Source organism: Patella vulgata, chromosome 7, assembly GCF_932274485.2.
Source record: "Patella vulgata chromosome 7, xgPatVulg1.2, whole genome shotgun sequence".
NCBI classification, from domain to species: Eukaryota; Metazoa; Mollusca; class Gastropoda; family Patellidae; genus Patella; species Patella vulgata.
This window is the reverse complement of record NC_065885.2, coordinates 21821531-21893619: the sequence shown is the minus strand read 5'-3', so window position 1 is coordinate 21893619 and position 72089 is coordinate 21821531. Positions and strand designations below refer to the sequence as shown.

Sequence of the window (72089 nt, the reverse complement as noted above, 5' to 3'; positions counted from 1 at the left end):
CTTAATCAACATCTGTATTAATATTGTAGAATTTTGCTCTTGAAATTAATGGTGGCATTATATACTCTTCACAAAAAGTAGGGGATATTGAAATGCAAATATCTATGCAGGTTGTGATATGATAAACAGGCATGCTTTGAGAGTATGTTCACAGATGAAGAACTTATTGCCCCAACTGAACCACTGGTTTATCCTATCCATGTTAGCTTTCCTATCGGTTCTTGCATAAGATTTACTGTTTAGCGTATCTTTGCTTTAGTGTGTTACGTTTAATTTGATCGAGAGGCGTGTTCGTCAACGTCAACCGACAACACAAGAGTGGGTCAGATTGCCACAAATCGTGATTGGGAGGTTGATTAGGGGCATGCCACGACGAATTGCTGAATGTCTGAGGATTGGTGGAGCAATTACACATTAAGACAAATATCAAAAACGTCCATTTTCACTTTTCACAGTGTATCTCTTTTCAAATAAGCCGCCCATATGAACTGTTTATGTTCATGTGTAGGCAATTGGTCTGTTATTAACATACACTGGTTACCTCTAATAAAAACAGCAGTGCATTTCCGCAGTTTTGTATTGTTTCTGAATATCCTCTACTTTTTTTTAACAGTATATTTCATTAATTAATATCTTTGGCAAGTTAGTAGATGCACATATATGTAGTATGTACTTAAATCAATTTAGTGAATGAATGACAGGTTGACACATAAAAAGAGTTATAGAACCAAAACATAGCTGAATTTATGTGTCAATAAAATACCACGAGATTACACATGCTTGGAAATTTACTAATTGTATCATTTGGCTAAAGTAACCAATCATAATCAGTAATTGCACAGGTTCGGGGTCATGGGTAGCTTATTCTGTGGGTGATATCCATGAGTCCTATAAAAGAAAACACGATAAACTTTAAGACAGATTTTCATTAGATTCCGGAGAGATTACGATCTGAGTTCCTGGACAACAGACAGATTCTGGAAGGGAAAAGGTGTAGCAGTTTCTATCAGCAGACTCTCCCAGCTAGTCTGGCTAGTGTTTGAGCATGACTTTAGTATTATAATCTATATTATGCACTGTTGCATTGTTATAACTACTGAGAAGACAAACGTCTTAAGAAAAAGTAAGAAGTAAATACACAACGTGAAGCAGAAGCAAAGACAGCTAGAGACAAATTCTAGATGATCACAAGGCTACTAAGATATGTAGTAAGAAAAGATGCATGGGTCGTACGTAGGATGTAGCGACCGGTTTCCATCGACCGCTCTCCACGTCTGACATCTGCCCGGAGTTTTAACCATTCTACCGCATTCTATCTCTACTTAGCCTTAGTGAACAATGTGCATGATCGAACACTGTCAGAAGGGGAGTTATTGTGTTTCAAAGACTCGACGTATCAGGATGAAGTATTGACTTAGTCTAAGCAAAAATGCTTATCATCGAACTTTTTCAAGGTATTGATGTACACGAATTTTCACCGCTCTCAATTACATTCAAAGTTATGGAGCTCCGATATCTCGACCAATCAAACTGCTTACCGCTCTGCTTGCCCTCATCATTGAACTCAATTAGAATCAATGTTATTGAGCTCCGAGGTCTCGGCCAATCAAACCGCTTACCGCTCAGTATCGACCAAGTTTCATCACTCTCATTTAATTAGAACCAACGTTATCATGTCGCAAAGCATCTCTGCTTACCCTAAGGCTCATCTTCGAACTTCATAACGACATTCGCCTACATCAAATTTGAACATTCTAGCTTAATTAGAGGGGGACTTATTGTGTTCCAAAAGGTGTGATGGACAGGCAGACAGACGCATTTTAATAGTCCCATGCTTTCTTTGAAAGGCGGGGAACAAACAGATAGACAACTAGCTTATGATAAAAGTTGTTGACTTGAGGTTGTTTTTGGGTTGTTTTTTTTCTTTTTATTGATGGAATACATTTACAGTTACAATAATCCATTATGTTACGATTTTTACGAAATCGTCACAATTTGGACTATGCTGTGTGAAATATTCATATCTATAACATAGCCTTTCTGTCACCCTTTACAATAGTTTGAGCAGAAAACGCTCATTTCGGTGGTTAAAAAGACTGCTGTGACAAATACAATACTTTGTATTTCTCTACATAGATGAACGAGTTAATTCTCAGAGAAAAATTGGATACGTTGCATTATTTGGGGTATTTTAGGCAGCTATGCCTTTGAGATTAATAATAGGAGTATTTGGCGGGGGGGGGGGCTTGTGGCTTTCCTCGCCAAGAAAGGTTTGACAGTTTGGCTTTCTTTGTGCATTTTTGTAGGGATCACTCTTCAGGGAATGGGAGGGGGGGGGGCTTAAGATTTCAAACGATAAAACTATCTCTGATGTTATGTCAAAGAAATCATAATCAATCCCGTAGTAGCAGATCCCGTTTTTATGGACAATCAGCTGTTGAATGTCACATGGTTTCACTGTACCGTGATGAAGTAATATCATGTTGAACACGTCAAGCTTAGAAACGAGAAATCGATTTACTTTAGATGTCTTTAAATGACACAAATACATTTTGGAAATCGTAATAATTTGCTTCGATGCTTCCCTTTATTTGTTTTTGACATGTTAGTATTTGCTTCAATGCATCTTCGGGATTATTTATTGCGCGTTTCCCGTTGTAATGAGAACACGAGAATTTACATGCGGTGGCGTGTCGGAACAGAATGTGTTAAGTCATTGCCTTCACTTTACAATTTTCCGGTCTGATCTCTTCGTTGAATCGGAAGATTCTCCAAAATAAAATGACAGCTACGCAGAAAATGACTAGAGGGAAAGTTTAATAGAGATAGATTTAGTTCAGCGTAAATGATTTATGAACTCGGCAAAAAGACCAAAATGCCAAAACCGTCACTGGATTTGCAATGAAATTCGGTATCACAAAAACCATTTATACAAATGTTTTTCCATTGAGTGATAATTTATTTGATTCATTTGTAGAACTGGGACAGGTTTAGTGCGATGGTTTCGACAGATTTGTAATGTTGCATTGGGGATTCATAATATTAATATTTAGCGTTATATCCCTTCAAGTCAATACATCTTCTCAAGAATCTGGGTGTAGTATGGATGAATCATTATTCGACACTGAAAGACAAATATGGAAGGGATCTACCTTCCATGGAACCACGAAATTCGAGACTAAAATTGATTTTAACTCATGTTTGTATTTAATCTTCTACATAACTAAAAAAATCAAAAGGCGAGAGGTTGGGAATTTCCAGTTGCGAGAGGTCAGTCGAGATTGCAAAAAGGCGTCAACAGCCTTTCATAGTTTAGGTGGAAATTATAGGGAGATAAACAATGGGTATCATTGAAGAAGATTGTAATACCAGAGCAAACTGTTAGAATTTTAAAATTTATATGCATGTATATTCAACAATTAGCATAGATTACAAAATTGCCGTAACATACAATCTCCGTAATCTAACACGTATAAATCAGAAGCAAACGACGGCTACCTTGACATGGACATAAATAGGTGACAATCGTAGTCTGTAAAATAATTACTCTTTCATAGATATGTGTCCACAGTTAAATTCATCATCAAACCATTAAAAGATTCCTCGCGTCTAGTTGAGACTTTTTCTTCGTAAAATTGAAGTAAGCGGCTTATGTAATACAAATACTGAGTGCCACCTTACAAAAACGTTGCAGATGGTATGTCGCCGTTCTGAATAACCTTCTTTCCGGTCAATAGCGTAGTGGATCAGTCTTTATTGTGGAGACTTTAGAGATCGAGTGATAGAACTGTAAACTCCATTTACTGCAAATTATGAACATAATCTTAGTCGGAGATGGAGAAATATGTTTACATTACATCCCATACAGTTACAAGCCATGGTACACAACGTGCACCGAACATTTTTGGCCGAATCCCCTCCACCAACCTACCTTTTAGAATCCATGATATTATACTAGTCATTTCCAAGACCCATGCAGTTGAAGGATATGGATTTACAGCAAATTATGAACATAATCTTAGTTACAAGCCATGATACACAATTTAGGGTCAGTTTCGTGACACTGGCTTTATTTAGACGTGAGGGTGCATTCTAAAACCATCTTACCTATATGTTTTCTTCTCTGAAGAGAGCACTTGTCGCAACGTCGCGATTATATTCGATATAACCGTTACCTGTGATTTAATGTTCTCATCCGCTATATAACACCCAAGGAATACTTGTACTTATCGTATCATTGACAACAAAAATTACGAGTATTAAAGTAGCTAAGTCTTTGAGTCAATATCATCCACAGTCTTCGACATTGAAAACACGAATTATTTAAATCAACATTGATGTTATGATGTTACCGGGAAAACATGGGATTCTGATTTCCAATATTAAAGACAAAATAAAAACATATTAGCATTGGTACACGACTCGTGTAGCAGAATGCCTTTCAGTGCCATTTGTAACAAGGGACCCGAAGAACGAGGCAAGACATATTCCACAAGTCATGTCAAACGCTGATGCCATATTCTTATCTGGAGAGCATGCGCAATAAATACTACCGGTGTAGACTGGGATATCCAGGCGCTAGAGATTGCCATTCGATTGAGACTGTTCGCCGAACGTAACTGATTTGAAATGAGAGTAAAAACGGAAACGATTGAATGTAAATCAGTTTATATACATTCATATTACATTATTATATTTCAAGGTCCCATATATTGGTGATTTAACTCCTTTAACAGATAGTCGTTAGCCGGTTGTGTCTAAACATTTTTAATAATCTATGTTCCATTATTACTGGTGACAGTTCGCGTCGAGCTGTGTGTCAGATTAAGTTAATATTTCTGTGACTATCTGTACTAAAACGATACTTCCAGAGCTACAAATTCATCCCCATGGCATGACCAGGTTCTTGACATTACAAACGTGCTTACAAACTGCCTAAAGGACAATTAGACAAGTGTATTAAACAATGACAGTTTAGAGTCATGGTACCAATGCACTGAAATCTATTAGTACGAAAACGAATCGAGTGAGGCCGCTAATATTTTAGAATTTGGGGGGGGGGGGGTGACACTGACATTTAAAAACACTGGCAAAAGGATATAATTTACGACATGAAAAAATATAATTTACACCCCCATCAAGAAAACTTAAGTTATTTATTGACTTATATATTGCCTAATATTGATAACTCAGACGCTTACAAGTTGTAAACAAAGACTGCTGGTGTTCTTAAATCCTTCGACCCTACTATCTTAACCTTTGGCACTAAATAAAACCAATTTGTATTATTTTTTTTATTTTAACTGAATTACAGTTTAGAAGGTTTTATGACAAATTGATTCTTTTTCAACCTGTTTATTTTCATAAATAAATATATTTTTAAAATTGGTCTTTTTCGAAATCTTTTGGCACTATCAGAATATTCTGAATTTACTACATGAAATGTTGCCATTCTTATCTTTAACCAAATACCAACCACCCACAGTCGTTGTGACATTTTTGTCTGACAGTGTCATTCTCCTGTATCCATGGTTTAACAGCTTATTTTTCTGCATCAACCAAACTATTGAAGACAGACATACGCTATGCAATGTGGAATGGGGGACTTTTTGCTTTGCTTAGCGGCGAAACAGCCAACCCATATTTAGATTTCCAAAACCAATCGAATCTTTAATGTGCTGCCAATGGCATACACGGTAACTCTTTTTCTCCCATCCAAACTACTGGGCTGTTTTCATGTGAGACTCTCCTCAGTCCTGCACCTTGAAAACGGAAGTCAGTCTGCACCATTGCGTGAAACCACAGGTCAGATAACATTATCTGGCAAGGTTATATAATGTCGCAAGGTTATATAGTGTGGATCACGGGTCTTCATTAACCCAATCGGGGCAGAATAGTAGGATGCTAAATCCCATTTCATTTTATTTTGTATATAGTGGGTCTATATTTTGTAAAGTATCAAGATAAAAATAGATTAAACATTGAGAAGGAATCAGTTTGACTTTGTTGACCAAAACCTACATTTATATAGATCTTATTTAGACTTCTAGAAAATCGATAAATTAATAATAAATAGGTTTTTGACAGCATTTTACCATTAATTAATCCCTTATGTATTAAACAGTGCTGTGCTTATAAAGGGCAAATTTAGTTATTAATGGTCAATGCGGAATTAAAGGTGGTAGGAATATCGCTGGTGACACAATACACCGATGAACATAATATTTTCTTTGTTTACGTTGACACCACAAACTGGTACTTCACTAAGCCTTACCCGCATACAATAAAATCCTCGACCAAACCAATACGTTTGACGCCAAATAAGCCCGTGCCAGTCAAACACAGGGCGAGTTTAGCAAATAAGTAATTCCGCGCTTAGTATTAAATATACCATGCGAAACCAGTTTCGCTTTCACCTGGTTAAATAAATGACAAGTTTTGATAGGCATTCTAGCTTTGTTTTGTTTTTAGTGTGTTGTAATTTTAGTTACAGCAAGAGTTTTTAATTACCGTGTTTATGCCAACATTGTTAACAAAGATTACAGTGAATGTTAACGATTATTTTGTTCAGAAAAAGCATAGCAACTGCATCATGAATGTTGTTTAACAATGACGATGGTCCACAAAATCATTGACTATCCTAAGCCTTTGAGGATAACTGTGAGAAGACAAAACTATGTAATAATCTTGAAAATGAAATTTTCATGGGTAAGTCATTTTAATAAATTAAACGAGGTGCACAAAAAATATTAAATTTATGACAGAAATTCCGATTTATCACTGGCATCATCTGGAAAAAAATATATAATAAATCAGACTACACAGATAGCCATTAAAATATATACGACATTTGTTTTTATAGAACTTATAAGGCTTTTTATCATTTAAATCTAGATTAAGATCGATTGTGTTATTGCAGGTAAAAATCTACAGCCGTTCGTACAAATAATAAACTACAGCCACTCCCACAGAAAACTTGTTTCTCATTTGAATTATTGTGGTAAAGTAAACATATTTAAACTTTTTTTTATGTGATTGGGGGGTGCGAAGTCGTATGTTCAATTCAGCAATTTAATGCAAATTGCCATTTTGGTGGACCAGGTCGACTTCATCAGACAATAGTCAGTGTGCACAGATTTAACATATTTTAATAGAATTGGTTAAACAGATTCCACATATAAGCTGTTGTTAAACATGTTTCCTATGTCAATAACCTACAAGCTCAAATTCCGGAAGTTTCGGGAAAATAGAAAACCGGCTGTTATTGACTGAAGTAGATAACTACAGAGAGGATTTTCATCGCTAATTCTCAAGAAGAAAACTTGTTATTGAGACTGAGGATATCTTTTGGGACCTCAAATATGCATAACTGATTTCCACCAGATCAGAAAATAGAAACGAGTTGTTGTTATTGATGGAAACGATTTTTATTACTCCCAAGAATAAGGATTGTTATAAGAGACCGTGAGGATATTGGTTCCTATACCCAGGTATCCATAAGAACAAATTTCCAACAGATTAGAAAATGAAATAAAAATCCAGTTAGGCCGAATTATTGGGGAAATCGGAAATTGCACGATCCACTTCCATCTAACGCCAATTTTGGTCATAACGATTTTTAAGGTTGCTGTCGTTACAAAAGTTAGTCGGGGGCTACTGAAGAACGGAGAGTAGTTTCAGAAAATCTGTCTATGGGGGTGATAAAGTAGAGTTTGTTGATGACAAACTAAATAATTTACAAGAAGAAGCATAAATAACGTTTTTATTTGCTTTTTATACGGACTCGTTGTGCCGTGAACATGGTTGTAATTAACCTATTTATGGAAAGAAAAAGACGCAACATATATAAATTGATGAAAATTAGCTCAATTTTGCCGAAGGATATAAATGTTAAAATTGACGTTTACATCACTCAGGATCTCTTGTATTTACACTACGTGTCGTCATAACATTTTTTCATTCATTTTCTCCATTAATTAAAATAAATCAAATATGAACTACGACCTATTCTATGTAAATATTCCTGAAGCATATTAAACCAATATTTAGAATGAAAAACTGTGTATTCAATGTGGGTTGTACATTCGTGTCAATTATCCGAGTTTTGATAATAATCTCGATCAAAGAGAGCTTCTACGGTTGCATTTCCGTTTGGTTTCACCAAGTTGAATTCATTTGATTCCCGAGAAAACTGTTGAATATTTTATTGGGTGTTTAAACAATTAATTAAATATGAATCCTAACTGAATATGGTGTGGTTTGGAGGTATTTTGTGAAGTTAGAAACTGGACGCGTTTGTCCAAGTATATTGCTGTATTATTAGGTTATTTAGTCATATTAAAGATACATTATGGGAGATTAGATAAAGAGCTGGGTGTTCTCACAATAATAATAAAACTTTGCTGAAAATTTCAGTCAAATTGATCCACTCTGAACAGAGTATTTAGGGATTGAATTATGGGTCTAGCCTCGATCTTTACTAAAGTCGGTAGGATAAAAAAACTAGTCTCGATTATCCATTTTTTGATTTAATCAGAAGCAGCAGACCGGGTTCTAATCCAGTAAATATCGCCAGGATAGCGATGCCATCGAGAGTTGATTATGGTCTGGATAAGTTAATTAATGTCTAATTAATAATTTAGATAACATTTCAGACCTAAAGAAAGACCTGCAATTGACAGAATTAGCTTTTGCATAATGTATGTTTAAGAGGTAATTAAAATTTTATAAGATCGATTTACTACTGCATGTCCCAGCTATATGCGACATGAATCCGAGTATTAGATTCATGGAGCCGTAAAAGGAATTAAATATACAGATATTTAATTTCTCATATATCTATTATAAAGCAAACGAATATTACTTATAGTTGTTCCACAGTTTCTATTTCGAATGGAATCATTGGATCAATTGAACAAGCCCCTAGTATACAGCTTTAGTTTAATTTAGTTTAATTTCTTTTCTAAGATCCTTCTGTCTACGGTTTTATTCCGTCTGACTTACAACAACGATTTTATTTTGCAAAATTCAAATAATTTTTATATATATTTATCCAGGTGTGCCGCTATTTTTTCGTATGTTCCAAGGTGTGCCGTTAGCAAAAAAAGATTGAGAACCACTGGTCTAGATCATACGAAAATCTAATTTCTTAGTTATCTGTTTTCTTCAAAATCTGATTGAGATATATGTAGTTTAATGAGAGTCCAGGCCAGGTCGGTTGTCCACAGGTTGTGTTTAAAAAGGTGTTTAAAGTTTCATTTCATATTTTGTTTTATTGTATTATATTTCAGTTTAAAAAGTATTATGTTTGAGTGCACTATTCCATATTTACGACATTCGAAATTCGTCAACACCGTACACTGTAAAAAAATGTCTGTTTTTAAAATCCCTACTTTTTGTTATTTGAAAGACATTATCCGTATTATCACAGAAATGTCTGTGATATGAGATAAATAACTCGTATTTTACCATAAAATCTGTTGTTTTAGTTGCATTTCTGTATTTGGACAGAAATGTCTGTATTTTTACACATTTTTCAGTATATAAGCTGATAGAAACTGTTTATTAACAATATAAATCGTATCATTAACCAAAAGACTTGTAATATTCCAGAATAACTTGTATTTTAGCGGCAATGTTCTGTTAATTCACATAGTTATACTCTTGGATTCGGTTAACGCATGCACGTCGCAGACTTAACTTATGACTGTGAATGTTCGAATGTGCAGTGACGATGCAAAATAAAGAACAGAGGAAAATCAACAATAAGATGTGAAGGTAAGTCTTCCTAATAATATGTATGTGTGAAGGCAAATCTACAGCATAGGTAGACACTGGGTATGTTATTGGGTTTAAATACACATCCTCTGTACTGTCTATTCAGTTTGCTGCTTTTTTATGTTTAGAATCTATGATCAATACACATAGTGGCCATGCAAATGTATGTTGGATTGTGAATTTGAAATCGACCATGTAAACAATATTAAAGTGTATGATGCTGGATTATTAACCATTAGCCAAGAAAGCTACCCGTGCTTATTTTGCAAATTGCCCTTCCTTGTCAATGGCGCAGGTTCTAATTTGTTCAGTGTGGACAAACAACTGATGAATGTGTGCCATTGGCCGTACATGTTAATGAACCTTAAGCCCTAAACAGTTATCTCCGCTGCCTTGGCAAGATGTAGCCGAGGGGATAATCCATAACATATGCAGGAAAGTTAACACCTTTTGATTTCATGTCTTGTATGTGCTTCATCATTTTGTTTCAGGTTTGTATTGAAGGTAACAAAATTTGCAAGAGGACGAAGAGACGGCAGAAAGTAGTAACCCTGGCCGTCAGAAATCACAAGATTTCTTGCTCTTAATTTCTGTTCATTTTAAATATTTTTGTACTTTCATGACTGGAAAATTGTAAATAATTTGTTTTTTTTTACAATGATTTTGTTTTATATTTAACCAAAATAATTATGTTAAAGAACAGAAAATCTTCTGGTAGAAGCCCTATTTTAAGAGGGGATAATTCTGTAAACCAGCAGAAAAAGTTCTGCCCGCTGGTTTACCAGATTTTTTCTCTGAATATTCTCTGTTAAAAAAAAACAGAATAAAGTAATAAAGTAATTCTGGTAAACCAGCTTCCAGAACTTTTTCTGGTTTCTAACAAAATTATTTTTTACAGTGTAGGCGTTATTCTTCAGAGGATTTTTTTTTCAAGTAAAGCTATAATGGATGGGTATCAAGCCCGCTACAAGGAAGATGTATAGAAATGAAATTTAATAAAAAAAATATTAATATCTTTCGGTCTAATATATTGCTTTGGAAAAGATAACAAATAGCGTGGGGTATGATAACGGGTGTACCGGGGTGGGATATCTACATTTTTTAAAAACAGATATACCTCACTTTGAAAGTAGACGAATTTGATTTTGTATTACCTTATAGTTATGTAAACAGGAATTCGAATATGTCCTGCATATCTATAAACATCAGGGGTGACATAAAATTATAAGCAGTTTAAAAGCTGGCCAAAAACAGTGACAGATTAAAGCGTGTAATTACGTGTGTTATTTGAAACAACGCTGCTCGTTTTGCGATCATTTTTGATGTTTTGTTATAATGTCTTTTGGTGTGTATCGTGTCTTTTATCCCACGCTTGGCATTGAAATATTTTCTTTGGTCATGAACTTGATTTCGCAATAAGCTTGAAACAATGAAATACTGATTTCAAAATACCACACCCGGACTCACTGACATTAAGAAACGTTTTGCGATCATTTTTGATGTTTGTTATAATGTCTTTTGGTGTGTATCGTGTCTTTTATCCCACGCTTGGCATTGAAATATTTTCTTTGGTCATGAACTTGATTTCGCAATAAGATTGAAACAATGAAATACTGATTTCAAAATACCACACCCGGACTCACTGACATTAAGAAACGAAAATATACATAATATATAAATCATTATGATCCCTAGAGAACTACCGAAGACTTGTTTATCTGAAATAATGTCTATTTAACATTTAAAATATTCGATTCACTGACACTTAGTGTTACCATAAGATCACCAGATAATTTGTTCGTATATATATTTTGTTTCTTTTTATCTCAGCTGAATTGTCGAGGAAGAAGACAGTTTTTAAGACCCTCGAATTTGTCGTGACTTGCATTCAGTCGTGAATAATAGTTGAAGTTGAACTATATATACTGTGATAATATTAAAGTCGAATTTGAGATAACAACATAAAGAAGAAAATTTGTTTATGTCTTCACTGAGCAAATAAAAATGACATGAAGACTAAAAAAACGCAGATTACTTGAGAGACCCAGAACAGCAAATTCTTAATAATAAAATGGGTATATAGACAGAATTAAAACATGTTTTTCTTTCCTCAGACATTATTTGATTATAAGGATTACTGGGTGTGTGTGTATATATATATATATTGTCAAACTATATCAAAGAAGACTATGTATATTAATGTCATGTTATATTTATTATATACTTTTAATCTTTTGTTGTACGTTACCTAATATTCTTTATAATCCATTGTCATGATAATCTATTATTCTAAGAATGTATATATATATATATGTATCGTATTTTCAATATTGTATATACATTATTAATATCTGAAGACGCCTAGAGGGCAGACAGCTAGCTTCTATGTTTTAACGTATGTCAGAATGAAGTAAAATGGAGAATTTGTTACCGGGACGTATTTTTATATATTTATATATTGATCGCAGGGGATAGGCCTTTACACATATAGCAGGGGTGGGGGTGTGTCTAACATAAGGCTTGTTATCTACTGTAAGTCATGGGTTTGAGCGTGACTTGGAGTAAAAACACCTGCTTAACCCAATGCATTTTCTTCTGGTACTCCTCTTTCTCTCCGGGAGCCACGATGACTAAGTGGATAAGCCGGCGTGGTTTCCCCTTGTCAGTGGTGCAGGACGGATGGCTTGACAAGAACAGCTGTCTGGTCGTTATGATGGGATGAAAAACCGAGGTCCCTTGGCAGTTGAAATTCGATATAAGAGTAGGCCATAGTGCCGCTGCCCGGGCAAAATTTTCTTCCTAGCACACTGTATGGCTTTTGTCCGTCTTCATTAGCCCTGTCGGGGCAGAACAATAGGACGTTAAACCCCATTTCATTTCATTTCATTCTCTCCAAAAGACACCCGAGACAAACTGAGTTGCTGAAATTAATGAAAATAAAAATATTCCCTAAAATTAAATTAGCGTCGAAAGGATTTGGTGCTGAAGAAGTTTTTACCAAAAATATAATATAAACAGAAAACAAAAAGTAGCCCAACACCCGAATCTATTGCGCTGAAGTGAAATTTATTACGCAAATAAATATGCATACAAGTTAAAGTTGCCAGTGCATCTCATTACAGACCTAGCTCACAAGGAGAGCATGAACCCCTTACATCGTAAAAGCATGCTTAGGAAATCAGCCATAGCATCGTTTTGTTCGCTGAAATGGGGAATGCTAGGGTGTCAATGGAACAGATTGCATGATATATAGCTGTGTAACCTTCCACCCACCATTAATCAATTATTGCGAAAATCAATGCTGTAAAGCACCATCAACGCCCTGAAAGAGAAAGTGCAGCCCTCCTGAGACTCGACATCCTTTCGCAACAAGCACCATCTTGAATAGGAAGTGGTTACCTTACCTCTCCGTATCCTACAGAACTGTTCGCAATCGACTATATACGGCACTAAGAGATCTATCAGGTGAGGTTGTAGGACTAGATGGTGCAAACACGTCATCATTGGAACAAGATATCGTTGAGACGTAGGGACATGGTATATGCACAGAGCAGCATCCCAGAGCAGGTTCCATTCGGCTCTATGATGATATGATGTTGCCCTTTCATATGACTATAAACGTCCACTGGCAATCTAAATAGCCAAGGGCACCAAAGAGAAATCTGGACAGGGCTGTAGTGACCTACTGGGACTTACATTCTCTCCTCGTCAGGCCAGTCTTTCTGGCAAGACCATACCGTTAACGTGTCGTTGTTGATTTTGTTGCTATATGTTTGATACCGGTTGCGCATGCAGATGAGAAACGCACTGAAACTAATTTGTTCCATTTGAGAGGCGACGCGACAAGTGATTGCGCACATTGACGTAGCCACTGAGTCGTGCTTAGTGGATGGCCAATTGCCATCACCATTCTACACCCTTGACAACTTTCTTAAGTCTCAAACCAAATTTACGCCTTATGAATAGTTAAGGAACATTTTAGACAATATTTCTAACCGAGTTCTTGTCTTCATGCTACCTTAGCGGTATGTTGTTGTTACAAACAATTATGAATGTAGTGAACTATACGAGGAACTTGCGGGGAAATAAAGCAAGGCCTTAAACCAATCGATGTAAGTTTGCATTCGTTACATATTGATCATGTTGGCACAGCAACTGCCTTATTTTAGTATAATCTAATTTTAGAGGTAGAATATTTTGTCTACTTATACCGAGTCTTGCGTAGTAATAAAAATTAGGTAAGTCACTGATCGGTTTTTAAATTCGGATTTCTCAAGCAAGCATTTTCATTTTTGGGTTGGATTGGATTTATTATTAAAAGGGAGACAAATGCGTTCGAGACTAGTTGTTTCAGACTAGTAATATTGATTCCTTCAATTTTTGCAACGCTCCAATCCTCAACTCAAAATAATAAATATCCACCAAAACCTGGCTGCAAATGTAACTTCATACACTCTAGAAACCAAAATTTTACATCTAAAAGGCTATAATACTATTATGCTTTCATTGCAAGGGAAGGAATACACTGTTGTGCTTAGTGTATTACCTACATAATGTCATAAGGTTGCGCTCGTTATCTCGGGGTAACTCGCCGACACATTTAACTATGGGTCTTCCTCCTACTCTTTAAGAGTTGAGCGGACACCCATTTCTCAGACATAATTTCGCCACAATGGGAGATCTTCGAATTGGTTTTTCCAATAGGGCTGGTTTGTTTTACCATATTCCGTTTCCGGTGGCTAAGTGTGCAGGACTTTATCTCGCCCAACCTGGAGGTTACGTATTCGATCACTGTGTTATTCCAGAAATTGCATCGAAAATTTCCGACGTGGTTCCCCCTTGTCAGTGGTGCATGACAGAGGCTTATAAATGACAACGTATAGTCGCTCGGAAGGTCCAAAAAATGATGTCCCGTGTAAGAGTAGAACGTAGCGCCGCTGTTCGGGCAAAATTTCCATCATTGCACACTGTATGGCGTTTACAGGGCTTCGATATCCCAGTCGGAGCAGAACAGTAGGGCGTTAAAACCCATTTCATTTCACTTCATGTACATCGTCTGCAGAGGATGACAAATGCTGACAAATTGATTATATTTCTGAAATACTGAACGGAATCATTTTTGTCCTGACATTCCTTTTAGAGATTCAAATTTCACAATAGGGCGTTAAACCCCATTTCATTTCACTTCATGTACATCGTCTGCAGAGGATGACAAATGCTGACAAATTGATTATATTTCTGAAATACTGAACGGAATCATTTTTGTCCTGACATTCCTTTTAGAGATTCAAATTTCACAATAATTTTGTAGTGGCAAAGATTTTATAAAATATCCGCGGAACTTTTTGGGCCAACACAGGGAACGAAACCGCGACTTCCTGGCTGGTTAACGATAAATTAATAAAAAAAAAAGAATTTTCTTTGTATTTCTAAGCGAATTACAAATTTAAAACAGATAATCTTAAAATCGTGCTGTATAGATTATGACAGGAACACTATGCTGCCTTTATTTACAGAAAAGTAAAAACTATGAAAATATCTTGTCATAAAAGTGACTGTAGGATGTGTATGTTAGACTTCATAGAATGAAAGATAGTGGGCCAAGTTTAAAAAAAGGATTAGGTCTTAAATTTCTGTAACATTTCTCTTTGACAAATATTCCGCTATACGTGGCAGAGCTGCGATTTTCTTGCGGTTGGCCAAGACTTTAGGATAACTACTGTAAACACTGGGATAATCTCTGTAGGAATTCTCCAGAATATCATAAACAGACAAATCTGCTAATGTCAACTGAAAAATAAAAAGAATATGTAACTAAAAAGATATTCCCTTTTTTAAGTTATGTAACATGAATTAACATGTTAAGTATTGTTATTAAAAAACACTGTGCATTTACAGTTATAAATTGGTCACTTATCGAAATAATTCAGTTATGTTTAAAAAACACAAAAGTATATTTACAGCTATAAAGTAATAGTTTATGGAAATAATTAAGTTATATCTTAAAATGTTTAAAATCTGAATCTTGTTTTGAGCATTTCAAACAATTAAATTAAGAAAATAAATCTAGGAATTAAGTAACAGACCTGATTTCCAACATAATATCCTGATCCATTAGCAGTCAGAATTTTTTCCAGATTAGCAAGAAAACTGGGTAAGTCGGTGTCTTTTAGTTTTAATTGTAGTTCCGTCTTCAAAGTAATAAAAACATATTTTACTTTTATATTAAGTATAATATGGGATTTAAATAGTCTTGCCCATAGAACAAATCAATATCTTTTACAAAACTAAGTATTTCAAGAGTTGTCCCTCTGACAAGGGATCATACTGCAATCATCGTCAAAGGCCTGGTTTCATTACTTAAAAGGTTTGGTTAATATCCCATGGAATAGATATGTTATGAATGTATCAACATTAAAACTATAAAGTATATAATAATATTTTACCGAGCAATGATCTTTTTAAATATAAAGATCAATAGCCATTTAAGGTACAAAAAGTCGGATATTATTAAATTAATTTGTTTTATCAATGTTATTACACGACCTTTTAATATTCTCTTCGCAAGTAGTTTGATCAAACCAATACCTTTTTGCCTGCATCAGCTTCAAAGTGCGATTTAGCCCACATGGTGAAATAATCGGCTGCTAAACCCACTACACCATCTATAGATAAAGCTTCCAAAGAGCTGGTACCATACAAACCTTTAGATTTTGGAGAAAAGAACTGGTCATTAATATTTACATCAATCACAAACGAAACTGTTTTTACCTAGGATGTAGAGCCTAAAACAATATATCGTCGAATGATCGGAACCGCGCCTCCAAATGCGTTTGGAAGCTCAGAATGAAGACACAGAAGCATTGTCGAATTAAGATGAAAAAAGCTGTAATTTCTGTCATTCTTTCCCAACTTTGAAATTTCGGTTATGTAGCATTTCTGACAGTGACCGCTAGTGTGTAAAGTACCCAGCTTTAAATAGCGGGTGCGGGGGGATGGATAGGTGCGCGCTGAATCATAAGGTCTGTCATTTAGTCAACTGGCGTGGGTTTTCTCCGGGTCTTCCGGTTTCCTCCTACTGCTAAAAGAGCCCCACGGGCAAGCGAATTAATGAAATAGAATTAAACCATGTTAGTCCAAAAATGACCTAATTTCTCTCTATTTAAATAAAGATTAATACTTCTACATGAGTGATACCTACACTTTAATTGATGAGGTTTAACTTACCGTATTCTCTAGATATATATGAAGCAATGGCTCCTGATTGAGCAAATTTCTTTCCATCTATTTCCAGGTAAGGTAGCTGACCAAATGGTGTTTCTGAAAATGGACATCAAATTAACCATTACTTTAAGAAAGCCACGCTTAGTTTGGATCAACGACCACGCAGCATCTTTGTCTTGAAAGAATGCTAGTTATAGAAAGCGGCTTATCCGATAGAAAACCTGTTTTTCACCAAATTTAATAAGGGTTCATTATGTGTTCACAAACGTGGGAAAAAAAATATGTTAAAACTGTAGCCTCTACAAAGTTCACAAGCTTTTCGGAAAAGGGGAGGAAACCGCTAAAACAGCAGATTACAGAGCGCTGAATATCGACAGGCTTCGTCCTCTCATGACCCCATGACATTCATAATGTTTTCGGAGAAGGGAAAGTAACTTTGGAACGGAATAAAGATAGAATTTGTCCTCTCATAATCCTACTGTTTCACACAAAATTTGGAAAAAAAATCGGTAGCCTATATTGTAGTCACAATGTTTTTTGAAAAGTGAAGTAACTCAGAAGGTCGCGAAACGTTGAATATTAATAGGGTATGTCATCACATGAGCCAAATGGTTTCCACAAAATTTCACAAAATAAAAACCGTAACCCGTAGCTTCTACCGCTTTCACCTGTTTTTTTGGCAAAAGTGGTCGGGGTAACCCTGGAACGGAAGGTGGTGGAACACTAAATATCAATAGGGTTTGTCCACCACAAAATAGTTTTGAAAGAAAAGACTGTACAGATTTCCACATGCATAACATGCTTGTTATCAAGATAGATATGATACCGTTATCGTTAATAAAACCTCGTGATAGGTTTATCTATATACGATGTTCTAAATACTTTAGACTATATACTAAACACTGTCTAGGCACGTTTACGAAAGGATTCGTGAATGAAATGGGGTTTAACGCCTACTGTTATGTTACAACCAGGCCAATGATGGCGTGCTTGGAAGGAAGATTAAATTCCATCTGTCAGTAGTGATTTTACGTGCACGCTCTTGGGGCAACGTTCTTCCGATTAACGGACTTCTGTGGTTATATGACATCACAATTCCAAGACGGCTGGTTTCTCGTTCATAGTGAATAGCATGGGGGAAATCTTAACCGCTGAAAAACAAGACAAGCCAATTCTACTTGTATTATAACTTTTAATTTAAATGAAAAGGGGTTTAACATCTTACTTTAAACCCATACACTAACATATAAATCAAATGAAAAGGGGTTTTGCATACACTAACAAATAAATTAAATGAGAATAGTGTTAGCATCTTACTTTTAAACTATAAATTAAATGAAAGGGGATAAAGCATCTTATTTTTAAACATATAAATTAAATAAAATCGGGTTTAACATCTTACTTTTAAACCCATAACTAACATATAAATTAAATAAAAAAAGGGCAACGCCGTGGTTAATTAAGACAGGTACATTAGATACACGAATGCCGGGATTTAACGTGGGCTACGAATGTCACGAATTGTCCCGAATCCAACATTTTTCCGGTTCGTAGATATATCGTAGACGGTTCCTGAAGTTCGTTAATGATTCTTATTTGATTCTTATGCATTCGTATTGTCCATAGCAGTTCGAAGCTCGACCACGAACGTTCTAAGATCCCAAGAATTAGCCCAATTGCCACGAATGGTGCCGAATATCGTAAACTTTTCCTAGCTTTATCGGCATTATTCGTGGCGATCGTTGTTTATGCGTAACTGAATTCGGTATATTCGTAAATAATTTCAGACACTATTCGTAACTGCTTCGTAGCCCGTGCGAAAGTCAGGCATAACACAAACACCAAATAATATAATAGGCCTACCGGCTTTGTAGTTTCCTGGCCATGCTGCATAATCAATCCTGTGATCTTTAAACGAGACACCAGCGGCTATAAAACATAGTCTGCACGTTTCACCTTTTCCTCTTAAATCAAAATAGTTAAACTTGTAAGAAGGCATTGTACAGTCGATGTCTGTAGGTTACGGTGGGTAAAATCTCAAGCGCGAGAAGGGTCAAATCTGAAACATAAATGGGCTTATATAACATTGATAAGTCACGTGACTAAACGAGATACGGACACACGAGATACATATCATATATAAATATTAAGATAAGATATTAAGGACTTGTTAATATCTAATTTATAACTCTAATCGCGACAGATATTAAAGGTGTTGTATCTTTAAGATACTATAATATAGATTGTTGCCAGAGCACTACAGAGTGATGTAATACTAGAATTCCCTTATTTATATGTCCACGTTTAATTTACCTGTCTGGAAAGGTCAATCAATTCGACAAGAGATGTGTAAAGATGCGCCATGTAATGTTATGGCGTGGATTTGTCATAACTTTTTTTTTGGGGGGGGGGGGCGGACGAACCCTGATCTGGAACATTTCATTACCAAACGAAATAAATAATTACGATCAGTTTACTGTACCAGTGTTATTTCGATGAAGGCTGTAACAAGGGTAATATGATGACAATATGGAAAAACTGACTACCTACATCAAAGCTGCATAAATATTAATTGTTCATGAAGTTAAGTGAATTGTCCAAAGACGTTCGTTCTACGATCAGGACTGTTCTCTTTGAATATCTTGGCGACATGAAGGGGTCATTATGCATCGCACACGCCATCAAGTGGCTCAGTCGGTTTTGCGTCATGGAGTTGCGCAGCGGAGTTTTGATACGGCGCAGAGTGCTGAAGGATTGCTCGGCTGAGCAGGAACTAGCAGGGTTCAGTAGTGTGAGATGAGAAGAGCTTTGACAGAAGGGAACGTCTGCCTCGCTTCAGGTGACATAATCAGGAAGGCTTCGTGCACAAGTGAAATAGATTTGACCGAAAACTGGAGCTTGAAGAATGGCAATTCTCGTTCCAAGTCCCGATTCAGCTTCAGATACGTAGAAACAAGCTCACCATCATGTGGAAATAAACCTGAAAATCTGTCCAGGCGATCAAAATCATGGGGTGGGGGGACAAAGACCTATTCGTCCCCCCCCCTTCCGATTCTAAGGAGGGACGCCCCCCCCCCCCCAAATCCACGCCCATGCCGAACGACTAGGCGCCGGAACATTCTTGGCCAATAGCGGGAATCCCCCTGGATACTAACCCCATGTGATCCTCTATGATCTAAAAACGATTAGTAGATCAGCTACCAACATTAAGTATACTATTCAAAAAAAGTAGGGGATATTTGATTTTGGGGGCATAATACTAAAATATGCAAATGACTACGAAAAAAGTCACTATAGAACCTAACAGAAGAAACATTTCCAGTTACATGTGACGCCCAAACGCACCAATAGCTACCGCATGGAATGCAGGTGATGCTTGGGATCATCATGGGGGTCCAACCCAAGATTTGCACGACTCTGACTTTGAATGTTACAGTCATTGTGGCATTGAATTCCAGGGTGGAAACATCAGTTTAATTGTTTTAGTGACCAGAAAACAAATTTTGATATGCGTCGGCTTACCCAAAATGAAAGGTTACGTGCCCTTGGCATGCTACAGATCGGCACAACACAGGCGGTTGTGGCGCGGACGATGAATGTTTCTCAGTCTGTCATAAGCAGGCTATGGTCCAGATACCGTGATACACAATCTGTACAGGACAGACCACGCTCAGGTCGACCAAGGGCGACAACTCAAGCCCAGGATCGATTTATCCGTACCTTGGCCTTGAGAAATCGTGTCATCACAGCAAATCAGATCAGCGCTCGTCTTCAAACAGACACTGGTGTGAGAGTGAGCGGCCAGACGATTCGGAATCGACTGCATAGGGGTCACCTTCGCGCCCGACGTCCTCGCGTGATCCCTTGTTTGAGAGATCATCACATTCAGGCAAGACGTCGTTGGTGTAGGGATCGTCAACACTGGGATAATCGACGCTGGAGCAATGTGATGTTTTCAGATGAGTCAAGGTTCACTGTTGATTTTTTGGACAGACGTAGGAGGGTGTGGCGTCGTCGAAACGAGCGCTTCCAAGACGTTAACGTCATCAGACATGATCGATTTGGGGGTGGTTCTGTTATGGTGTGGGGAGGCATCACTGTTGCTTGAAGAACGGCTTTACATGTTGTTGCAGGGCGTGTTACAGGCCAGTACTACCGGGACAACATCTTGGCAGTCCATGTTGTGCCGTTCGCACGACATCATGGCCGCCGTTTCATCTTCCAGGATGTCACAGGGCCAGGAAGGTTACCTCCAGCAACAGAACATCACCACATTACCTTGGCCAGCACTGAGTCCCGACCTCTCCCCCATCGAGCATGTTTGGGACATGCTTGGACAGAGGTTACGTCAACGTCAACAACGTCCTGCCAATGTCCCAGAACTTGCTGCTGCGTTGCAACAGGAATGGGACAAAATGACCTTAGACGTCTCATTAGGAGTATGCCACGTCGGATCAATGCTTGTTTGGCAAACAGAGGAGGATTTACCCGTTACTGACTTGGTTGTGATGCTGTGGTAACTTTGCTGTTTGACCCCGGGTATCATTTTACCCTTATAATGGTCAGTCTGTGCCTTACTTAGTCTAACGATCATTTGGAATAAATCGATGAATGTGAACTTCATTTCATTTTGTCATTTGTTTCTTCGTCAGTTTCATTAGGTGACTTTAATAACACTTAAAAATCAAATATCCCCTACTTTTTTTTGAATAGTATATATATGATTCATACGTTTCATTCTGTTATTACATTGACGGTATGATAACGTGTGTGTATGTCTTGAAGTTGTGTTTCATAAAATGATGCTCGACTCTGCAGCAACGCCTGAATGTTCGTGCGGCCTAATAAAAATTTCCAAAACTAAGATGATAATATGCATCGTCACACACTAGATAAGCACTATCTGTGATTTTATTTGTGACTTTACCAACAGGTCAAACTGGTAGTCCGACTGAACTGTGGCTTAACCTTGAATTTGTATACAAAGTTTTTTTTATGACTGATTTTAGTAGCCTAGGGTGGCCTCTTTGAGAATCTGCCGGGTGATCCTCGGTCACGCTTAAGCGTTTGAGAAAGTCAAGATGGCGTTCAAGACGGCCGCCATTTCAAATAATCCCCCATAACTCCCATACGTATGTTTCTGGGGTCAAGGAATAGACTTCATTATGTTGTGGGGTGATTAGATGATAGTAAAATCCAAAATGCCAGACAATATGGCCCTTTCACTGGTTAGCGGCGGTTGGGGGCGATTATTTCACCAAGCCAAGCTATATCTACTTGATTATCTAGAGACAAACTATATATTTCTAGTTATAGCAGCATATGACTGATATTATAACACCACATACACGCCTATCGTGTGAGGGCTATTTTCGTGTAGATTTTTTTTTAATGTTCAAAAAACGGCTTGTGCCCCCCTTCCCCATTACCAAACCATTTGGCCCTGAAGCCCCTGATAAGCATTCGTGTGGAGTTATAGTATCTGTCATGGGCTACTAAAACGATCATCTAAAAAAAACTTTGTATACAATTTCCAGGTTCACTCGAAATATTGGGTTTGGCGGCCGGACTATGGGTGTTAATCTAAGATTCTACAGCTATGTAGTGCATATTGCTTCGCCTTGGTATAATATATTAAGACTTTGTACTGAAATTGTAAATGTACAGTCTTAATTTGCACGTAGCACTCCTCTACATTATAGCATTACGCAATATGTAATTCAGTCTCATCTAGCAACTACTTTCCTGACCTCTGGTAGCTATTATTTGACAGATCAAGGCTTAAGATAAAGTCAGAAAAACCAGACTATCTTCTGTTTTTGTTCTTTTCGTGGTGGTGGTGGTGGGGGGGGGGGGTACTACTGTAGCATAGGAGTGATATGATTGGAACGGTTACAAAACGAGCAGCTGAATTTTGTAATATTTGAATATGTGTGACTGGTGAACTAGCAGATAAGGATTAGTATTATCAATACCAGATATAACAAGTGAATGTATAAGAGATCTAGCCGCATCTGTGGATAAATATTTCGGTATTTTACTTGTATAAGGTGGGTTAATATATTATAATTTACACATAATTTTAACATGATCATACGGACCTAGATTTGAGTCAAATGTTGCACCAATATTCATAGCTGAAAAGGGTGGTAATCTGAACAAGAGCATCTGCGAATACAGGAGTCGGTGTGAACTTTATTGCAGAGATATTTTGAAACTATAAGTAGGTGTTTAATTTTATCATTCAGTTTAAGGAATTATTAGACGTCCAGATTTTAATGCCATCTATACACATTAAACTCATCACCAACAGTTTTAAAGAAGATATACAGCTGGGGGTGACATGCTGGGTCGGTTTAGTAGTAGTCAGCCTACTTCCGTATTTGTTTCAACAGACTAGACAATAAACAAACATTTGAGATTATTTATTACAATTTCAACGTTTCTGAAAAGGCTTTTAAGTAACGATTCGGTAACAATAAAGTTATAACTTTTTATTCGTTTAATATGAAAACAACATTTTCCTTTGTCTTGCAGATAATATTACAATTGATGTATGGGAATATGGAATCGTGCTCGGTATATTATACCAGGAACTGCATGTTGCCTTTATATAAACAAGAGTAGGGTAGGTCTTAAATGTCTGTAGCTTTTCTCTTTGACAAATATTCGGCTATCCGAGGCAAAGCTGCGACCTTCTTGCGATTGTCTACCACTTTAGGATAACTACTGTAAATGTTAGAAAAATCCCTGTAGGAATTCTCCAGAATGTCATAGACAGACAAATCTGCTAATGTCAACTGAAAAACAAAATAATAAAATGATATCCTTTTTTTTTTCTAATAGCTTAATATAATTCAACATAGCTTCTTAAAATACAACTATAACAATCTCAAGTTTTGTTATTACACATTACTGCACTTACAGTTAAAAATGATATTTTAACGAAAGAATTCAGTTATGTTAAATTAGTGAAAAATTTGGTCTAGTTTTTAGGCATTTCAAGAAATTAAATTAAGACCACAAATCTTAGAATTATTATGTAACAAACCTGATTTCCAAAATAATATCCTGAGTCATTACCAGCCAGAATTTTTTCTAGAATACCAAGTAAATTAGGTAAGTCGACATTGTTCAGTTTTAATTGTAAATCTACCTGGAAAATAATAAACAATATTCTACTTTTATATTCAGTATAAAAACAACACTGTCAGATAATTACTGGACATCTGAAAAGAAATTAGGAATCTAAAGCATAGGGGTTCCGAAAACAACAAAATGGTTAAATTTTGACATTCGTGTACCTTAGAGGGGAGCGTAAAAAATACTCTGCGTACCGGGTGTAAAGTAAGGCAATCAGTGGTAAATACTGTAGGAGTTTCTAGCAGGCTGTAAATCTACTAACTGTCTTGTATATGTTACCCTGTACTGTTGTTCTCTCAGCTTACAAAATAATCATATTTCTGAATAGAAACACTTTAATCTGACTTCTTATTCTGATCCTAATTGATATTCATTTGTTTGGGATGTGAAAGCCTTGCGTTTTGTGTGACAGCACAGACAAAACAAATCAATAGGAAAACAGACAATTGGTTTTAGGATGTGTTAGATACGCACTCTGGGTGTCGGAATACAGTAGACATGGCACTAATAGTAAGTGCAGGGGGACTGCACCACACATAATTTACACGGATACAAATATATGGACAAGACACAATACGCAGAAATCACAAATAAACGAACAATTCAAATATACATATATTCAAGTTAATATCTCGATCGCGCATTTTTCCGAAAATATATTACACTACCGAGAAAGATTCATTACTAAAGGTTAGCTATGAATGGAGGGAAACCCTTTTCAGTTGTAAATTTATAAATACCGCATTTACGAGTACAGTCGCCACTTAGCGATAGGTGAAGTATGTGTTTACACTCCTTGATAACCCAAACCTGAAGCGGACATTTAAGAATTAATTTTTCATTTTTCTTATTATTTAGTATATAATAATATATCGATCAGTCAGAAAACATCAATTTAATCAGAAATGTTTTTTTATATATAACTGACAATAAGTATTAAGAGGGACAAGAAATCGATATCGGATATTATTAAGTTAATCTGTTTTTATCAATGTTACTATATTATACGACCAAATAAAAGACTTAAGTATTTTGATAAAACCAATACCTTTTTGTTGGAATCGGGTTCAAAGTATGCTTTACCCCACAAGCTGTAATAATCGGCTACTAAACCCACAACACCGTCTATAGATAAAGCCTCCAAAGAGCTGGTACCATACAAACCTTTAGATATCAAAGAGAAGAACATAAAACGGTCGATAGTCAATGACAAAGAAAATTATTTTAAATAGGATGTAGGGATTGTGTCTGTGCATTGCCCCGCCCGTTTTTGTTTGTTTTTTTTTGTTGTTTTTTTTTTTTTTCTTTTTTCGAGGGGAAATAAAATTTTAAAGCAAATTAGTTATGAGCTTCTGTGATTACTTTGAAATTTCCGTTCAGAATAACACAGACTGTATGATGTACTGAGCTTTAAATAGTTATTTTTAAACTAATACTTAAACATACGTTCCAAGAGATAAATCTGCCTATTTCAGGTCTTTCTTTAGGCCTGACATGTTATCTAAATTATTAATTAGACATTAATTAACTTATCCAGACAATAATCAACTCTCGATGTCATCGCTAGCTTGCGATATTTACAGGATTATGATCCGATTTGCTGCCCAACTTTCATTCAGGATTTAATCATGAACTGGATAATCGAGACTATCTTAACGGCTTTAGTAATGATGATCGAGGCTAGACCGAAAATTCAATCGCTAAATTCTCGGTTCAGAGTGGATCAATTTGAAATTTTCAGCAAATGACTGAAATTTTCAGCAAATTCCCTTTACATTATCTAGTTTTTACCTATTATAGTAAGAACTGCCAGCTCTTTATCTAATTTACCATAATATATCTTTAAGTGTACACGAAATACGCTTTATTTGAGGAATTCGTACTTACCGTGTTCTCTGGAGATATATGAAGCTATGGCCCCTGATTGAGCAAATTTCTGTCCATCGATTTCCAGGTAAGGGAGTTGACCAAACGGTGTTGCTGAAAAACGAAAATCAAATTAACCATTATTTTAAAACGTAGCATATGAAAATTGGAATTTCTAACCAGAAGACAGCAATACCTTCGCATTAACTAAGATAACCACGTGAATCGTGTAAATGCGACAACTACGTCTGAAGCAAAAATAGATAGACAGCAGCTTATCCAAAGATGTTTAGTAAATTTGATAAGGACCCTTTATGTCTTCAAGGAATGTAATCTCTATCGTATTCACAAGCTTTTCCGAGACAGAAAATCAACATCATTGATCCTCTTGCAGTCCTAATACACCAGAAATAATTCAGTTACACACTGTGGCCTTTTATGTTTTCGGAAAAGGTGGGTGTGGGTTATATTAATGGTGTCGTTTATACGTGGATAATACAGAAATATATAAAGACAATGAAAATATATATTTGAGCAGCTGACTGATTCAGATAATAAACGCGTGCAGATATAAATATTATAAAGGAAATGAAATTTAACGTCCTAATGTTCTACACCAGCCGGGAAATATCCCTATGTGCTATAAGGGACATCGGGTTCTTTCCTTCCACGTGTGGTTGGGATGGCCTAGTGGTCTAGAGTGTCGCGCGTCGACATCTAGGTGGCCGGTCACTTCTGGCTTGCGGTTGTGGTTTCGATCCCAGGTGTGAGCGTATGTGGCTTGGAAATAGGGTCGCCTTCTCAACCTCCCACAGGAAAACCCCTACGCGTGCGCTAAGATAATAAAAATGAAAATTAGACAACTTGTCTGTAATATCACTTTCAGTGGAAGCGGACGTTAAACACTAAGAACAACAACTTTGCGTGCACGCCAACGAGTACACTGATACAAGGTCTTTTCCCTTCCCATTTCCTCTGGCCTGTAAATTCCAGAGGACGCTGATAAGCCATAGTTGTGATCTGACTATTTGATTTGTTCTAAAATGTTTTACATCATCATATGTATCTTTAAAACAACAGTTACGACAAACGAAGGAACAAGAACCCATCGGACGATGGACGACAATGGGGATATATTTTGTATTTGATTGACCCTAATGGTCTTCCGTAGAAAGCTAAAAGGTCACCGTTGGGGAACTGGGACACAATATACCGTATTATTAGTACAGGTTATGTGTACACAGTGTAGATATCATTGAATTGACATGTATCGTCCTACTTAATAGCTTGTTGACCTGTGATTGGGTATAATAGACATGGACTAGATTAAGCATGTTTCAATTTTTAGCTAGTCACCCTAACATACACGTGTACATGCTTTATCATGCGATATAAGAGACAGACATAAATAATATCATACCGGCCTTGTAGTCTCCTGGCCATGCTGCATAATCAATCCTGTGGTCTTTAAACTCGACACCAGCGGCTGCGAAACACAGTCTACACGTTTCTCCTTTTCCTCTTAAATCAAAATAGTGATACGTGTAAGAAGGCATGATGCTAGGAATATAATAACTAAGGATTTGATGTGTGATGTTTGAAGCTCTCGCCGTCTTGTGTTAAGTCTCATGAGATTAGTCACGTGACTACTGTGGATACGCCCACCTTAGTACATATAATGTATGTCGAGGTTGGAAATATTAAGATAAGTGTTGAAGGAGTTGTGAATACTTAATTTATTACTCTAATCGCAGCCAACTCGGTAATAAATAAATAAAATAAATTAAAGGTACACTGTCTTTATCGGTCATAATTTATTAGAGTGTTGCCACAGCTCGACTGGATGTTGTAATAATTGTGGCAAGTGTGCAAATTCCCTTAGTATTCTATGGAAGCCTATAACTACCATTCATAATTTCTTCTTTTCGCCCTTTCATACCACGAAAGTCGAAAAGTAGAAGTTACGACGGAATGTAAGGCGACAGCACGCTATACAAGCCAAAATTGACCCGAAAAAAGGAAATTAAGAAATAATACACTGCGGCAATAGCGCCTCTCTTTTTTTCCTAATTTCTTATTTTCGACTTGCATTTTGGCATCTATACCATCTTGTCGACTTTCGACTTAGTCATATTTTTGTATTTATTGATGTCAGTAAGATGAGGCCAACACGCATACCAAGCCATAATGCAACCCGAAAAGTAGAAATTAAGAAATAAACACGTCGGGCTATTAGCGACCTATCATTTTGGCTTGCTGTCGTACTGTCGACTTTTCGAGTTTCGCCTTAGTTACGTCTGTGGGATCAAAATAACTTGGTCTCTAGTCGCCGACTCGGAATTAAAGGCCAAGGTCGAAGGCACCAAATTCTAAGTGTTATTACATGTTTTCCGACCTAAATACCATTCGAGTTCCAGATTTAGAATCCAGAATTAAAATAATGATCAAGAATAAGTTTTATTTTACTTTCCAAAAATTACCATGTTTTAGGGGCTTCGAATAAACTGATATTAACTCGTTAACTTTAAAATTTTAACAATTAATATGAAATTTTTAACTTCATGACAGATTGTGTATAGCTTTCAGCATTGTTTGTTGTTAGAATATAAAAATAGGTAGACCAGCTCCTTTGAAGTTGAACACTTTGTTTACGCACCGCTTCACATCAATCGTCAATGTACAATTGATTGTATTATATAGCTATGGACACAGATCACCAAATATTCCTACGCCGTCATATTCCTACGCCTTCACCCACTAAACAAAAGCTATTTTTAGTCTTCCTCTCCCTTTTCCCTTTCCCCCTTTTGCATGGCGATTTTTGTTGACTTTTTGGTGTACAATCGAAAAAATGGTTTTGAAAATACAATTTCTGCCCGGTTTTGGTGAATATTCATAATTTTGATGCGGAAGGATACAAGAGTTGAGATGTTGGTTAGGTTGAAATGTAGGGCCTGAAATTGCATGTTTACTTGTCTCTACTTCCAGCTTGTGTATCTCAAGTTTTTCATGAAGAACCTCCTAATACGTGCTTTTGGGAAAGTGGTTGCCACGTGTTGCTCCATCTGTGGTAGAAAGGGTTCTACCCAACGAAAATTTTGGAAAAAGTTAGAGCCGTTCTAAGATACGAGAATTAACATTGGAGTCAATGGGAAAATCTTTATTGATCTGTGGCCGTATGTGTGTATGGATAATGATTCGACATAAAATAGGCCGAGCTCAAGCTGGCATACAAAAAGCCACCGAAATAATAAGACCGCTTACCATAGAAGAATGGCGAATCAAGTCGGCATACAATAAGTATGGAAGGTTATAACTTCCCGCATCACTGATAAGAGAGAAAACCACGCCGGGAAATCTGATGGACTTTCTCGGCCAATGCAGGGATCGAACACCCGACCTCCAGGCTAGCGAGCTAGCGAGCTAGCGTCTTACCCACTTAGCCACGTTATCCCCGTATCGTGCTATAGCTTTTCCACTGTTCACGTTGCATTCAGAATCATAGTATTCGGGCATACGCTTAAAGTAGTGAATTAACATAACATTTTTTGGGTGGAAAAAAAACCTTTTGCCTTCTAGTCAGCAAAATAAGATATGGTGCCCATGAGATCTTGGTCGGACATCGATTGTTATTTGTTTCATCAATTTTTCGCGCAGATTTTTAGAAAAAAAACGTGCAAAGTTACAAAAAATCATATATTTTTTTGAGAAAAAAGAATAACTTTTTGTGCTATCAATTTTCGGGCATTATATTGTGCTATCAATTTTCGGGCATTTTATCTGTGCTATCAATTTTTGTGGAATCGAATTAACTTCAAATTGCCTAGTGGATAAAACATTTAAATTTGGAGTAATGAACAGGGTCTAGCGGTCTTGCGCCACTCTATACACGTTGGGTAGTTTAAGCGACTTGTTTTTCTTGGCCCCTACAGAAGCTGTATATAGATCACTACAGTTCTTCATTCGTTTATTGTATTCTATATTCTGCAGTGATTTGACTGGCTATAATCATTCAATATTAAATTGACTGGCTATAATTTTGACCCCATGGGGTTCACTGTAACCCACATAGATTTACCTCAGAGTACACTGCAGCGACTGCCCGTCTTTATTAGTCCAGTCCGTGAAGAAAAGTGGGATGTTAAAGTCCATTTCTTTTGTTTTACTAGTGTATTGTGTTAATATGTGTTTTACAGTGCTGTTTCATAAAATGTTGGGCGTTAAAGATATTTTCTAAGAGAAGAAGTCAATAATGCATTGATTGTCATATTGCACAAATCCGATACAAACTATTAGTGATCTTTACCAACAATTGAAACATCACATTCCATGGCTATATTCTGGTAATCTACGGTGGTGGTGTTTATAACACGTATTGGATATTGCTTGATGACACTAAGACTTATTGAATATTGCTTGATGACACTAAGACTTTTGATTAGAATGGTTCAGTGATTGAGCCGTTTTCTCGCTAGCCGGGAGATCCAGCGTTCGATGCTGGTGTTGGCCGAGAAAATTCATCTTGATTATCCGACGTGGTTCCCCCTTGTCAGTGTTGCAGGACAGTGGCTTGGCAAGGGACAACGTATAGTCGTTCAGATGGCACGGAAAAGCGAGGTCACGTGTACAAATTTGCGTGCAATTAAAATAAACTTGACAGCTGAATTGGTTGCGCCATTGTCCGGGCCTATATTTCTGTCATGCATGGCGTTTGTCCGTCTTTATTAGCCCAATCGATGCAGAGAAGTGGGGCGTTAAACCCCATTTTATTTGCACTGAAAATGTATAAATAAAGTCTCCATTTGTTTGTAAAATCAGTCCCTCCACACCAGTTCATTACGCAATATGCAAATTAGACAAATCTTGTAACCCTTTTTCTGAACTCTGATAACTATTACATAACAGATGCCGTCTTGGGACAAAGTCAGAAAAATTGATCAATGTTTTGGAGGGATTACCTAGCATCCAGAGGATAAACATTTTTTACATGTAAATCCCTCCTTCGCTTTTTGGTTAAAGGACAATATTGGTGCCAATCATTAACACATATGTGATAGAGCTGGTTAAACACATTCCAAATATAATTTTAACACAGAGATCATTGCTACGATAGCTGAGTAATACAGGTTTCCTGAGTCGGAAGTGACGAACGCCAAAGGAAAACACGAGTTATCTCTCTATATAACTGACTGATGTGACGAGTGATAACGGATATACGGCCGAATTTCTGCTCACTAATAATTCCTTCGAAGACCAAAAGTTGATATATGGGACTGTAAGCGGATACCTGACAATTCAAAAAAGTGATTGAATGTCATTAGATAAGAGAACACGAGAAAAATAGAAATAGTCCGTACATTCCCTTGTTTATATTCATTCTATATCTTATAAAAACATGGTAATGCACTGACTTTTTCTTTTTTTCTTTCGTGTTCACTTATCTAGTGACAGTCAATTCTTTTTATGAATTGTCAGATATCCTCTCACAATCTCATACAACAACGTTTCGTCTTCGAATGAATTATTAGTGAGCAGAAATTCGCCCGTATATCCGTTATCACTCGTAACATCAGTCAGTTATATAGAGAGATAACTCGTGTTTTCCTTTGGCGTTCGTCACTTCCGATTCTGGAAAATTGTATTACTCAGCTATCGTAGCAATGATCTCTGTGTTAAAATTATATTTGAAATGTGTTTAACCAGCTCTATCACATATGTGATAATGACTGGCACCAACATTGTCCTTTAAGTCAACATTTGTCACCAATGTTTTATTATACCACCAAGGCGGATACGAGCAAAGGTGAGGATAATACTAGAACAATCAAATAGAAAACATATAATCCAAATTAATACAATCTGCTAGATTTATTCTTATTCTTTTTAATCTTAATATCACAGTCTTTCATTTTATTATATCGACATAAAATTTAAGTAAATTTTAAAAACATTAAGCAAGACACAAAAAAAAAGAAATCATGTATTATGGATTCTAGTGATTAACCAAAATAAAAATCTGCTAGACGGATGCAACAAAATGTCGAACATGGCGTTTTGGAGAGGGTAAACACTAACTACCCCGTACACGACACCATTCATATTATGTATCACTGTGGTGAACTCCTGGCCATTTTCAGAATTTAAACAATAATAAGCACACCTCGTCTTCACAACACTGGGGCCTAACTGCCCTAGCGAAAAAGCTACCCTAACTAAAATGATCACCATAGCTTAAATATACCCTATCGAAAAAGCTACCCTAACTAAAATGATCAACATAGCTTAACATAAGAATGAACGAATCTTTTATTCGTTTTCGTTATTTCATATATTCGTTGGTTTTCTTGAAGATAAGTAGGCGGTAAGCTGTGGCTGAGACCCAACTTTCTTGCGATTTCCAACCACTTGAGGATATTTGGTGTACACGTCCGGAAAATCTCGGAAGGAGTTTTCAAGGGTAGAATAAACTGCAAGATCTGCTAATGTCAACTGTAAAATAATGTTTAAAGAAATCGATATAATTATTTATATATTTATTATTACACTATTCAATGACCTTGGCTATGCGCTCATATTATTGAACTGTGGTCGGTTATTCAAAATTCGATTATTTTAACGATTCGTTAAACTCTTAACGGATCGATATCTTGCCCACATGTCGTTTGTTAACTGTTAATTAAATTTCTGTTCCTGGAAAGTCAGTTTCATTATCCGTTAGCTAACGGACTGATAAAAGTTTTGTCATTAGCTAAAATTTAAATTCAGTCTACATAAGGGCTAAATCTATTTGTTAAGGCCAGCTCAATTTTCGTCAAGGTGGTTGAGATGTAAATAAGGATAGGGCAAGTTTTGTAGGTTAGCCTTAGGGTAACCATTAGGGCTAGGGTTAGGGTTAGGGTTGGGATTAGCGCTAGCCCTGTTTACATCTCGTGATCTTTGACCAAACTTGAAGTTGGCCTTATCAAATAGACCTAACCCTACATAAGTTAGTATTAACAAGAAACTGAAGACAGCGGGACAACTGTGCTGTATGTTCACAAAACATGATTAAAGACAAAAAGATATTTGTAGAATTTCCTATAGAACCCAAAGATTCTGTAGAATTTCATTATATAAAAAATGTGATAGAATTTCCCCCCGCCACCCCTACAACCAAAGTCTCCAGGGTGTTTTATAGAAAACTGACATTAAAACATGTTCTAAAGATCTAATCTGTGTATCATGTACATATATAGTACCATACACCTCATAATCATAATCCGTGCTTTATAAACTGATCATACCGGTATAATACGTCGTATATATGAACAAACTAATCCAGGGTTGTAAAGATGGCAGAATAATAAGTTGTTAATTTTGACTTAGCGTCAGTGATGCAGGGTGGAGGGCCTAACAAGGACAGCTGTCTAGTCGTTCGGATGGGACGAAAAACCGAGGTCCCGTGTACACATTGGCGTGCACGTAAAAGATCCCTTGGCAGTTGGAATTCGATATAAGAGTAGGCCGTAGTGCCGCTACCCGGGAAAAATTTCCCTCATAGAACACTGTATGGCGTATGCCTGTCTTCATTAGCCTAGGTTAGGAGCAGAACAGTAGGACGTTAAACCCCATTTCATTTCATTTCATTTCCGTATAAGTATTTGTTTCACTTTTTAATACCCTAGCCCATCCCTTGCAGTCACTAGTGCGGTTTCGCAGCTTTACATTTACACTTACATTTAACATTCAATCTGAACCTTAATTTTCGTACGTTAGGTACGTACGATTTACATTAAGACGGTTCAGCGTCATCATTTTTTGTGACGTATGACGTGAAGCGCACATCATAAAAGTGTTCCGCCACAACACAGCTAAAACTTGTTTAATTCCAATAATCTAGTCCATAAAATTGTTCTCTGAATCGTGGTTTTACGAACTAAATCCACAGAGGAGACCCTCTCATTCATGTAGACAGAAAAAGAAGAGGCTGTGACAAAACATTTGCGTGTTTTACTAATCTCATCTTTAACAATCTACACTTGATGAAGGCCTATCGAGATCGTGGACCAAGTGTAACTGTAATGCCCCCGTCAGATCGGGTTGGCGTCCATACTGCGCTGCTGTGACCGTACAGCGACCAGAAAATACACAAGGTCGCCAGCAAACGAGTACACAACGCGAGAAAAATTACAAACTTGAAAAAAGTCGCGTTCTTACAGCTTTCCAGGTCAGATCGCAGAACCTTGGCGTTCAAAAACGTCGTGACGCGGCGATCATGGGCGACCATGGAGACCACAGCACGATATCTAGCGTTTCCACCACGCTTTTACCACGCTTTTACCACGCTTATGGCGATCTTGGCGCCCTCTGTGACCATTTTCCGTCGCCGTAGCGTCACAGTAAGGACGCCACCCCGGTCTGACGGGGGTATAAGCGTAAATTTAGCGAAACGCCATAATGTACAGTTACACTTACACTTATCTCAACGTAAATGTAAGTGTAACTGTTAACTTGCGAAACCTCTTTAAAACAAGTTCTACAATTCTAATCTGTATGTCACGTAGTATATAGATATGTAAGGTATACGAACAAACCTTCTTCCCGACAAAGTATCCTGTTTTATTTTCAGTTAAGAGCTTTTCAAGTTGTTGAAGAAATGTTGGTAAATCTTCACTGTTCAACTTGGTTTGTAACTCTGTCTGAAATTTTAAAAATATGTTGTAAGTATATCATGAATTCAGGATAGCAAATTGCAATGTTATGATATTTTTATTAAACTAAGTATTCTTTCATAAATTTAACTTATAAAACAATTTTCTTTTGTTTCGTTTACTTAACCAATGATGTTATGGGTTTAAGAAATACGAACGAAATTTATATCCGCGTTTTCATTCGTTTCTTTTTCAAATAAAACAAAGTCTGCGTTATCGGATTTCCTTGCGACATGAATCATATGAGTAATCCTGATGCAGCAGCATTTTATCTCGCGTTGCGTTCCAGCACCTGTTCGTGCATTGGTGTTTTAGATAGGTTGTTGTACAACGTTATAAACATCGTGTATTTCAATATATTTCTATTCGCTTAATGCATTAATATAATTTTAGCCTGCGCTTAACCTTGTTGCTTGACGGAGATTACACCATGCCATTGCGAATATGACCTTCCAATTGAACATAATTAAACAATAAAAATAATTAAATTATATCTTAATTTTTCAATATAACAATGCCAATTTTGACTCACCTTTCTGTTTGCATCCTTTTCAAAGTTCGCCTTAGCCCATAGATTGAAGTAATCTATTGTTAATCCTACAACACCATCAATAGATAAATTCTCCAATGAATTATTACCATACAAGCCTAAAAATATTAAAATATCAACGTAAAATTTTACAAATGCAGCGACGACCTAAAGGCTTCTTAAACTTGACGGTTGAATGTCCTTGCACTGTAGCCTCAAAAGCCAATTGTTGACGGTCGTACCTGTGCACCGACAGAGATTTCGATATAATTCGCTTCTACTAAAATGTAGGGGTATATTAACAGACGTCTGTCTGTTCGTACAGTGAAATAGTCCAATTGATGGATGCCAATATGGCGGAATTAGTGATTCGCCTCGTGAACAATCGTGTGATAGCCATTCATAACACTGTGTGTGGGGCTAATGAAGATGGACATACAGTGTGCTATGAGGGAAATTTTGCCAGGGCAGGGGCGCCAAGGCCTACTCTAATATCGAATTCCAACTGCCGGGTATCTTTTACGTGCACGCCAATGTGTACAGGGACCTCAGTATTTCGTCCCATCAGAACAACTAATGGGAAACCATGTCGGAAAGTCTTGATGAACTTTCTCGGCCAACAACGAGAGCGAGCCTGCGACTTTTAGGCTAGCGAGCGCAGCATCTTACCCATTTAGCCACCGTGGCTCCGCGGCATTGTAAGTCAGGATATTTTTCTCATATCTAATGAGGAAGGGAGGTTGGATGGCTGAATGGTTAGCGTTCGCGCGCTGTATCATAAAGTCTGTCATTGAGTCGACTGGCGTGGTTTCGAATCCCCGGTTGTACGTGACAAGGAGTAGGGTCGCCTCGTGGGTTTTCTCCGGGTCCTCCGGTTTCCTCCCACTGCTAAAGACCCCTACGCGCAAGCGAATTATTGAAATAAAATTAAACCATATGTTAGTCCCGAAATGACCTAGTTTGTGTCGAGTGGACGTTAAACCCCATTTCTCTCTCTTTCTCTCTCTCTAATGAGGAATGTTAAGTTAAAAGCTTACCATGTTCCCTGGCGATATATTGAGATATGGCTAATGATTGGGGAAATTTCTTTCCGTCTATCTCCAAGTACGGGAGCTGACCAAATGGTGAAGCTAAAATGTCAAGAAAAATTGTTAACACATCATAAACGTAGCAATTGAGCAATATAATCTGTTTTTTGAGGGGTTTTTTTTTACTCTTGCTTTCATTTTTTTATATTCTAAAAGAAAATCAACATAATTTTGGGTAGTCGGCGAAGGCAGTTATCACTGCTATTATACCAAAATAAATCGTCCGTTAAATTCTAATGATCAAAAAATGAATACTAAATCAATGAAGCAACCCATTTGAATCTTATACTTATACATTCTTCTTTTAACCATCTTACCGTCACGACATTTTCCAGGCCATGCAGAATGTTCTATTCTTACATCTTCAAATTTCACACCAGCCGCGTGGAAACAAAGACGAACTATTTCTCCCCTTCCTCTTAAATCAAAATAGATATATCTGTAGGTAGGCATGATTATTTCTAAGTATCGTCTAAGTGAAACTATATTGACCAAGCGTTTATACCCAACTATTGATAACTATTTACATAAAACACGTGACTAGAGTTTAAAAAATAATAACGTCTAAATCCATTAAATAGAATGTACCATTCCTAACTTGTATGTCCTTTTTTTGCGTGCTTCTGAGAGACACGATGGCTCGATGAGTAAGGCGTTGACTTAATATCCTGGAGTTCCCGTGTTCTGCTCCGGTGTTGGCCGATGAAGTTCATCTGGATTTTCTGGTGTGGTTCCTCCTTGTCAGTGGTGTAAAGTCGTTCGGATAAAATGAAAAACCGAGGCCCCGTGACAGTTGGAATGCGATACAAGAGTAGCTCGTAGCGCCGCTGTCCGAGCAAAATGTCCGGCGCATGCCCGTCTTCATTAGCCTAGTCAGAAAAGAACAGTGGGACGTTACACCCCATTTCATTTCACTTCATTTATATGCTACCAACATTTCGTCGTGACATAACCAGAACTTTTATAATGACATCTAGAACTGATAAATCTGAATAAGTGGTTCAAAGGTGTACATTCTGTGATTCAAGATAAGTGTCAATCGAGTACCGCATGTTCTAATGGACCGATTCAGGACTGAAAACTAAACTTATTAACTGGTTAACGTATGCATATGACTCATTTCTATTAACGCGTTAACACTCTGTGGCGTCATATTGGCATATTCGAATTGAAAATCGTTATATACACCCATGAAGGACTCGAATTCATGTAAAATATCATTCAGAGACCACGATGCCACTATCGCTTTAATTACATCTGCCGGATCGCACACTTCCTGTCGAAATAACTTGGTCCCCAGTCGCCTTCTCGGAATCAAGGTCAAAGTCGAAGGTGCCTAATTCCATTTGTCTTTAAACGTTTTCTCGTCAAAATGCTACCGTATTCCTGGGTTTTGAATCCAGAATAAAAATAATGATCAGGTTATGTACAAATATTGTTTTAGGAGCTTGGATGATTAACCCATATTAACTCGTTAACTTTAAAATGTTAACGCGTTAACTATTTAATATGAAATTTTAACTTGCTCTCAGTCCTGGGCAGATTCCGTGTAGCTTTCAGCATTATTTGTGAAATGAAATGAAATGGGGTTTAACGTCCTACTGTTCTGCTCCTAACCTGGGCTAATGAAGACGGACATACGCCATACAGTGTGCTATGAGGGAAATTTTGCCCGGGCAGCGGCGCTACGGCCTACTCTTATATCGAATTCCAACTGCCACGTATCTTTTACGTGCATTCCAATGTATACACGGGACCTCGGTTTTTCGTCTCATCCGAAGGACTAGACAGCTGTCCTTGTCATGCCCTCCGTTCTGCGCCACTGGCAAGGGGAAACCACGACGGAAAATTCCGATGAACTTTCTTGGCTAAGCATTATTTGTTGTTAGAAATATATAACTAGATAGACTAGCCCCTTTAAACTTGAACACTTTGTTTACACACCCCTATACCTTCAACGCAGTAGCAAATACGTGACTCGGTATAAAATTTACAATTGATTACGTGAGAAATGGAATTACAGGTATGCTCGTATGGATAATGACTCAGCATAAAATTTACAATTGATTATATATAGCTATGGTGAAATGCTCTACATTTATATATAATGACTCAGCATAAAAGTTACAAACGATTATCTTATATACCTATGTTGAAATGCTTTAATGCTTTACAGGCATGTTTTAACGTCCGCTTCCGCCGAACAACTGACTGGCGGTATGACGCATCCCAACTTAGGGTGGTCGTTTATTAAAGTGATATAATTGATGCTATCAAAGAATAAATATTAATTATAATTTCAAAACATACGAATAAACAAAGAGACATATAATTAAAATAAATCCACTTAATGACCTAAACAAACCTACAACTATCACGATGCCAAACATTTACAACGAACACTCTAAATTGTACATAAAAATATCAGCTATAGGTGATAAATATTATCTAAAGACCAATAGTATTTTTCTGAGCATTAATGGAAAGTGCATCTTATCTAAGTATTAATGAAACGAGGATGATTCAATGACTGACTTGCGGAAAGTACATCTTACAAAATTATTAATGCAACGAGAATAACCACATTACTATATTGCAGAAGGTACATCTTACCCGAGTATTAATGTAACGATGATGATCCCATCACTGTCTTACGACAGGCACATCTTACATAAGTACATAAATATTAATGAAACGAGGATGACCCATCACTGCCTTACGGAAGGTACATCTTACATAAGTACTGATGCAAAAAAAGAATGATCTCACCACTATATTTCGGAAGGTATACCCAAACTACCTGGGACTGGGGATTTTTTTGTAAAGTGGCTAATTTATTCTTGCTACAGAATTCATGCTACAACTCCCACTCCGCTTGGCCCCAAGATAGGTTGTAAATATGAAACAAATTGGTTCTATTGTTTATACCGAGAAGCTTGCTTAGTGACCTTTCAGCTCATGGAAGGGTGGGATGGCCATCATCATTTGGGCTCAAGTGGAGATGAAAATAATTATGTGAGTTATTAATACAAAGATTGTTCAATATAAGAAATTGGACCAAATTTTCACCTTTAACTTTTTTTAAGGTCCATGTACTGAATTGGTGGGACAGAGGAAGACAAGAAGGCGAGATTCTCAGTATCGTATCCAGAAGGAATGTCTGATACCAAATTGTTTCAAATTCCACAGCAGAACAATTGGAATTGGAAGGCAAACACCTACTAACGATATCAGTAGCTGACGAGTCATTATTGTTCATATTATTCACAATAGCTTCCCTTCTTCCCATCTCATAACTAACTCTAGATGCTTTAGCGACTGACAGATCTGTAAAAATCCTAGGAATTGTTGCTTTTGGTGTAGATAATGAAGTAGATTCAGATAGATCTGCAAGAACTGGGGGTACCGCATTGTTAGCTTAGGTCGTTTTCCGCTTAGGTTTGGTGGCTTTACCCGGTTTTGAAGTTGTGCAACTTCCGCTTGGTTCTTGCACCGATACAACAATATTCATGTCAGCATTTCAACAGATTTAACAGTTAGTACATGTTTGGCGCAATTTTGTCTAATTCTCTTGGGGAACATCATAAATCCAAGACAATGGTGTATTTTAATAATTCATAGCATAACCGATGCTTTCCAGTATATTAGCAGCATAACCAATGCTTTCATAATACATCATAGCATCATCTACACTTCCAGTTTATTGAAAGCATAACCGATGCTTCCGTTTATTCATAGCATAGCCAATGCTCCTATGTTTAATCATAGCATAAACCATGTATTAATTCACAGCATAACCAATGCGTTCATGTTATTCACAGCATTACCGATGCTTTCATTTTTATTCACAGCATTACCGATACTTTCATTTTTCCCGTGACTGAAACAGTGAAGGAAAGGGGGAAAACTGAAAATGGCAAAGGTTATTCATAACTGTGAACTAAATAACCACAGTTTTTTCCAAGAAGGGGGTCGCGTGGTAACTGATCACATGACATGTTGATAATAACTTAAAGTTACATACTCACATAAAAAATCGTCTTTGGCAAGACGTTATCTCAGAGAACAGACTAATTATGCCTGTAAAGCATTAATGTTAGAAAGACTGTGGAAGCAAATGGTCTGGATTGGTGGCTCAGTGTACAAGACGCTGGCTCACAACCCCGGGGCTCCAGAGCAAGTTCTTCGGAATTTCCTAGTTTAGTTTCCCCTTATCAGTAGTGCAGGATGGGGGCCTGGCTAAGAACATCGTCTAGTCGTGGGCGTGCATTAAAAAGAGTCCTTGATAGTGTGAATGATCAAAATTCCATCATAAGCCCAGTTGGCTCAGGACCATAATCCTTATACCAAAATCATTCATCACACTGAAGAGGTTTTGTTCTTCCCAAGATTAACCAATCAGCGTACACTATAAATTATGTATAGACAAGCCGTCAAGCCGAGCGGATGATAGAAATTAAAGAGAGTAAGTGTGATAATCAAATTATATTACCAATCTGATTAAAATACAGATCTATGTTTCGTTTCGTTTTTTTATACTTTCGATGGCCTAGACTACATGAAGATATGACAAGTTATAGCGATAGGTCACGTCAGTGGTCAAAAGACCGACTTATGACCCTATGATGTCAGACATTTGATTAACCAATCAGCATTGATGTTACTAGTGGATTACCCACAGTTCCGTGCAGAACACGCCTAAAGCTCGCCGCAACAGACCGTTTCATTGGCTTATCACTGACACCATTCAGAACACGAGTTAAATAACAACTCTTCCAGACCCAAGTGTAGTAAAGACAAGTAAAACGAAATTTTGAACTATAAAAACGAAACGAAATAGGATCTGTGTTTTAACCAGATTGATTATATTACAGAACACATTTCAAAGAATAGACTAATTGGATTTAACACACCCGTTGACAGTTGAAATTCGATTGAAAAGTAGAAAGTATCTCCGCTGCCTGGACACGATTTCCGTCATACCTCACTGAATTGAATGGTGCATGCCCGTCTTCATTAGCCCATTCGGAGCAGAACCGTGGGACGTTAAACCCCCTTTCATTTTATGTCTCTGATATTGAAGATATTTTCATAAAAATGGAGTTTAACGTCCACTCGACACAAACTAGGTCATTTCGGGACTAACATATGGTTTAATTTTATTTCAATAATTCGCTTGCGCGTAGGGGTCTTTAGCAGTGGGAGGAAACCGGAGGACCCGGAGAAAACCCACGAGGTTGGACAGGCGACCCTACTCCTTGTCACGTACAACCGGGGATTCGAAACCACACCAGTTGACTCAATGACAGACCTTATGATATTTATAGCGCACGTGCTAACCTTTCAGCCACCTATCCCCCCTTATTTAGAAGAAGACAAGTACTCGTATGATGTGAACAAGAAGGCGAATATTTTTACACAGATAAGTTTTGAAAGTGCTGCCAAGCTTTAATAGTAATACAAGTACAATGAAACAATGTTAAGTATATTCAAAAGTCTGTGTGAGAACCTAAAGCATTGTTCGATGTGAAGGAGAAGTTCATAGTTTAATAAATTGAACAACTGTTTTATAATAATAATACAGTCATCTTAAGGTTTTTGTAGATTCCACTTCGGAATCATATCTCTGTGACCTTTCTGGAAGACAAATAAGATTTCAACCGTGGCAGTGATTCAACTTTCTTCCGATTTTCGACAACTTTCGGGTAGTTTGCGTAGATATCGGGAAAATCTCTATAGGAAACTTCAAGTGTATGGTGAACAGCAAGGTCAGCTAGAGTCAGCTGCAAAATAAAACAACAAACATTTGTTTTAAAACAATAGAAGCATGAAGTTTTGTAAACATTTTGGATTTCGACTGATTTTGCCCGGTAATGTTTCCTACTAGAGCGTTGAAACACATTAAAATCCTTCCCAGACATTTCTTGAAATAGGCAGAGATTTTACATCACATGCACAGCTTACTCTTGCTTACGTGATTACGAATTTCTCTGCCTTAGATTTTATTGCTTGTTAGTTAAATTTAAATATTTTCGATTATTAAACATTCAGCAATTACTTATTGTGTATTTATCATCAATTTGTTTATACATAGTATATCAATATTTGACTTTAAATATTTGCATGTGACTTTGGCTAAAGGAAGACGTCATGTGATTCAGTCCCAAGCAATTTATTTATTCTCAAAAATCTTTTTTTATTTATAATACACTGTTTTATTTGGAAGGAATCGGGATTCACTACCTTGTTCGTACTGAAAATTACTGGTTAGTGGGATTGGCTTCAAGACATTTATAAGCCTGTCTCACGGTGATGCGGAAACAAAAACTTTCAAAGACGGTCGGCTAATATTCTCTTTGTGTTAAACTAAAATGTATACCATGTACCGGTATTTAAATCTTTAAGTTATAAAAATACAAACCCTTTGCCCTGAACAAAATCCAGAACCACTATCAGTTAAGACTTTTTCTAGATGTCCAAGAAATTTGGGTAGAACTTCATTTTTCAACTTAGTTTCTAATTCTACCTGGAAAAGATGATCTTTCAGAATAATAATGAGTTATTAGGCAGACTGATACTAATAATATTAACTTCTCAGATATTTTACTTACCTTTTATAACGACTGGATCTTAGCAATGTGTAACTTTTCTTTTTTTCTTTTTGGTTAAATTTTTGTTAATTAACATTATGTCTAACCTTTTTGTTCGCGTCTTCTTCAAAGTATGACCTGACCCATGTATCAAAGTAATCTACTGTTAATGCTACTACGCCATCAATGAATAAATTTTCCAGGGCACTGTCACCATATAGACCTACACAGAAAGATGAAGAAAGTTACTTTTTATACATCTTATTAAAAGAATTACCCTGATAATTAAGACTACAATAGAGATTATACTGGCAATTTTATTGGGACTACATTAAGTTAGTTCCAGGGGATTGCCCTGGTAATTGGGACTACATAAAGTTTGTTCATGAGAAACAATAATTCTTTAGCTTTGTAAATTTCTCTTCTTGATACGTAAAACCCCAAGTAAGAAGAAGATGATTACACAGGCAATTGAGACTACATTAAGTTAGTTCCAAATGTTTACCCTGGTAATTGGAACTATATAAGTTTGCTCATGAGATACAAAGATGCGCTAACTTTGTACATTTCTCTAATGGGTCATCGGGAATAATGTTTTCTAGTAAGAATATCAAATATACCTGCAGTTGATATCGAAATTAGGCGTCGAATTTAATTGATAATTGTCAAATGGCAAGCAATACAGCTATCAGTACATATTATTCAGCCACGAACCTTACAGCAACACATTTATGTAATTTATTCATGTTGATTTTGCACTTGTTCAAGCTAATATCGCGATTTATTGTGACTAATTTTCACAATAATGAAACAGTGGCGCATGTGTGTATTGCATGAAACATGGTTTTACTTTTCAGTAAGTATTTCTTTTCTACCACCAGCCAGTAGGTTAAGAAGTTCACATTTGATTAAAGAGAAAATTTGGGACTCATCTGCAAAATCCATCTCTGAAACACAAGGCGTTCAGCTACCATTATGACAAGCCCTATACTCCGAATTTCAATAATAATTACATGAGTTTAGGATTATTTTGAAAACGATATTATATAAAATCAAACTTATTTTTAAAAAATATATATTTAGTCTAGAATAAACCGTACCATATTCTCTAGAAATATATGATGCTATAGCCCCAGATTGGGCAAATTTCTTTCCATCGATTTCAAGGTAGGGGAGTTCGCCAAACGGTGCAGCTGAAATATAATGTAAATCAAATAGCTTTGAGAAATGAAATGTGGCAAATGGAATTCAGTTTGTTGCACATTGGAGATATTGCAGCGTGTTTAAATATTGCGTATACGGACTTATAAAAAGTGGACACATCTTAAGAGTTATTATTCACACTGCATTCTGAATCCTGTCATGTCTGGCTCATAGTTCAGAGTAGAAAATGTTACTTCGTTATAAAGACTTTATTTGTTTCATACACCAATATGGCGGTTCACTCGCAGACGACGATCACTGCGCGCGCAGCCTATAAGTACAACGTTGCGTATATTTAAAGGCCCATTCCCATCTATATATCCCATCACCAGTTGTTAATTAGTGTTCGCCCTGTTAACACCTGCAGCACCAGTGATCCAGTGTTCCAGTCTCCAGTATTCCAGTATTCTATTCATCATGAACCCTATAGTAAAAACATACGAAGTTCCCGAAGAAAAGACCAGCAGGGTGTCCTACCACGTGGCGGTCAGCAGCACGGAGAGATTGACCGACGGAAGACATCCTGACCTTCTATCAAAAAGAAGAAGAATGGCATATCCATGTGAGAACAAAAGAAGTCAAAACCAAATTACTTGAGAAAGAAAGCCACACCCACATGGGGATAAACTACAGATTCCATAAACGCCTTTCGAAAGTACTGACCCTCACCGTGTATGACTTTCCAGTATCCTACTCGGACGAATATTTTCAAGCTATCATGAATGATATCGGGTATGTCAGAACATTTCAAGATCAACGAGAAGTGGAATTAGAGATCAAGACTGAGAAAATAAAAGACATACCCCAAATAATAATACTAAAAGCTCATTACGGGGACGCCAGAGTACGAATTGTAACCCCAGGCCAACCCTCTCCATGCTTCCGATGTGAAAAGTTTGGCCACTCACGTAAGGAGCTTCGGGGCCCAGAGAAGGAAAAGAAAAAAGAGACAGTACAGCCTCCAGTTCCAGCAGTAAAGAAATCCGTCGAGAACAGTAAAGCAGTAACCCAGTCTCCGCCAGTTGAACCCAAAGCACCAAAAATACGAAGAGAGGATGGAGCTAGATCATCAATATCAGAAACATCAGACTTACAAGTTCACAAAACCGAGACCCCCTCCAATAAAGATAAACGAAAGCAGTATCGAAAAACAAGAGTGCAGCTACCATCCCTCAACTTCAACACCTTACGACGCCAGCTTCGATTGGAATATCGTCAGTAACCATAGTACGTTCGACTAAAGATGCAAAAAAAAAAACAAAGAAAAATATATATATATATATAACACGTGATTGTCTGCGATATCACCTCGGTGGAAGCGGACGTAAAATACAACTACCTCACACACTCTACATATCAGATTCAACAAATCCCCCCACCCTCGCCCGACCGCATTCTCCAAATTTCAGGGAATCAGATTATTCGGGCTTACGCGTAAAGAAAACTACAACATAGCTAACGCTGCAATATACGTCCACATTCCTGCTTTCATTGATATGGTACTTTTTAAATTGAAGAGAATGAAATATGAAATGCACCAAAAATAGTAGAGGTCATCCTTAGGGCTTTAGGAATAAGTATGAAAAGTTTTCAAGACCAACGATTAAGAATTGCGGCCTGTTGGCGACACACAGAAAGAAAATGGGCATGGCTCTGCCCCTGGGGGTTGGGCATGCACCACAAACAATAGGGGTGTTCCTTAGGGCATAAAGAATAAATATGCAAAGTTTCAAGATGATACGTTAAGAAATATGGCTTGTAGACGACAAACAAACAAATACAAGAAATGGGCGTGGCTCTGCCCCTGGGGGTCGGGTATGCACCAAAAAACACACACACACACATAAACACAGACAGGGGCAACGGAATGTGGACGTATAAAAATATGTAGAGTAGTCTAAGCGCGACATCTTTTTCTGGACCATTACAAAAGCCATTTATAGTTTACTGAAGTTTATGGACCTAAATTATACAGTATTTGTTATTCTGTAGTGATCTGGTATAATTTATAAACCCATTTATTGGAAGAAACCAAAGTGAATAATGAGTGTTGCGATCAGCGTTATGTCCAAACCTATATTAGAAATATTTGAGGCACCGGAATATCGATTCCCTGATTTATGATATCGAGCCAGTCTATATAGTACAAATGCACTGTACTTGTCCGTGTACGTTAAAATATATAGTACAGTCCATCCGTCCTCAAGCCAATAATATAGTACATCGACTGCATAAGGGCAACACTCCAAAGCAATCGATTAAATTATATATAGATTCTATTTCAACTAAACGAGAACGTCCTACTTTTCTACACCAAAACAAGGACGAGAAGCGTCATACACTGAAATTGCTATTGTCAATGTAATCGATTCATATAAATAATCCTATGAAAAGGAGTGAAAGCTTAACACGATAGGCTACCTGCTTTTTTTTCTGCTGTCCACTCTGAAGGATAATCTATTCTCTCCTCGTCAAAAGTTACACCGGCAGCGTGGAAGCAAAGACGAACGATTTCTCCCCGTCCTCTCAAATCAAAATAGACAAGTTTGTATGAAGGCATGGTGGAATAATCCGAACACTATTTTGTTGTTCTTAAAAAGTTGTTTTTAGGTCAGTCGCGCGGATAAATATTATATAACGGTTAAATCACGTGACCTCTATTCTGTCTATTATCGGGATGCAGACCACCAAAGCATGATCTCAACAACCACCAAAATAACCACCAATCGATGACCGTTCTCCTTCTTTCTCTATTGTAATTTTCTGGCCAGCTTTGTGTTTAGACTAGTTAAACTGAAATATACGGCGGGTATTTACATGTTTAGAAACGAACTTTCACTTTGTGTAACTTGATATTATACGCTTTCGCTTTTGGGCGAGACGTTATCGCGTGTTGCTTAATCTGTATTCTATTGTATAAGGCAATCAACCGAACAAAAGTGTGCTTGAACTGCTTGAAGTCATATGTTCACAAAGTTGATTAGTCTAGGCCCTGGGGAAGTTTCGCGTCTGTATATGCATATTCATATCATCAGATACATGGAAATAAATCGTCTAGACGTCAAATCAAATGGCCATTAAATGAATATATTTTAATTTTTCGGGTAATTATTCAATTATCCGATCCTATATATCAATAACACCTACCGCTCCCTGGATTAGGCGTTTCACCTGTACCCGGATCTATATTCGGATAGAGGTGAGGAGCCTCCCATTTTTGGAATACGTTTCGAAAAGATTAAATAAAGAGCTGGCAGTACTTGCTCTAATAATTAAAGAATAGATAATGAAAACAGAATATGCTGAAAATTTCACTCAAATTGACAATTCAATTTTAGGCCAGCCTCGATCGTCAATACTACAGTTGGTACGATAGCAAACAATGTCTCGATTATACATTTTTACGTTAAATCATCCGTCACAAAATGTATTCAAATCCACTAGATATCGCAGGCATCGAAAGTTGATTATGATCTTGATATTGATGGACTGAGAAGGGGTCAGCGAGTATGGTTGGCTTGGGGATTCCGAAATGTTCTCATGTGCTTTGTGGGTCCTTTTTATACGTTCACATTCATAATTTGTATTGCCGTCGCCCCTATCTGTGTGTGTGTGTGGTGTGTGTGTCGGGAGGGGGGGGGGTGTCACCTACATGCCGCAATTCTTAATGAGCCCGTTGGAAACTTTGCATATCTACCCCTTATACCATAAGGAGGACCCATAGTGTTTTTGATGGTTGCCCGAAACCCATAAACAGAACCACGCCCATTTTTGTATTAATCTGTTGGTCGGCTACGGACCGTCTTGAAACTTTGCACACTTAGTCCTTATACAGTAAAGTACATCCCTATGGTTTTGGGTGCATCTTCTGTTTGCGTGTCACCTACATTCCACAATATTATTCTTAATTGATCGCCTTGACAACGTTTCATACTTATTCCTTATACCCGACCGTCAGGGACAGAGCCACGCTCATTTTTTGTGTGTGTCTGTGAGTCGCCTACAGGCCATAATTCTTAATGGATGTTTTGGAACTTCGCATGTCTATCCCTTGCAGCCTAAGGACGGTAATTATTGGCAATACAAACCCAACGCCTAGCAATCTTTTTTACCTCTTGTCATAATATTACAGTCCTTGTAGCTATTTCGTGTTTCAATTTCTTCATTTTAAAAATTACTATATCAGTCAAAGGAGAATGTGGACTTAAATTCGAGTGTGGCAATGCTCTTGTTAGTCTTGACTTTACGTTTTTGATGAATCGGTAAAATTGCCACACACTAATTGAGTGATTAAGCTAGAAACATATATGTGCCCAATCAATTAACTTGATGTACATGAAAACTGCCATCCTGAAACATGTACACCTATATGACAAGATGTGGATCGGGGCCCTATATCATTACACTATATTATCAATTTGGTTTGCAGTCTCTGGAGGTGTGTTACTCAGAATGGTAATCTGATTAAAATACAGATCTATATTTCGTTTCGTTTTTTTACACTTTCATTGGCCTACACTACATGAAGATCTGGACAGTTGTTTTGGTAGGTCGCGTCGGAGGTCATACGGGCGGCCTTTTACCCTACGACATCAGACATTGATTAATCAATCAGCGTTGACGTTTCTAGTGGTTTACCTACAGTTCCGTGCATGGCTCGCCAAGCTGTCGCCGTAACAGACCGTTTCATTGCCTAAACCCTCACATCATCCAGGACAAGTCAATGATAACAACTGTTCCAGATCCTAGTGTAATAAAGACACGTAAAACGAAATTTTGAAAAATAAAAAAAACGAAAAGAAATAGTATCTGTGTTTTTTGATCAGATTGTCAGAATGTACTCTAGAAAGCACAATTACAGTTTGTTTTAAGACCCCTCTCCATCACAACCCAGTCCGACCATGCATGATGTAAGCCTTATAAACATAGACAGAATTGCTACAGTGAACGTAGGGAAGGGGAGTAACTAGATGAAAAAAAGACATGCTCTTACAGTAAGATTGTCAGTGGTGTCGGATATTGCCAGTAATAGATTTGTAAAGTAATAATTGATAATAAGGATATTAAAAGTCGTTTATTGAGACATTTCGAATAGTAAAAAAAAAGAGAAGCCGCTGACAATAATATGTTAAAGATCATTTCTGTTATATTTTGGGTTATAACTCTGTCACTTTCCTTGAAGACAAGTAAGGTGCTAACCGCGGCAGCGATGCAATTTTTTTACGATGCTCAACCACTTTTGGATATTGTGCGTAGACTTCGGGGTAATCTCTTTGTGGATTGTCCAGAGTATGATAGACGGCAAGATCTGCTAGTGTTAACTGTAAAATAAATATGTACAAAATAATTTTTTTTTTTTTAAAATACACTTTCATATTCAATTGTCTAATACTGTATATGGCAACCACTCTCCCCAAATATACCCGTCCACAGTTTAAAAGACTACTTTTAAGATACGTAAACTATACGAACTTTTCACATAATTCTAAATCACAAACTAGCATACATCACTCTCCAGGAGGGCTAAATTAAATTATAATTTTTATAGAGACAGATAGTAATCAATAATGATGAATGGGGTCTCAATTTCTTCCCTATACATACTGCAATGAAATGAAAGGAAATGGGGTTTAACGTCCTACTGTTTTGCTCCGAACTGGGATAATGAAGACGGTCATACGCCATACAGTGTTCTATGAGGGAAATTTTGCCCGGACAGCGGCACTACGGCCTACTCTTATATCGAATTCCAACTGTCAAGGGATCTTTTACGTGCACGCCAATGTGTACACGGGACCTCGGTTTTTCGTCTCATCCGAATGACTAGACAGCTGTCCTTGTCAGACCCTCCGTCCTGCATCACTGACAAGGGGGAACCACGCTGGTACATACTGCAAACATGCACTTATTGTAACTATATATTATACAAACCCTATTTCTAACATAAAATCCTGATTTGTTTTCTGTTAAGATTTTATCTAGATGTCCGAGGAATTTTGGTAAATCTTCATTTTTCAACTTAGCTTGTAATTCTACCTAAAACAGGTAATAAGTGATAAAATAATAGTATACTTCAATTTATGAATTAAACAAATACATGTATATACTGCTTTTCTTTAGAATGATTTCTGTTACTTTGATTCAAATTATGAGAAATGTATTTTAAGTGAATAAAGGAAACAGTAAAACAAAACTAATTTTTTAAAAATGCATACATCGGAATTCGGACCCACCTTTTTGTTGGCATCTTTTTCAAAATGTGATTTTACCCACGCGTCGAAGTAATCTACTGTTAATGCCACAATACCATCAATAGATAAATTGTCAAGAGAATTGTCACCATATAGACCTACAACAAAACAGGAAGAAAATTAAAAAAAAACATTCCTTGTTAAATGAAATGGATTAAATTATCCAGGACTGATATACGAGGAAGCAAACTAAATAAAGTAATCAATTGCTATGAATTGGAAGTGTTAATAAACCCAGCCTTCCACAAAATCATGTAGTATTTTCAAACCCCTCAGGATTATATCTAAGTATCTAAATAGTATTACCCCCCCCACACACACACACACACACTCCACCCGCGAGCCCGCAATCTTCACTGTTTAAAGAATTATCATGAAACTCATCAATATCCAGAGAATTGGGTTTATGGGAGACGTAAAATATCTCATCACACAGCGCAACTGATTTATGGTTGGTCTTATATCTTAAACGTCTTACGTTCAAGTGTACTATTCTGGTGAACTTTTGACCAGTCAAAAGATTGGTAACATTATGAGCCTATGTAATAATATCATTAATATCAAATACAATAGTTTTCCTGTCAACTTTCAATCTGATTACCATATAAATATAATTTTCGTTTCGTTTTGGATTTCTTTCGACAGTTGTGAATACTAACAATATGAAACGTGAAACGCGAAAAGATCTGTGTTTTACTTATTTTGATCTAAAGCTATATAGTTAAAAAAAACTTACCGAATTCTCTAGAAATATAGTTAGCTATGGCTGTAGATTGAGCATACTTCTTTCCGTCTATCTCCAAGTACGGGAGCTGACCAAATGGCGAAGCTAGAAAAGCACATTTAATACTAAACATTGTTAACAGAGTGAGCTGCTAATATTTCTGGGAGTTTTTTACTAATCAAATTATGACAGGCCGTTAAATCACAATACCTCTCAGCATATCGGCCAACAAGAAGAATTGAAATAGCTACTGGGATTTTCTCATATTTATTTTAGGGTTGAAAACTTAAAAATTGAAATAAAAGTAAGTGAACGCCCCGCTGTAGATAATACATGAGCGTTCCTGTCGCTGACTCGCTAGCCTGGAGGTCGGGTGTTCGATCCCTGCATTGGCCGAGAAAGTTCATCCAGATTTTCCGACGTGGTTTCCCCATGTCAGTGATGGAGGGCCTGACAAGGACAGCTGTCTAGTCCTTCGGATGGGACGAAAAACCGAGGTCCCGTGTACACATTGGCGTGCACGTAAAAGATCCCTTGGCAGTTGGAATTCGATATAAGAGTAGGCCGTAGCGCCGCTGCCCGGCAAAATTTCTCTCATAGCACACTGTATGGCGTATGCCCGTTTTCATTGGCCCATGTTAGGAGCAGAACAGTAGGACGTTAAACCACATTTCATTCTTTCATTCATTAATTATGCCTTGTCGTCTTCATATTAAAGTTTTGTGACAAATCTAGCAGGGGACCGTGGTGACTCGATCAGTATGGATCTGGCTCACTAACTTGGAAACAGTGTCTAGTCAAATGAATGGGACGAAAAACCTAGTCTCCGTTTACACACTGGCTTTGGCATGACAGTTTGGATTCGAAATAAGAGTAGGCCGCAGTGCCGCTGCCCGGGCAAAATTTCGCCCTCAGATCACACCGCATGGCGTATGCCCGTCTTCATTAAATGTGTTGTGGCAGAAAAGTAGGACGAAAAATCCCATTTCATTTCATGCCAAATCGAACAAATATCATTATATTCCTTTTTGTGGTACAATAACGAAGATCAGATTCTATTCATGTTCAGTTTTCTATGGGTTAATCCCTTGGAGCATGACGGTGTTTGTAGACAATCTCTCACCTTTCTTATTGTGTGGATATAAAAAAAAAAAATTCATTCCTATTACAATCCATGCATTATCTTGTATTAAATGACTGTCAATATATTGCATTTTTACATCTGCGGAACGTCATGCCCTTGAGAGACCAGGTAGTTCATAACTTGGTCGGATAACCATATAAATAAAATTGATCTTAGAGAAAAAAAAAAAGTAACTTACCTTCTTTAACCTTTTCAGACCATTCAGAAAAGTCTATTCTTGCGTCTTCAAATTTGACACCAGCGCTAAGGAAACAAAGACGAACAATTTCGCCCCTTCCTCTAATATCAAAATAGACAAGTTTGTATGCAGGCATGCTGGTGGTATTTATTGAAATATTAAAGATTTAGCCGAACTAGAAACATTAGGTTTGTTGTGGTTGTAAAAGGTGGGTCACGTGACTATTGGAATTGCTAGTGTATAAAACGACCACAAAATTATGGTGTTCTATTCCAGCCACTTCCCGTCTTTGAAAGCGCAACGCAAAAAGCGACAATTTTCTTACTGAAATTTGAACTCGACACGGCGAATGTCCACGATTCAGTGACTTGTCTCGAAGTGATTTCTGACTAGTCACGCGGTGCAAAAACAGTCAACGCAAAAGTCTATGAGTTTATAAATAGCCATTGCATGTAAAATTCTCTACACATCTATCAACTATTGCAGCTGTAAAAAATCTATTGTTGACGATTCTGAATAGCAGTAATATTTAGCTTTTTTGTTATTACAGCAGCTTTGGAAATTACGTTCGTTTTATTTTTTAAATTACTTTATCATTAACTATACCGTCAGGAGCGGCATCTTTTGGTTTAGTACAAATAATATCTCTGAAACTCTCGGGTCAGACAAGAACACGATACTAACAGTAGTTTCAATTTACTTTTAAAAGGATCTTGAAACAATTGTTGAGTTGCCTAACGTGCGTGTTTCTAAATTCAATTTCCTTTTTCAGCTTTCTGTTATGTTTCGTAAAAAAAGTAGTCTTGATTATCCCGGCCTGTCAATCACACGGAGAATGGTCGGTAGACTGGTTAAGCGAGGTTAATTTCAAAACAAGGGCTTGTAATATAAAGTAATTTGACTGAAATTTTCAACATTGTCTTTTTTTATCATCTATTTTTGAATTATTATAGCAAGAATGGCCAACTCTTTATAAAACTCTTAACTAATGTACATGTATCTTTAAGACATCGGAATCAATCCACGTTTCGTGTTAACAACTTTTTATCTATATTATTAAAAGACTTCTTGTTATTCTTTTACGATGAGAGAATATACCAAACACGTTAATTATTTTGTTAATTATGTCCAATTGATTTTAAAAAGATTAAAAGTGCGGTCAAATCCATTGTTGTTCTTGGGTGGTTTTTTTTTTCAATATCTTTGTTGTTTTGGTTTTCATTTCAGGAACATGTTATGGGGCGTGTTCTGGGTAAAAACGAGTAACCTTTTCATTGACAATTTCATCATATATTACGCTCGTCTTCATCATACTAAACTTAGGCTGCCTGTCTACAGTCAGCTCCTCTTGAGAGCAGACACTAAGCTAGTTGCCGACATTTTAAGTCCTACTTCGAGAATTTTGAGAAGTATTTATTCAACAGCTTCCATTTAATGGAATTGAATATGTTCATTTAGTCTTCGTGTGTATGCCAGATGTGAAACGGTGTAGAACCGCATTACAAAACAATATACTAAGTTTTGGATATGGCGGCCATTCAGGACAGAGAATTATTCTCGAAGTATGAAGTAGATGATCTTTGTGTGCAAAATGAGTCAATATATTTGATTGCTGACCAGTGAGCAAACACTCTATACAATAGTTACAGACCCCTCCGTGCATTTTATCATCAATAGATAGCTTATTCTCGCTTTAACTTCGTACATCTTATCAAGCCCTTCGTGTAATACCCCGAATATTTCGGCACTAATTTCGATTGGTTCGTGACCTAGCTTTGGGGCCTATCATATTCCACGATCATTGTGAATACCAAGTCTCGCCCTTTTCAGCTAAAATCTCTACCTTTGATAATCGAGTTGAAGGTTCGTTCAATGTCAAGGTTTCCGTGGAGATCGCCATGTTTGCTTTGAGTGTGTTTTTGTCACAACCTCTGATTGGGCGCTATATATACTGTTCACGTGTCTGCCGTAAAGGGAGATAACGTAGCTATAAATTCGGAAAGAGCAAAGCTGCGATATCACCTCGGTGGAAGCGGACGTAAAATACAACTAACAAACAACAGCTTTGTAGAAACATCTAGATGTTGTAAAACTCGCGGTCGTTGCTTTAGGAACATGCGTGCTCTATGGCATACACGATTTGCTATTTTGGAAGTACGAAAATGGATTAGCCATTAAATACATTCTTGTTTGTCCTTGCCAAATAAATGTGTGGTTTGAATAAGCTTTCCATATTCTTTTTTATAATGTGAACTTCATCTCTGTACACTTTTGCCACGCGGAAAATGTCAGACGCTTTAATCAAGATTTCCACGTCATGAGGTTTATAACTTTCTACTTTCCTCCGCTAACCTGGTTAATGCTATGGGGGGAATGTTGCCCGCAAAGAAGTGCTACGGCCAATTCGGTCAAGGTTTCTTTTACGTGCACCAATGACAACTGGAAACCTCGCTGGAAAATACCGAGGAACTTTCTCCGCGAAAACGTGGATATCAAATAAGAGTAGGCGGAAACGACGCTGTCCCGACAAAATGACACGGCATAGCATAATTGATTGCATGTCGTATGCTGTTCAGTTGGTGTAGAAGAGGATGTTAAACCCAATTTCGTTTGCTTTTTGCAAGATTTGGGCACAAAAATAATAGGTCCGAAATTGTATCCAAATCTACAGATAAGTGCTCTAAATCGCATCTGGGGGAGGATTCTTGAACCACCGTCACTGAGGCCTCGAGGATGGGCCACCCGCCCCCTGTCATAAATTCAAATGCAGTCCAACATAGTATTTTTCACAGATACACGGCTTTGTTGTCGGAAAAAGGCGCATTTCGGTTTGACCCCCCTCTACGAGTGTCATTTCCATACCAAGGTTATTAATTCTGACAAAATCTTGTATTGGAGGTTAAATCTGTCTATGTGGTTGGGGCATAGGGTCCATCCTCCCACTGCCCCAATACTTCACATAATAGGCCAACACGGAAATATGGGGGTACAAAAATAACCACATACACAAGTTTTATTCAGAGTTAGTGTTCTTTACTTTAGTATGCATAGTATAATCGATAAATAGCTTATATAGCTCAATATAAAATCTGATTTTAAAAATCTTGTTTTTAACACAATCAAATGACTAGCCGTTTATAGACAAAGCAAGCATACATTGTATATAACAATACACTATTGATAAGCATAAACTCAAAATCAAGCATTGACAGTAATTGATAAAAAGATACTCTATATCAATAATTTCACATTTCTATCTTTTTAAAAAAAATTAAATCATTTTGAAATCATAAATATTTAGTATTGAGATATAAAATTCTGTGACATAATACCCAAATATCAACGAGATTCAATTACATTATTACAAGCAATGGGGGGATAACAGTGTAAAAATTAAAATTAAATTATTTACTGGTATACAAAATGATTGTCTCGCAGTGTAATACTATACATATATCTATAATTAATGACTATATTTCAATAATTAAATCTTTCCAATTCAGGTTTAAATAATGGAAAGGCTAATCATCTGATATAATATTCCACCGGGAACAGTAAGACAAAACAATATCATAATACCTCAATGATGAATAACATTTTTAACATACTTGTTATTATAACATAACAAATATTACCATTATCAACTGTAATACATTAAATGTTCAAATAATCACAAGTAATCTTTGCAATATTAATGACAAATTAATTAGGAGAAAAGTTTTCAGTGCTAGTATTGTATAAGAAAAGCTTTTACACTAGGCCCCTCTTGGGGCTATAAATAGCCATTAATGAAAATGTTAAATGTCAATAGAGGTTCTTATGATGTTAATGAGTTTTCCGATATTTTTTTTTCTATTCATGATGACAGAAGATTACCTGTATATATATCATAAAACATATAAGCAGTTATCTTTAAGATTTTACATTATGACTTCCATAATATTTACAATATTATTATTCATTGATACAGTGCAACAAGGTGCAAATCTTACTTGTTCATATCACAAACTTGATCTCAATTTTTTACCAGATTTTGAATATTATGGCAATTTATGTTTTTCTTGCACACACACGAGGTAAGTGCGAATATTTGTTAAACGCTATAAAATAAATATAGATGTAATGCAAGAATAAAAATATTTAAGTTATATTATAAGCAAGGACATATTATATTCACTTTGTAGAGAATAATAATACATGGATTTCTTTGGATTGTCTCCCTTTGGATAGATTTGTATTATGCTAACAGCTACTAAACCTTTTAAAGTTGTATCTAAACAGGCTGAAACTGTATATTATATAAATGTATAACAAGCATCTACAAAATAACAAACATATAGCACAATAATATACCATACCAAATAATACTACAGGTAAATAAAATATTAATAAGATTTCATAAAATGCACCTATTGTTTTAATACATTAACACAATTTGATAAAATTCAATAACCATATGCATAAATTTCTATTACATACAAATGCACTACTTTTTTTACATATATTATCATAATTTGATAAAATCTAGATTTACAACAAAATATAAAATATAAATAATAATCATGTGCATAGACATGTACATTAGCTAACAAATATGAACAATCACAAATGTCTACATATTAAAACACAGATTGGGGCTTATTAGGCCTAATAAAATACCCAACAGCAGCGAAGTCGTCTATGCCTGTTCTAAAATCAATGGCAGCAAATGCTGCAGAGTAAGTTTTAAACATTTCAGAGAATTTTGTTGGACTATATATAACCTTTACAAGCGTTAAAAGTTACAGTGTGAACATAAAGTAAAAATTACTGAAGGTATTTGAATTACAAGCAACTTATCTTTAATTTTAAATGGGTTCAAATTTACACCCCAATAAACAATCACACCAAGACATACAAATTTCTATTGAGAACTTTCTTCCTTGACCCTGTCAGAATGTGAACGGATAGATAACTGCTGAAACTCAACAAACCCTGCATATTCGAACAAATCTGTCAAAAACGCTGATCAGTAATGCTTTCACACATATGGACCGACAGACAGGAGCTCTGATAAGTAATGCTATGCTACATTATTGTCTAAGAACCAACAGACAGGAACTCTGATCATTAATGCTTTCATACATAATTGTGTACGAATTGACAAACAGGAGTGACAAAATTATTTGTCTACATTAAATGTGGGCGTATAATAAAAATACATTCTTGGAAAATCGAAAACAAACTAAAAAATTACCTATATAATACCTGAAATCTACATAGCATATGGGGTCCCAATCAACAAACAACTAATTTAATTTATACTATAATCAATGCTGCCACAAGAAATGTTTGATAAAAAAGACCTGATAACAATCAAATTTTCATAATTGACAACTTTTCATCATTTTTATTATCTATTATTATGGCAGTAACAAAAATTATAGGATGTACCCTGTTTAAATACAGATTAATTCCATAACATTAAAAAAATTATAAAAACTAATAAACAAAAACTCCTCAATTAATATTAGTCACACACTGTATATGTCGGTAAAATTCTTTTTACACACAGATTCTGCATAGGATTAAATATCTACAGTATTATACCATCTCAGGTCTGAAAAAAGAAGAATTTAAAATGTTAAAATACAGAAATCAGATTAAAATTTGTGGCATATACAAGTACAGCTAGACCTACATGTAATTAGTACTAGCTAGTTACTTTAGTAACGTAAATTGTATCGGCTCTGCTCTCTACTATGTTACTGTCAGCTCCTAATGACAACTAGTATGAAAATAAGGCTTTTCCCCTATCTCGGTTCTGTTCTCATGAACAGCGAGAATTTTCGTTTACGGTAAAATTCCATTCCTAAATTTGGAAAATTGGCTGAGCGTTACTTTGAACATGACAGCCCAATTCAAATGAAAGTTGTTTATGTTTTTGTATCACGTAATTCTACATGAAAATAGTGTTGGATTTTTATAAATTTGTGTTGGATGTGACAAGAAATGATTCCTTTTGCCGACCAAAGAAGAATCACAGTGAAAAATAGACGGTAAGGGTTCCAAAATAGCCTTAGAACCGAGATGGGGAAAAGCCTTATTTTCATACTAGTTGTCATTAGGAGCTGACAGTAACGTAATGGAGAGCAGAGCCGATACAATTTACGTTACTGAAGTAACTAAGTACTAGCATGCAATAGCGAAAAAACGTCTTGAAAGGAATGAAATAGTGGGGTTTAACATCTTCCATTTCCGTACCTACTAGTACTGGGCTGATGAAGAAGGCAACATACGATACAGTGAGCTATGGATGAGGGGAATTTTGCCCGGACAGCGGTAAGATGGCCTACTCTTATTTTGAATTCCAACTATCAAGGTATTTGTCTCATCAGAATGACTAGACACTGCCACGCCCTTTATCATGTACCACTGACAATGGGCAACCACACTGGAAAATCCCAAGGAGCTTTCTTGGTCAATGATTAAATCACTGAACCACTGCGAAAATGACATGGTGTTTTAACATTCTACTGTTCTGTTCCGACAGGGCTAATGAAGACCTGCATATGCCATACATTGTGCTATAAGGGAAATTTTTTCCGGTCAGCGTGAATGCTGCACCTTGAAAATTTTTTTAGAGAATTTTGCACTGTAAATGTACATTAAAATTCAGAGCAGAGATTACAACCACTACTTTTAATACACACTGTCGATAATTAGTCTTGAAAACATAAAAAGATGGTGTCTCGGCATAAGTAGGAATGTAAAATCATATTACTGTAAACGTTGGTACAAAGTATATAAATACCTTTATAATGTACACTTTTATACATTTATAGGAGACTCTACTGATACTTCTGTAAAAATCTAATATGAAATTCTTTAAATTTCTGTAAAACTGCCTCCAACTCTTCTATTGGTGGTAAGATAGTCGTACGGAAATGATACGTTCCCTCTCTTTCACCAAAACCACTGCCAGGAACTGTACAAATTCCAGTCTCCTCAAGAAGTTGAAAACAGTAGAACGAATCAGGAGTTTTATTCTGCTTTTTGGCCTCTTCAATGGCTCTGGGAGGTAAGAATATTTGAGGAAAGGCATACATTGCACCTTGAACTTCATTACATTTAATGCCCTCAATAGAATTAAAGGTTTTGGTGACCAATTTTGCTTTTTGAAGAAGTAGACTTAGAACTTTTGTCTTTTCCTTCAAGAATAGCTCATAGGATGGCTCTCCTGGTTTTGGAGGATTGACAATACAATCTATGACCGCCTGACCAGATACAGGAGGACAAAGGTTAGCGGAGATACTTTTATTGTATTGAAGTCGTACAGCTGGATCAAGATTAATGACCTCGCTGTACCCTCCTCTATACCCACATTCCCCCATAAAACCTTTTGAAGCTGACATAAATGAAGCCAATTCCATACTACTATATTCATCACCCATTTCCATGAGCACTTTTTTGAAAGAGAAAAACTGTGAGCCATCTGCATATATATTATGTTGGTATACTTCATCAGCAAGGATAAAAAGTTTCTCTTCCTTTGCAAATTTTATGATATTCTGTATATTCTCTCGTGTCAGGACCTGCCCTGTTGGATTGCCTGGGTTGATAATAACAATAGCTCTTGGTTTACAGTTAGGTTTAGCTTCATTGATAGATCGTTTTAGTTCCGAGACATCTAAACTCCAATGATTCTCTTCATTTAAATAATAGCGGATTGGATAAGCATCGTACTCAGCTAATGTGGCCGAATATAAAGGATATTGTGGAACCGGTATCATAATTCCTGCCTTGTCACTGCCACCTTTACCTGTTAACAGCATGGTAAGAACAGACTTAATTCCTGCACTGGCTCCAGCACACAGATATATATCATCTGACGCTGATGGCACACCATCACGGTCATTTATATATTGAGCAATGTCTTGTCTTATGACAGCTATGCCAGGACTGTCACTGTATGAACCTATACTTCCACCACGACAACCTTCTAACAATCTCCTTGCTCTGTTCTTTGTATCTTCGGGGAAATCTGGGCTGTTGAGCAGTTCTGGATAGGTGACCATGGCCAAAACCTGTCGAATAAATGTCAATGGCTTTTGACCTGTCGCATGACAGTCTCCAATATTTGCTTTTACAACTTTGGTGAATTGTTTAGAGACGCCCTCTTTTAATTCCTTTTCTATCTGGCTAGCCCTTGCTACGATGGGTCCTCTGACAGCGTACTCCATTTTGACAACATTTGGATTCAATGTGTCTATAGTCAAAACTTTGTTATTTGTTGCCCCATTCATGATGTTCACGTCTTCTTTAGAACCAACTAACTATAAAATTGGCAGTAGAATACCAGCGCAGATCGTACAAACCTGGATATGTGTTTATCCGTAAATAACATTAAAGTTATAATATTTGGTGATGAGAAATGAACCGTCAGTTTTTATTCAACTTTCGTGTAATATTGTCTTGCATAAGCTGGGGTCAACGCCCCCCTTGCTTTTGTGACAACCCATTTTGACCCCAGTAGATTTAGGACCTACACTGAATTTCGTAACAGTGCTATTTTTCATACTAACGTTTCAGGATCGGATTAATTTCTGACCATTAACACTGGAGCTTGTATTGGCAAGTTTTGCATAATAGGAAAGGCGTATAGGCTAAAATTTCTTAAGAATGACAAGCGGAATAGCGATTAAACCTTTGATCTCATTAAATATGATCAAAATATCTTATGTCCGCATTTCTTTTTCCTAATGCGCCTTCTCGGTTTTAATTGGCGTCATCTTTTCTTATCGTTCTGTTATTTTCTTTTGTAAAAATGTCAAAAATTCAGAGTACAACTGATGAAATTGGTCTTAGTATTTTGAAAAGAAAACGACTAATATGTCATAAAAGTTTGGGATGGGGAATGAAACAGATAAATGAAATTGGCACTTTGATTCAAAAATACGTATGCCGATGTACCTCGATAATTAAATAGTCCTAACTGTATTAAATCTAAAACAGCAGTGTTTTTTTTTAAATGATAATTGTTATTCGCCTTTATAGTTGTGTATATTGGTACAAAGTCCCAGAATCGATATTTAGAAGTATGGCATCGGCAGCAACATAAAATCCTTTACTATAGACCGCGTGTAAGACTAACGAACTATCAGATTCGTAAATTTGGAATATATTTAAATGGGGAACAGAATATAAAACAGGAACATAAATACAACAGGAACACAAACAGAAACATAAACGTTAGGTGCATCACTACTTTAAGACAACCATTCTGCCCATCTTCCAAAGCATCGACTGAACTCGGGTGAGTCCACACGCTTATGTCCGCCCTCTCCGCCCGCCTCTACTTTTAGTCTCTAAACTACAGGAAAGACTGGGTCTTATTGTACCTTCAAACAGGAGGAACATTGGATATATATAAAGAACTAAGGTCATCATTATATATGGAGTTTTATATACCACATATACAACTGGCGGTAGTTTTGTTTTTCTTTTCTTTGAAGTTATATCTCATATCAACCGGTCATGACGTCATCATAGGTTGATATATTCGGTTCATATTAACCTGCCATGACGTCATCTCATGTTGATATATTCGGCTCATATTAAAGGCCGATGACGTTATCGAAATAATACAAAGAACACAGAAATAAACTTTTATTTTTATTGACAATTATTTTTTTCCTTATGGAACAGTTTGTAGCATTCAGCACCGAAATAGACGGCGTATTTATCGGCATATTTAGATCGCTTATCCATGTCTAAGATATTTTTCAGAATTTTCTTTTCGTCCACATTTCGATTATTTTCTTCACACAGTATTTATAGCCCAAGAGTTCCTTTGTAAAGTATTTTTTGTACAGTCCATTTAACACAGTCGGTTATACCCTTCTCTGAACAAACTGAAAACCTTCACGGTTCACTGTCAGAATGCCTTTTGATCCAAATTTTCGGCACCATTTTCACTAGCAACTACTGTCTGATTCATCGTAAATTTTAAACGGATTTCTTCGATTATGAACAAACTACTTAACTTTGGTTATTATAAACTTACCTGTGTGTTTGTAATGAACTCCCGTTCGATAAAATCCATTGCACAACTAATTATCACAACGATGAGAATAATTTCTCTCTTGAAAAATTTGAAAATTTACTTGTAATTTCGACAGAGGCGATGTCAACAATGTCTTCGTGACGTATTGGTCGAATCCAATATACCTGTTGCGGGGGTTGGTTAACATTGAAAGATAGTTTGACAGCGCGATCATTTTGATCGTATATGGGTTTGGGCGACGAAAAATATCAATTGAAGGCAATTACATAGGAGATTTATATGGAAACCATTGATCGCCAGTCTATCAAATTTTCTTCACAATTAAAATATCACTGATTGCACGGATACTCGTAAAAATAAAGTCATGAATAAACTATAAATATCCTATCTTCTTTATGTTATAAATAATTTAACAAGGATCATGAAGCTTACCTCCGAATTCTCTGAGTGTATTTTTAATTTTATACGCATTCTTTCGATCGAATAATAACCGCTTCAGTAACATCTTTAAGCGTGTTGCGGCAGCCCTCAGCGTGTCTATTGCCGTATTGGGTGCCCGGGTGGGTATATAATGCTACTATGCCCGTATGACCCCGTAAGAAGCGGAACATTAATTCTCGATTCGACAGTTTTGACCGAAGTGTGATAAAGCCCGTAAAACGAATGTATAGTTGTGTTTGTGCGGCATGCGTGTTCAAAAATAAATAATCCCATCCGAGTCGCTAATCAAATAATTAGAACAAAATATTTCAAAAAGTAAAGCTATAAAATTTGCAGAGATTTTACTAGAATGTAAAAGACGGTAACTAAATACAGGAATGCGGGTAGTTATGTGTGCGAACGCTCAAACTCAATGCCAATTGTCGTAGGTATCCAGACCACTCGGACCAAAGACTACTCGGACTAAGACCAGTCGGACCAAAACAAGACCAGTCGGACCAATTAAATTATATTATAAGGCTAGACAATATGCTATTTATTTATTATTAAATCACAATACAAAGAAGCAAATAATTCTTATACGGAATTCTTATATTTAGAGTTGTTTGGTTCAATTTTGTGTACGTAAATAAATCAACGATTAGTTTTAAAATTAATTAATAATGGTGAAAAAAAAAAATATCAATCTAATTTTTCTTTACTCTTGCAATGAGACTCGGTATTTCCAGACTTTTGACAGTTTCTACATATACGGGTATACTGTTCTTGTCTGATAGCCTAATTTTACTTTTTACACATTCGCGGTATCCTCAGTGGTTTCATTCCGTTCTACCCCACTAACCCCTGGGTTACTATATATGGGGGGGGGGGGGGTGGAGACACGTTTTCAAGTTATCCGCCCTTGATGCGTTAATATAAACAGCACATAATAATACGAAGACCGGACGTTTATATGCCCCTTTTTAATCGTGACTACAAGTGTGGTTCTCGATATTTTGCGATTTGGAATACAATTATCAATTTATTCAAACAACACGTTATTATTAGTTCGAGTAGTCATATTAAAACACACACAATTATCAATTTATTCAAATAACACTTTATTATTGGTTCGAGTAGTCATATTAAAATAAACACAATTATCAATTTATTAAAATAACACTTTATTATTGGTTCGAGTAATTATATTAAAACAAACGCAATTATCAATTTATTAAAACAACATTTTATTATTGGTCCGAGTCGTCTTTCTGTTGGGTCCGAATAGTCTTTTTGTATGGTCCGAGTAGTCTATTTGTTTGGGCTGAGTGGTCTATCACTTGGTCCGACTGGTCTTGAACCGAGTGATCTTTGGTCCGAGTGGTCATGGATTCTTGTCGTAATTGTACTTGAATTTCCTATACTGTCACCCCTAATACGAAATGATATCTTCCGCAGAGTGACGTAACCATCTTCCATATTGGTATTTTTCTCTGGGAAAAGTTTGTGATATTTCAATTTTTCAAGAGAGAACTTGTTTTCATCGTTGTGATAATTAGTTGTGCAATGGATTTTATCGAACGGGAGTTCATTACAAACACACAGGTAAGTTTATAATAACCAACGTTAAGTAGTTTGTTCATAATCGAAGAAATCCGTTTAAAATTTACGATGAATCAGACAGTAGTAGATCCTCGTCGGGATTTGCATTCACATTTTTCCACCGTCAATTTGTGGGCTAAAAAGGAATTATTATTCTTCTGATAACGTATTACTGAACTTATATTTACACCAAAATGGCGACAAGTTGTTTGGGTATAAACAATGCATTCACGTGATTAGTTCGGTAATTTTCGTTATTTATTGTTGACTTTTAATGGAAGAGTCCATTTAATTTAAGGGTGATCAAAACTATGACGTTGTATATGTCGGATACAAAACCTTCTCTCCCTCGGATTGATATGATAGAGAACACGCGGGCGAAGCATGAACCTCGGGTAGGTTAATATCCTATACATGTTATCGAATGGAAACGGCATTGTCAATAAACATGCGGGATTTATTAATTCTGTAATCAAAACACAACAGATATATCTGAAGGGGTTAGAAGCCTATATCGTATACTACCAATAACATGCGGTGGTTCGGATGGTTCAGTGCATCTAAATAAATGTTAGTATTTTATATCATGGAATATAGTCTAAATTTGATAAAAAAAAAATATGGAGCACTTTGTCATACGTGCTTCGCCACTTATCATCGACCGTTCGTTCTTTCATTCTTCGGGCTTAACGTACAATACTACCGAGAGAAATGTCGCAGACAACTCATAATATCAAGTCCGATCTTATTAAATCAAAAACTATGAAATATGGTAGTACCAGACTTGCTTGCATGGTATCCAAAGAAACTCTGCACCGTTAAAGGGGAGATAACCCCAAGGTTAAAAAAAGTTGTTCTCGGTTATTTGTTACGTGACTAGTTAATAGTCGACCCAGAAGTCATGAAGTTTTGTTTATTATCTGTAACCTTAAAAATGATTTAAAGACACCGTTCATCATCCGTCGGGAGTATACTGATGCAGTAAAATCTGAGATGACCTGTTCAATTTTATAAGAATTTCTATTCCCCGTTGCGCATAGGCCTACACCGGTGATCAAAATTTGAAATGTCTGGCTATTTGGTTGAAAAACTTTTTACTTTTACAACTTTCGGGTTTCAGGGTTATATTCATATGTTTTAGTATTAAATATTGAATGTGATTACTTAAGAAAACGAGAAAAGTGTCAGTCCTTAAGCAGATTTATATCCGACATGTTTGACATCATGAAAAGGAATACGTTTAATACTAGCTGAATGCGATAAAGTCGGTCATGTAAAATCTAAGCTTTAGTAGGCCTATCTTTCTACAATATTATTAAAAATATGAGAAAGAAATACCTAGATGTAGATAATGAAGACGTTTCCAATCAGTCCGTCTGATCCCCCTTTCATCAATCAAATAAAATTACCTCTAATTAAGAATAAAGCTTTGTTTTCACTTTGCGTTTTCTTAGAACAATGTGAACCGCACAACGACAAATAAATTAGCGGCTTTTAAGTCCATTTTTATCCGATATTCTACCTATGGTTGAACAAAGGTTATTAATTGGTATAGTTGGATTTAAGGTAATTTCATCGACATTATGAAATCGGTTATTGGGCGGTTTTCAAAATGGGATATAATAGTTATTTTGCATTATTCCCATATTACAGATATCGACTGTACAGTAAAATCTAACTGGTTAACGACTAGAAACTATGTGAAAAGCCATATTTTGTGTTTTTCTGCAGCACACTCTGTGATTTAAATTTGAGAAATCGCAAATAGCAAACACAATATCAATTTTGATCCTAGAATAAGTAAGATCACATAATCCGTTGGCTATCATAGCAGATAAAGTATTATCATTATTTTTATAATTTGCTGATTACCGATACACCATAGAAAAACGGAACAGTCAGTCTTCAGAAATGTCAAGAAACATTAACATACATTGAAAATGAAAAAAATTGCTTTCGTTTTAAACACACCAAAAGATGAACACGTCCGGTGTTCTTAATCCCTATTTGAACTGCCCTGGCAAAATCCCCCCCCCCCCCAGGATACTACATTGGATATGTTTGTGTTTGTCTTCCTTAGCCGGATTAGTACAAAACAGAATGTAGACCGTTAAACCTCCATTTTATTTCATGTGTCTTAAAAAGCTGAGAAGATGGATGCAGGATCGATTGCCAGACATCGAAACATACGCCTACAGTAACTTAGTCGTCTAGGGTCTAGAAAGGTTTGAATCTTAATGAAAAGCTGCATATCTTCGGCCTGATGACAAGATACTGTAACATAATCAAGGGCAAGTTCACGTATGTAAACAGCTTACAAAATTTAATGAAATGGGGTTGAACGTCCTACTGTTCTGGGCCCTGTTTCACAAAAACTTAAATCTCCTTAAAAAAATCGTCTTAAACTAAAATTCCATCCTAACTTAAGATAGATGTGTTTCACAAAACGATTTTAAGCATTTTAGATAAAATCCACTAAAATAATATTTTATCTTAACTTATAGTGGCGTTTCACAAAACTATTTTAGGGACAATTTTAACTAAAATCAATTTTAACTTAGGACAGCCGTCACCCTCTCCTAACTTAAAATCACGACATTAACAAACATTGATTAGACCTACATTGTTAGACATATAGATATTGCGACATCTATATATATATTTGTGACTGCCGTTTGTCTGTCTGTCTGTTCGGGGTTGGCGGCTACACTAGGTCTGCCCCGAGTCTGAAATTTGGGGTATAGGGTTAGCTCGGACCGAGGAGTAACATAGGCCAGGTGGCGTTAGTCTACCACTTCCGGTTTCGGAGTTATGACTCCCGAGCGAAGCCGGTCTGTTTGGGGTTGGCGGCTACACTAGGTCTGCCCCGAGTCTGAAATTTGGGGTATAGGGGTAGCTCGGACCGAGGAGTAGCATAGGCTAGGTGGCGTTAGTCTACCACTTCCGGTTTCGGAGTTATGACCCCCGAGCGAAGTCTGTCTGTTCGGGGTTGGCGGCTACACTAGGTCTGCCCCGAGTCTGAAATTTGGGGTATGGGGTAGCTCGGACCGGGGAGTAACATAGGCCAGGTGGCATTAGTCTACCACATCCGGTTTCGGAGTTATGACCCCCGAGCGAAGCCGGTCTGTTCGGGGTTGGCGGCTACACTAGGTCTGACCCGAGTCTGAAATTTGGGGTATAGGGGTAGCTCGGACCGGGGAGTAACATAGGCCAGGTGGCGTTAGTCTACCACTTCCGGTTTCGGTGTTATGACCCCCGAGTGAACCCGATCTGTTCGGGGTTGACGGCTACACTAGGTCTGCCCCGAGTCTGAAATTTGGGGTATGGGGTAGCTCGGACCGGGGAGTAACATAGGCCAGATGGCGTTAGTCTACCACTTCCGGTTTTGGAGTTATGACCCCCGAGCGAAGCCGGTCTGTTCGGGGTTGGCGGCTACACTAGGTCTGACCCGAGTCTGAAATTTGGGGTATAGGGGTAGCTCGGACCGGGGAGTAACATAGGCCAGGTGGCGTTAGTCTACCACTTCCGGTTTCGGAGTTATGACCCCCGAGCGAAGCCGGTCTGTTCGGGGTTGGCGGCTACACTAGGTCTGCCCCGAGTCTGAAATTTGGGATATGGGGTAGCTCGGACTGGGGAGTAACATAGACCAGGTGGCGTTAGTCTACCACTTCCGGTTTCGGAGTTATGACCCCCGAGCGAAGCCGGTCTGTTCGGGGTTTGCGGCTACACTAGGTCTGCCCCGAGTCTGAAATTTGGGGTATAGGGGTAGCTCGGGCCGGGGAGTAACATAGGCCAGATGGCGTTAGTCTACCACTTCCGGTTTCGGAGTTATGACCCCCGAGCGAAGCCGGGTATCCTGCTAGTATAGATATATTTGGAATAATGATAATATTGGCAATGGCCTGGGTCATATAACTTTAACATACTATCATTCACAAAAATAATTCTCATATCTAAAGTCTATAAAAAATGTCTATGTAGACCTACACTTGTTTTAAAATTGCCAGTTTCTTGGTATTAGAAGGTCTACAATCCTATACTAGACACGCTATATACAAAGTATTTGCTCATATGGTTTTGGGGTTATGATGATTTGTAAAAAGATAATCAATGTGTTTATTGAAAAATTTTATAGGCATATTTGAAATTAAATTTTAATGTGAATTTATTATTATTTCTTAATAAAGGCGTTCGTTAATAACACAGCGTAAATCAGATAAGTTTTATAAAGGAGCCAATGGTATTTTATATTGGAGAAAAATCATTTTAATTTAGTAAGATAGATAGGCATTATCCAATAAGGAGTGTGACACTTTGGCATTTTCAAAGTATTATTCGTATATTAGTTTAAAAGTTGTTAAATGCTTTTAAAATTCGACAATAATTTACAATCTAGATTAATCGTTTGAGTCAGAAATATCACATGTTTGTGACAATTCTCAATAGTTTCTGTTATCCCAAACACCATAAAACTACGAAATTCAAGCGATTTAGTTTATCGATACGCATTATTTCCATTAAAGCCTGCGAGTAATTCAAAAATCAAATGTCATGGCCACGAAAGCGACGTGCAAGTTCAAGGCCAACCCACTGATACATTTCAAAACGAATAATACGCAATAAACTTATTTATTTCATCTCTCTACGACTGTCTGTCCATGTGCAGACATTGCTACAACGTATGAAACTTTCCTCATTGGTATTGTAACGGTCAGTTCAACAGTTTTCAGTTCCGAAGCGATTATGCTTACACCCTAAGTGCCCTCGTCGGAATTGTGCATTGCGCGAGCGTAAGCAATTTTAACTAAAATCTATTAAAATTGTATTTTAAGTTACTACCGATCTTCGTGAAACGCATAATATTTCAAATTTACTTTCGATTTTAGTTAAAATCTATTTTAGTAATTTTATTTTTTTGTGAAACAGTTCCAACTGGGCTAATGAAGACTGGCATACGTCATGCAGTGTGCTATGAGAGAAATTTTGGCTGGACAGTGGCGCTACGGCTTACTCTTATATCGAATTCCAACAGACAAATGATCTTCCACGCACACACAATGTGTACAGGACTTCGGTTTTTCGTGCAACCGGAACGGTTAAACAGCTGGCCTTGTTAGCCCCACCCCTTCCGTCCTGCACCTCCGACGAGGGGAAACCACGCCGGAAAATCCCAGTGAACATAGGCCTACGGTACAGCTTACATATTTTTTTTTGTAAAGTTCGGATTATAAATTTGATCTATAGACTAAGTGTACACAATAAATTGTGGACGACGGACTGCGGGGACGACGAAAATATACGACCAATTTTCTATGAGGGCATATAAAAGTGAAATATTTGGTTGTATTTTGTTTTTCCAAATTACATGTAGATGAGCAGAAGAGAAAATCTCCCCAAAATATAATATTAACAATACTGAAATATATTTTCAAAGTTATAATACAACATTTACCCGACTAGACTGTTTACTGTAATGCATAAAATATCGCAAAGTGTTTGTTAGTGCAATATCAACCATTTTTTTCGATCGGGGGTTGAATGGCCAAATGGATAGCACGTGCGCGCTGTACCATAAGGTCTGTCATTGAGTCAACTGGCGTGGTTTGAATTCCCCGGTTGTACGTGGCAAGGAGTAGGGTCGCCAGTCCAACCTCATGGCTTTTCTCTGGGTGCTCCTGTTTCCTCCCACTGCTAAAGACCCTTGCGTTCATGCGAATTGTTAACATAAAATTGAGCCATGTGAAATGACCTAGTTTGTGTCGAGTGAACGTTAAACCTCATTTCTCTCCCTTTCTCCCATTTTCCGATCATCAAACGTAAACGGGGTGTGAGTAATGTCATACAGGGCGAAGGGTTAACAGAAGTCATAGAGTTGCGTGGTTTTACATATTTTACTGGCTTACGGATCGATCATCCGTAACTTTTTTTTCGTAGGAGATTGTGACCTTCGACATTTACATATTCATAAGAAATCAGTATAAGAAAAGCCTATAATAAATTAGCCAATAAAAAGTTGAATAATATGTGCAGTTCTTTTAATATTAGATGGCTAAAGCGGGGGACCACTAGACGAATTTCGGTAACGAAACGTTTGGCCGAATATCGCCTAGTGTGTCCATATTATATATATATATATAGTCGCGATGTCGAATTTGTATTCGCCCGACTGATTCGCTCGAATCAAGCAGACCCATAGGCTTGTTTTGTTATAAAGTGCCCAACTTTTGATATATGAACGTTGCATAGCAAGAAATAGCTTTGTCGAGAATCGCCAGTTAAATTAAGATTTAAAGGCAGGCTTATTAGTCATTTATGAACTGTTTAGTAGTTTTTATGCATATTGCTGTTGACATGAAATATAAATACATGTTTAATTATGTAACATTATCGTCTGTCTGTCGTGCTTTAACTTGTCTGATGCCTCGTATTTAATCCGAACTTATGGTTTCAAATTTCTTATGCAGTCTCCACCCAGGTTTCTTCTGTTATTCATGGATTAACAACATTATTGTTACAATGACGGCACCTGTCTAAGGTTTGATGTATGTGCCCACAATAGGGTAAAAAATAATTATGATTTATAGTTTTTAAGTGGTAGATAACAGTACAAAAAGGATGGTAAACAATTGTCACATAAACGAGAATATTTTATGACGCTGGGTGATAATGTTAATAATAGACGGTCTGAAAAAAATGAAGGAATCCAAGCCGAGGCGTTTACCCTAACACTGAACCTAATGACGTAAATGTAATGTAAGAATACATTCATAGTGTGCTAGAAATACAACACGGATATACATATCATTTACCTTGATGTAGTTTGTTAAAAATACACAAACATATAATAACAATAATAATAATAATAATAATAATACGAAACTAACAACATACATATATACCTTCCGTGTTATTATTATTATTGAAAAAATTATATAGCGCATAGCTTCCACTGTTAGGTGCCCATGTGCGCTGTACACAATTAAAATATACATAAATAAATAGTACATATAAATGAAAGGGTTACAGAATAACAACAAGCATAAAATGACAAGTTAAGGCATACAAAAGTAAAACACAGGTCACAAAACATCCATAAAAGTAACATTTAAAACGTCTATATAAAGGCGTGGTTCCCCCTTGTCAGTGATGCAGGGCGGGGGGGGCTGAGGACAGCTGTCTGGTCGGTTCGGATGGGACGAAAAACCGAGGTCCCGTGTACATACTGGCGTGCACGTAAAAGATCACTTGACAGTTGGAATTCGATATAAGAGTAGGTCATAGTGCCGCTGCCCGGGCTAAAATTTCTCTCATAGCACACTGTATGGCGTATGCCCGTCTTCATTAGCCCAGTTCGGAACAGAATAGTAGGACGTTAATCCCCATTTCATTTCATTATTTCTTATTTGACCGATTTACCCTAAATAATAGTAACACACTTATTATTTACTTGTGCTTCCTACGTTTCTAGCTAATTTAGAAAACATAATTTGACTATACCCGACATAAATATCTTTAGTATCTGAAATCTTGTGTAACTGCTGTTGAGCTCCAATACATAAATATTCAGTTTTGTCAGAATTAAGCTTTAGAAAGTTATGCCATCCATGATTTAATT

General features: G+C 36.9%; 5 protein-coding genes across 5 annotated transcripts; all 5 read right to left on the bottom strand.

Moving 5' to 3' along the window:
- Positions 1–15187: 15187 nt before the first annotated feature.
- LOC126828178 (S-crystallin SL11) lies at positions 15188–19041 on the bottom strand. Its single transcript, XM_050557792.2, has 5 exons — positions 18865–19041; positions 17005–17097; positions 16366–16481; positions 15864–15968; positions 15188–15567 (listed from the first exon to the last, which is right to left on the bottom strand). The coding sequence occupies exons 1-5, from the start codon at positions 18998–19000 to the stop codon at positions 15403–15405; spliced, it is 615 nt and encodes a 204-aa protein (XP_050413749.1). The 5' UTR covers positions 19001–19041; the 3' UTR covers positions 15188–15402.
- Positions 19042–31968: 12927 nt separating this feature from the next.
- Positions 31969–36815, bottom strand: LOC126828179 (S-crystallin SL11). The gene is made up of 5 exons (XM_050557793.1): positions 36635–36815; positions 36267–36359; positions 35233–35348; positions 34584–34688; positions 31969–32499 (listed from the first exon to the last, which is right to left on the bottom strand). The coding sequence occupies exons 1-5, from the start codon at positions 36768–36770 to the stop codon at positions 32335–32337; spliced, it is 615 nt and encodes a 204-aa protein (XP_050413750.1). The 5' UTR covers positions 36771–36815; the 3' UTR covers positions 31969–32334.
- A 4925-nt stretch (positions 36816–41740) lies between these two features.
- LOC126828175 (probable glutathione S-transferase 5) lies at positions 41741–46763 on the bottom strand. The gene is made up of 5 exons (XM_050557790.1): positions 46532–46763; positions 44008–44100; positions 43015–43130; positions 42739–42843; positions 41741–42100 (listed from the first exon to the last, which is right to left on the bottom strand). The coding sequence occupies exons 1-5, from the start codon at positions 46668–46670 to the stop codon at positions 41936–41938; spliced, it is 618 nt and encodes a 205-aa protein (XP_050413747.1). The 5' UTR covers positions 46671–46763; the 3' UTR covers positions 41741–41935.
- A 2406-nt stretch (positions 46764–49169) lies between these two features.
- Positions 49170–52613, bottom strand: LOC126828180 (S-crystallin SL11). The gene is made up of 5 exons (XM_050557794.1): positions 52408–52613; positions 51098–51190; positions 50344–50459; positions 50042–50146; positions 49170–49431 (listed from the first exon to the last, which is right to left on the bottom strand). The coding sequence occupies exons 1-5, from the start codon at positions 52541–52543 to the stop codon at positions 49267–49269; spliced, it is 615 nt and encodes a 204-aa protein (XP_050413751.1). The 5' UTR covers positions 52544–52613; the 3' UTR covers positions 49170–49266.
- Positions 52614–55418: 2805 nt separating this feature from the next.
- Positions 55419–60880, bottom strand: LOC126828170 (alanine aminotransferase 2-like). The gene is made up of 2 exons (XM_050557779.2): positions 59201–60880; positions 55419–58006 (listed from the first exon to the last, which is right to left on the bottom strand). Exon 1 carries the CDS (start codon positions 60690–60692, stop codon positions 59238–59240), a length of 1455 nt encoding a protein of 484 aa, XP_050413736.1. The 5' UTR covers positions 60693–60880; the 3' UTR covers positions 55419–58006; positions 59201–59237.
- Positions 60881–72089: the final 11209 nt, after the last annotated feature.

Excerpts from the sequence above, each read along its gene's own strand:
- LOC126828178 (XM_050557792.2), bottom strand. The coding sequence starts at position 19,000 with ATGCCTTCTTACAAGTTTAACTATTTTGATTTAAGAGGAAAAGGTGAA. Across the intron at positions 17,098-18,864 it reads GCCAGGAAACTACAAAGCCG|AAACACCATTTGGTCAGCTA; the intron begins GTAGGCCTATTA and ends GTCCATTTTCAG. Across the intron at positions 15,969-16,365 it reads AAGCTGATGCAGGCAAAAAG|ACGGAACTACAATTAAAACT; the intron begins GTATTGGTTTGA and ends ATTACTTTGAAG.
- LOC126828179 (XM_050557793.1), bottom strand. The coding sequence starts at position 36,770 with ATGCCTACCTACAGATATATCTATTTTGATTTAAGAGGAAGGGGAGAA. Across the intron at positions 36,360-36,634 it reads GCCTGGAAAATGTCGTGACG|CTTCACCATTTGGTCAGCTC; the intron begins GTAAGATGGTTA and ends TTGACATTTTAG. Across the intron at positions 34,689-35,232 it reads AAAAGGATGCAAACAGAAAG|ACAGAGTTACAAACCAAGTT; the intron begins GTGAGTCAAAAT and ends TTAAAATTTCAG.
- LOC126828170 (XM_050557779.2), bottom strand. The coding sequence starts at position 60,692 with ATGAATGGGGCAACAAATAACAAAGTTTTGACTATAGACACATTGAAT.
- LOC126828180 (XM_050557794.1), bottom strand. The coding sequence starts at position 52,543 with ATGCCTGCATACAAACTTGTCTATTTTGATATTAGAGGAAGGGGCGAA. Across the intron at positions 51,191-52,407 it reads GTCTGAAAAGGTTAAAGAAG|CTTCGCCATTTGGTCAGCTC; the intron begins GTAAGTTACTTT and ends GTGCTTTTCTAG. Across the intron at positions 50,460-51,097 it reads CTATATTTCTAGAGAATTCG|GTCTATATGGTGACAATTCT; the intron begins GTAAGTTTTTTT and ends GTTTTGTTGTAG.
- LOC126828175 (XM_050557790.1), bottom strand. The coding sequence starts at position 46,670 with ATGCCTTCATACAAACTTGTCTATTTTGATTTGAGAGGACGGGGAGAA. Across the intron at positions 44,101-46,531 it reads GACAGCAGAAAAAAAAGCAG|CTGCACCGTTTGGCGAACTC; the intron begins GTAGCCTATCGT and ends ATTATATTTCAG. Across the intron at positions 43,131-44,007 it reads ATATATTTCTAGAGAATATG|GTCTATATGGTGACAGTGCC; the intron begins GTACGGTTTATT and ends CTTTCTGTGTAG.